This window comes from Ictidomys tridecemlineatus, chromosome 9, assembly GCF_052094955.1.
Source record: "Ictidomys tridecemlineatus isolate mIctTri1 chromosome 9, mIctTri1.hap1, whole genome shotgun sequence".
NCBI lineage: Eukaryota > Metazoa > Chordata > Mammalia > Rodentia > Sciuridae > Ictidomys > Ictidomys tridecemlineatus.
This window is the reverse complement of record NC_135485.1, coordinates 7,025,785-7,097,873: the sequence shown is the minus strand read 5'-3', so window position 1 is coordinate 7,097,873 and position 72,089 is coordinate 7,025,785. Positions and strand designations below refer to the sequence as shown.

Genomic DNA, 72,089 nt, shown 5'->3' with positions numbered 1-72,089 from the left:
CCCTGGCCCGACTGTACAAGCCAGTTGAGTGAGTTCTCCCTTCCATGACAAAAGCAAAATACGACTCACTATTTGACACTGTCAAACATGCACAATGAGGCTGGCATCTACAGTCAGGCTGGCAGGCTTCAAACCCACTTCCTTGCTGTGTGTCTTAAGTGTAGAGACCTGGTTCTTCCGTGCATCCACATCCTCTTGGGTGAAACTAGAATTTGTAATCACAGGATTGTACGGCTGGGTGTTAGGTTTAGATCAGAGGTGTCCACCAGAAGCTCATGTGTGAGACAAAGAAAGAATATTCAGAGGTGAAATGATTCGTTTATGAGAGGTGTGACCTAATTGGTGGATTAATCCACTCATACGGATTAACTGGGCAATAAATGCAGGCAGGTAGGCTATGGCTAAAGGAAGTAGGTCACTGGTGGTAGGCCTTTGGAGTTTAGATTTTTGTCCTTGGTGAACAGAGCTCTCTTTCTGCTTCCTGTTTCAATGTCTTGAGCTGATTTCCTCCTCCATGCTCTTCAGCCATGATGTTCTGTCTCACCCAGGCCTGACTCAGAGCCTGGACTAAACCTCTGAAACAATGAGCCAAAATAAAATTTCTCTCCTCTCTGTTGTTCTTTTCAGGTCTTTGGGACACAGCGATGAAAAAGCTAACACACTCAGACTTCTCTTCGTGGAATAACTTGACCTTCTACTGCACATGATGCTGTCTGCCCTCAACCTTCATCAGAAGGTCCTTGGGGTCCAACATGGAGCTGAAGTTCAGGCCATGCTCTTGCCTGAAGTCCCCGATCACAGCACAGCATGGCACTATACCCACCTGGCCATATTCATCCAAGGTGGGCTTCTGCCGGGAGGATCTCCCCCCTGGGTCGGCCAAGATTTCATCAGATCTTCCTATAGTTGGAGGCTAACTCTGTCCTACCGGCTTCCTCCAGGATTCCCGTTCAGAGGTGTCAGGTCTGCTTTGTGCTCTGAGGCTTTCCCCACCCATTTCTGTTTCCTTCCCCTTTATCTTTCCTGGAAAAAAAAAAATTCCCAACTCTGTCTCTCCTAACACTGTGAGAGCCTCTGTGTCCCAGAATGGAGACAACATGGAAATGTTGGGCTGCTCCAGCTTCTCAGTCCAGATAAGTCCAATTGGTTTCTGTGGTTTTAATATCATTCCTATGTAAGCATTCTCAAATATGTGGCGGAGCTCTTTTTAGTCTTCCAAACCACAGACACATGCATTGGACCCCTACCTTGCATCTCTACTAGATATTCAACAGGAAATTTGAAGGGTCCAAATTCAGACCTTTGTATTTTTGCACCCTAATCTATCTGTCCTCCAATCTTGTTCATCTCAATAAACAACACTGTACTCCTGAATGCTCAGAGCAAACACTTGGGTGTCATCTTTGACTTCTCTCATCCCCCTAATAACCCACATCCCATCCATCTGTACAGCTGTGGGTTCCATGTAGAGTCATACAGACCCTGTTCATTCCTTCTCATCTGCACCAGTGCTACCTGTGCTCATACAGGAGACAACAGTCTCCTGGTTAGACTCCCCTTTTCTGTCCTTTTCTCAATGCAATCTGTTCTCAACCAAGCAGCCATAATATCCTTTTAAATGTAAACAAGGTTATTTTCTACACAAAATCCTCCAACAGCATCTCCTTGCAATCAGAATAAAACCATAATCCTCAAAATAGCTGACAAGGCCTTGCATGATAAGGCTCCTCCTTCCCGGTTTCCACTTCTGCACTCACCATTTTTATTCTAATCACACTGATTCTATTGTCATTCCCCAAATATTGCAGCAGCACGCTGCCACCTCAGCATTTTACACATGTGATTTTCTTGCTCACGACGTTCTTTTCCCAGATAGCTGAATGGCTCCCTCCCTGTTCAACTTAGATCACATAGTTAACCTTAACCCACAAGATGGTGGCATTAGGAGATGGTGCCCTGCAGAAGGTCATGCACATGGATCCCTCATATGTAGATCAGTGCCCTGACAAGAGGTCCACACAGCTAGAAGGCACCATCTATGTACCATCAAATGGGATCTCACCAGACAATGAATCTACCAGCACCAAGATCTTGAACTTCTCTTCAACTCTGAAAAAGAAATATCTGTTATTTGTAAGCCACCCTATGTTATTTTGTGACAGTAACTCAATCTGGGACACCTTCCCTGCCCTCGCAAGGCAAAATTGCATTGCCTGACACTCTTTTTCTCTTCCCCATTGAACTTATTTATAATACTTTTAACATGTGAAAATGACTGATAATTTCAGTATTGGTCTCCCTTCTCCTCTACTAGAATACCATTTCTGGGAGAATTTATACCTTTTTATTCTGTTGTATTCCTGACACCGAGGGCAATGTCTGCATGAGGCAGGGGTCCAGAGAATGACGGGTGCACAGATTAACCAGTTAGGATAATAGTAATGCCGACCATGCACAGGGATTGTGACTCCAATAATCAGTGTAAATTACATAACACACTGGCTGGCCCATAGAAAGCACTCACCCGCCAGGAGATTGCGTTAACAATATCATCCAGTTTTAGTCATGACTCTTTTATGTAAGGTGGACTTATAAATCTCAGGATCTGTTCTGGGGACAAAGCTTGATGGCAATGATTAAGTAGAAACCACAGAGTCCAGACATCTCACTATAAGGCAATATATTTAGAGTCTTTAGCAGAAAATTTTAGGGTGTCACAACTCATGGAGGTAGAAATGATCATGATTAATCCACAAAAATGAGAACTCTAAACAGCTTAGCACACTGCTCATGAACACATTGTACTATAAACACTGCATGGTAGAATTCTAGTAGGAATGTCAATCTCTTCCTCAGTAGCGGGAGAACATTTAGCAGGTGTAACTGAGAGACAAGCCTATTTGGTTAGGCTGGATTCTCCTCTTTCATTGCTTAAGATGAGGAACTGTGTGTACTTTTCAACAAATAAATTAGGAATCTCTACAAGGTCAAAGTCATGTGTTAGACAAAGAGGAGGCAGAGCTAACAAGACAGGCCTGATGAATATCTTCAGAGAGCTGCACTTCATCACAGAAGAGGGAAATAAAGAAGGAGTTGCAGTAGGAAAATTGTCACACTCTGGATCTGAAAAGTTCTCCAAAATCTCATGAGTTGTAGACTTGGTCCCCAGTATAGCAACGTTCAGAGGTGGGGCTTTTAGAAAGTGATTGGTCCATGAGGGCTCTGACCACGTCTCTGGACTAGTCCACTGGTGGATGAATGGTTTACTGGGAGGTGGGAACCAGTTGGAGAAAGTAGGTAACTGAGGGAGATACCAGGAGGGTGTGTCTTCTCCCCAGTTCCCCCGCACCTCCACAACCACCCCTGCTGTCTCTGCCTTCGTGCTGCCATGAACTGAGATGCTTTGCTCCACAACATCCTTCTGCCACGCTGTTCTGCCACACCTCAGGCCCAGGGCAATGCATGCAGCAGCACAAAGTCCTAAAACTTTGGAGATGGTGAGTCAAAACAAATCTTTCCTCCTCTAATTTATTTATATCAGATATTTGGGTCCCAGTAAGAAAAATCTAACACAGAGATGTTAAGAGTTCTAGGAGTAGAGGGTACTCATGATAGAAACCACTAACTTTACTTGGAATGGGGATTATGGAGGAAGGTCTCTCTTGGCATCTAAGCATTTGGGAATATGTGTGAAGTTATCATGATAAAAAATTGTTGATTTTAAGAAAACTCCTTGCAATGGAGTCATCCCAGTAGAGACAGCAATGGTTCTTATTAGATGGGAAATGAGGAAAATGGCTTGGAGCATGGAGACAACACAAGACCTCAAGGTCTTGTAAGTTCTGAAAGTTATTCTTGGAGGCAAAAGGAGGCTTACCTGCCGTGTCACATAGGCTGCTTGACAATAATGAGCTGTTTCTCAAAGCCTTATTAGGCTGCAAAAAAAAAAAAAAAAAAAAATCCTTAGTCCGTCTAAAACATGCTCAAAGCTAACATTAAATATTAATGAAGAATTGTTTATTTTTCAACAATACACTCCGAAAATTTCTTCTAATCACTTTGAACCCCAGCCAGGACTTCCCTCCATCTTCATGGCCCTGAAGCTCTCTTTCTCATTCAATTCCACTCAGCTGCCCAGCTGGCCTGGGCTTCGTGTACTGACCTCATTTCTTGGCTGGGGTCTATGCTTACTCTCCCTCCTTTTCTGGAGACGAGTAATTTGCTATTGGAGATTGAGTTGAACCCTTAAAGGGAACTCCTCCAAATACCATTACCTTGGGGACTGAGGCTTCAGTATATGAAGACTGGTAGGACACAAGCATTCAGGCCATAGCAGCATATAAACATGAAAAGAGAATTTACAGTACAATACAAATTGCAAAGTTCCCACAATGATGAGCGAGGTACCCAAAGAGTGTTACAGGAAATCGAGAGATGAAGAGGCCATCAGAGTCTCCAGGGCATCTCAGAGCAAGAAGAACTTGAGCTAGGCTGAGAAAGGTTAGTAGAATTCTGGGCAAGAGCTGGATTCTAACCCAGGGAAGATCAAGGTGGCAGAGTGAGTGAGGAGTCCGTCCATAGGGAATAACACCAGCAATGACTGATTGAAGAACCCTGCAGTGTCCTGGGGATCGAAGAGGCTCTGGTCTGTCCCTCTCTGCATGCATACTTAGTCTCATTCATTCATTCCAATGGAGAGCTAGCTTCTCACAGGCTTTGGGGATAAGATTTTAAATCAAATCAAGGGAACAAAAAATATTTAAAGAAGAAAAGCTTGAATCATTATACTCAGCTATTTTTTTATGGTTTAAATTATTTAACTCTAAAGCTCAAGAAATTGCATATTTAAGTGCCTAAGTAGTTTTCTTCCAACTTTTAATTAACCTCTTCTGCCATTTCTCTTTGAGAGAAATTGAAAAATATTTTCATAGTCCAACCAAAGCTTATTTTATAAAAGAATTACACAAATTTGAAAGTCACTTACAGTAATCTTTCAAAACATGTGATGTTTATAGCTGAATCCAGTCAAATTGTATTTATTTCTTATCAGCCTTAGTTATCTAGGCAGAGTTGTCTTATTAATAAGATGCAGACAAAGCCTGGACTTCCCGTGCAATGGTGGAAGCCTACAGTGATTTAAAAATGATTTTCTCTAATCAGGCTGCATCTCGTTAGTTGTGATTCCTTTCTTTTGTATTCTGATGTTTGCAGATACTCTTTTGTGGAAGCATTATTTGAATACATCCTCCCAAGTGTGCACCCACCTCTTCTTGAAAATTATTCTTCCTTTGCTCTTCTGGTTTAGAGCAGAGAATTTGTTCATTAAGCCTAAGGTTAATCTCAATAAAGAAAAGGAAGTTTCTTTTTTCTTTCTGCCCTTCTCACCTGTCAGCAAAATAAGACTTTGCTTCTTTGCCTAAAAAAAATAGTTCTATGGCCATGTCATTCAATTTTCACTTTGATGGAGGTAGGGGAAGTCATCTACCCTCCTAGAATCCCAGAATAATTAGGCTCTTACACTCCCCAGGATATAAAGTCACCAGAAGTGATTTGTGACCTTATTAGTCAGGGTGGGCAAAGTCATGCAACAGTAACAAATATTAGAATCATGTTGGCTTAGCATGACAAAGGTGACTTCCTCCCACACACAAAGTCTAATGCTGCCTGCCCGGGATCAAGCGCTGCTCATCTTATAGGCACCTAAGCATGCTGATTCTGGAATCGCTTCAGCACAAGGAGGGAAAAAGAAAACAAGCAAATCAGCCTCACCAGAAGTGACATTTGTCATTTTGCTTATACTTCTTTGGCCATAATGAGACACTTGACCTCAACCTAAGGGCAAGGAAGATCGGGAAGTGAAGAGGACACTTGGAATATTTGGAAAGCAATTCTATTCCTGCCTCAGAGACATGGATGATTGCAATTGGTTCTATATTAAACCAAGTTGAGAAGCACATGGAAAATGGGAGATTTAATTCATTGAAAACATTTTCAAGAACTCCCCCGGAGCACAAAATAGACATCTTTTAGAGACAGAGAACACTTTCTGAGTGGCTTGCCACCTTCCAGCAATAAGACCTTTGGCACCTCCCATCGACACTCTGAATCTCAGTATCTTCATCTGTGAAATGGAGAGAACAGTGACAGAGCAAGGCAGTGGAGAGAGCAGAATTGATGGCTGCAAAGTAACTAGCAAAGCTAAAGGCAAACGGTCCTCAAGTATCCAAATTTAAAAGTAGTGCTTAGTATTGTTATATTTTAGTGATAGTAATAAAATAAAATATCATTATCATCATGGAAAATAATTAATTGGTTGTGTTATATTGAATTTACCAAAAATAATGAAAACAATTTTGAAATATAAGTATCTCTGAGACCTCCCAGTTGAGTTCAGAAGCAGCTTCGACCTGGCATTTAATTGACTTTTAATAGAAAATGGAATAGATTATTACCTTTAGAAGTTCTCATTTCAGATGAAAAAAAAAGAGAAGCTTTTAGAGTAATTGCAGAAAATTTTAAAGGGGCCTCAGCAAAAACGGAGAGGTGAGTTTCCATGGTGATGTCTCCACAACACAATGCGAAGGGAAGCACAGGAAGGGGGTATTTAATGAGCACTTACATGATGCTGAGCAGTGGCTTGGTACTTCATCTCCAATATGGTCTGAAACACAGGAAAAGGTTGTGAGATCAGTGAGATCCTTACAGTGTTCTGGACAAACAGATGCAAAGGACTTTCCTGGGCAACATTTAGAAAGTACCCCAAGTGGGACACAAGCCCCCCTTGCGGTTGCTTGTGCCGGGTTCTCCCACACCACTAGGTTTCCTGCAGTTGCATCTTCCCTCCGTGCCCCCTTGCTGAAGGCCCCTCGTTTCCCTGGCTTTAGTCCAGGCTTTGTGCCAGCCTTTCTCAGGCAGCTCTGGAGTTAACCCACAAACCAGTGTCTCCAGCACAACCCCTCGCTGGCTCACCGGGCTCTGTCCTTGGATGCTGGGCTCCACCTTCTAGAGGAAGCCCATGGTAAAAATGCGGGTGAGGGTTTGTGAAGGATGGGCTGGGCAAGAAGCATCAGGGATGCCAAGGCAGGGGAAATTTGATGGGGAGCAGAATTCTTTGAGGATCTGTAAGGGTCTCCCCATGATTCCTTGTTAGTTGATTAAAGAAGAAGAATAGCAGGGCAGAGGTGAGGACAGAGACACTTTGGTTGTATTGTCAAATTGAACATTAGCAGCAAAAAACAGGTGGATGTCTCATGTTTCTGGGCTGACACATGAGCAGGACCCACTCCTGCTAGAGCACTCCTGCCAGGGAGAAGACCTGAGACTTGTCATGAAGAAGCCTCACCCAAAACCACGTTGAAGAACATTCTACAGTGGTGCCGGATTCTTCAGCAACATCTGGAAATGGGGCAGACTGAGCAAGCTTTCAGATTCAAGGAGACTAAACAGACTTGGTCCCTACATGAGCAGATCCGACACCAGAGGGGTAGTGCTTGCACGTTATCATGACAATTGACAAACAGTGGGATGAGGATTAGATGAAAGTATTCTCTCAATTTCTTACCTGCAATAGCACTGTGGTTTTTGAAAGAATATTCCTATCCCTAGTGATTACATATGGAAAAACTAACAGGTAAAAGGGCAGGATTAAGCAATCCATTTTTCAAATGGTTCAGAAGAGCAATTACAAATTTTAGGGATGTAGTTGGTAATGTAGTTCATTCGTAGAACATATGCTTAGTATGTACTATACACAAAAGGCAATTTTGGAATCTAAAATTTACATGCACATTGCTATTATGTATGTTTTTTTCATGTGCCTATCTACATCTATCTATACATCTTTCTATCTTTATGTACACAGAAAGGATGATATACAGATCTAGCAAAAGGTTAAATATTCATAAATTTGGAGAAAAATATATAAAGAAGTTTGAGAGACAAGACAGACACCAACAAAGAGAGTTTTACCAGGAATACAATGATCAATAGAAGAAGCTTAGATAAACCAAAGTTCCTATCAAAAGCTGGCAATTACTGTGTGTCCACTCTCTGCTGTGGGTTGTCCTAAGCAAGTCTCCAGTGTTCTTTCTGTAATTTTCATAGCTCTGAATATGGAAATTGTGTTTTCCTTTTTCATGTTCAGATTTAAGGAATGCAGAGGCGGATGAACGGCCAGGCAGGAAGAAGTGAGGCTCCAAGCTTTAGGGGTTCACAGTCCATAGGGAGGCAGAGGAGAAGGTCAGACCCACAATTGTGTACCACGGTGCAGGGTGGCAATACGGGTGAGTTCTTCCAGCCAGTGTGACAGAACACCTGCTAGCTGGCTGTCGTGGGGCTAAGCTCTTCCCAGGCCCTGCCCCCTCAGAACTTTCAGTGCAGTGCACGTGACTGTCACGGCTGTGCCTATCTGATAGCACATAGTGGGACCAACAGATGCAGATGAGCGGGGTAAGGATGCTCCTAGGAAGAAATAGGAATATATATATATATATATAAGAAGGAATGACACGAAATCTATCATCCCTGAGTTAGAAAGGCCCAGCACCCAGAGAACCCACTAACTGGTGAATGTAGAATAAACATGATCCATGTGTGCTCTTTTTTGGGTGGATTCCATACTACTCCTGAATGAATCTCTGCCTGAGCCTGTGAGAGAACACGTTGTCTTCCCTTCTGCAGTTCCCAGCAGCCCAGTGAGATGAGCCAGTCTAGCAGGTTAATGGCTGTGATTCTTGCAGGCCCTCAGAGCAAGTGGGCAAGCTCCAGCAGGCCTTCCCTTGACCGATGTGGTGGTGAGAAGAATCTGGGGACGGCTGCCTGGTGACTCTCCACAGACATGGGGGTTGCTGTGTTGGGCTCACAGATTAGAGGAAATGCCTTGTTAAGGAAGCCACTCAGAGGTCCCTCCCCACTCCTACAGCCCACACTTTTTCAGTCTCCTTTCCCACAGGGGACCACAAAGCCCCCTTCCCAATGCTGCACCCTAGGCTTTGCTCTTGCAAACAGATGCCTTGCAAAGCTACAAGCAGCCCAGGTAGGCAGGAGCAGGAGTCCTCTGCCTCTTCCCAAGACTGAGAACCTCACAGTAACAAAACCCTGAGCCTCCCTTTTCCTGGGGGCTTCCCCTCCACCATCTCATCAGGTGGGGGAATGTGAGAGACCCTTGAAGGTAAAATATTTAGAGTTTTCCACGCTCCATTTGGGGAAGCCTATGGAATCTGGAAGAGGCTGGAGCTGCTCCCACAGAGAGGGGCTCCCACCAGCCTAGGCCTCTGTCCCTTCCCTCCTGCTGGGTGGGGGGTACCAATCCCTGCTGCTGGCTTGTGCTCACTCCACATATCATAGTCCCAGGTGGCAATTCACCTGAGAAGTAGATATCTCTGCCGGGGGGGAAAAGTTTGAAGATCAGTTTTGATATTTTCTTTTTGTTGATTAAAGGAGCACAGGCTCAGAGAGGGAAAATCATTGCCTGCATTCACAAAGGTAATTAGCGGCAGAGGAGGAACAAAGACCTAGCCTTGGGTAGGATTTCACTTTCCACTCTGGGGCATGCAGGCGATCTGTCTGCCTACTCTGAGCACAGTGAATGTAAAGGCCTAAAGATTTAACCCAAGAAGTGAGAAACGATGAAATAAAATCCTGAAAGCTGGGTTTCTAGCATGTTTCCACCCTCTCCTCTTGACCCCTCGGGCCTACTACTGTCTGAACCCCAACACGGAGGTGTGATAGGAAACCTGGCATCTCCTTAGGGCTCTGCCCCTGGCTCCAGTGAGCTCCCTGAGCTGCCACCTTTGCCTGCCTGGTCCTCGCCTTCCCCTCCAGAAACTACTTTGGGGGCAGAAGTTCACCCCCATCCCTTCTGGCTCTATGATCTCCTGTAAAGAAATGTTGAGTAACATTTACTCCTGTCTCGACAAAAAGACTGAACATGAGGCTAAACCAAAGTCGTGGATGGGAGCATTTGCTTATAATGAAAAATGATGAAGAATTATAACGTTCAAGTTGCTTCCAGCTGTTGTCCTGGGGAACACAAGGGACACAAAGTCAGACCCCAGCGAAAGGGGATGAGCCATAGCGGTCAGTGTGCACCAGGAAGCAGTACTAATGGGCCAATGGGAGATAAGTGTGAGCATGTGCATGTGTGTGTACATGTGTGGTACACACGAGTGGTATATAACTCATTTGACTCCTGAGTCCTAAACCCCAAGAACCAGAGAGCCACTGCTATAAGTCACAGAAGACAGAATGTCCTCAAAGGCATGAGGGTCCTTTGAAAAGGCAAACTTAGTATTCCCTAGTCCTGAGCACTCCAGTTCTGTGTAACAAAGCTGGCCTGAAGACATGCTCCTGGAGGCCACCAGATTGACAGCCTGCGTGCCACCTGGTGGGGGTGGGGCAGGAGGAGAACCCAGAAGATGGCAGCCTCTGCCCCAGCAGCTCCAGGAGGGCACAGGAACCAGGCTGCAGAATTGCTCAGCAAGTCCAACACAGTTTTAAACACTCTCTTCCTCCTGCAGAGAAAACGGATGTTGCCTTCAATAGCTCCTCCAATTTCCGTCACCTTGGAACACTGTCATACTGTCCTTCCCTTCCTACCTTTCCTCTCCCCTCCCTTTTAGTAATAGCGCCCTTTCTCTCTCTCTTCCTCCCTCCCTCCCTCCCTCCCACCCTTTCTCTTTCTCCCAAACAATGCCACTTTTCCTGTTCAGGCCCTGCAGAAATGCCATGTACATTTATTTTTAAAATGATGACAATGGTAAAATTACCGAAAACCATAAAAAGCAGTTTAAAAACTAAAAGCTTGAAGTCTTGATGCTCTAAAGAAATTATACTAATTTGATATATTCTGCAGTTGGGCATTGCCTTTCTCTGTCATGAGAATAAAATGTTGTCTTTTTTTCTTTCTTTTAAAAGAAAAGTGGTCTATCAGCATTCTTTTATGATGTCTATGGGTTGTTTCCTTTCTATAAAGATGGAATGTTTATTTTCATAGTCATAAAGGAAATTAAGAAATGCCTACACAATTTTTACAGCTCACAGCATATATTAATATCCCAGTTTCTTATCTTCCCTGCCTGGTTGAGGAAAAGGGACATACAATCTTCCTTCAGTATCTGGGCTGAAATGGTTCCAGGACCTCTCAGGGTTAGCAAGACCCACGGATGTTCAGTCCCTTCTATAAAATGGCATGGGTCTGCATATAACCCGTGCACCTCCCTTTCCATGCTCCCATCACCTCTAGATTTCTTATGATACCTAATGCACTGTAAATGTTATGTGATGCCAATAGCTGCTATGTTGTATTGTTTAGGGAATAATGACGATTTTTTTAAAGTTTATATGTGATCAATACAGAGACAAGTTCTTTTTCTGAATATTTTTGATCTTCCCTGAGAGGTCCTCAGATTAGATTCAACCAATGAATATTCAGTTTTATTATTTATCATCATTGCAAAGAGATAATATTGACTGGATCATCAAGTGGGAAGACCTGACATACTGTCCACAGGCGGAGTTGCCCGAATGCCTTCACAGGGTTTTTCCTCAATGCTGTGTTTGAAAATCAGTTGGCTCTACTCTGGTGCTTGCTGGGGACCCATTCATCTCTGAGGAAGGGTGGGAGGACAGCACGGCAGGAAGGAAGCCTGGAGCTTGAGTGTGGCAGTGAGGATCAGTGTCTCTAAGGATGGCTGTGATGCGGGCCTCTGTGGTGGCAAGTCATCATCCACCCTCCCATCTGCTGCAGAAGCATCGTCACTTCTGGGCTAGCAGAGATCTTCATCCTACAAGAGCAAAGCAGAAAGGACACAACTTGGGTGAAACTCAGCCTCTGTGAGATGAATAGTAGGGTCCTGCAGTCTGAGAAGGGTAGGGTGCAAGGTGAGGGCCCTGAGAGCATGCCACACCCTGCTCTGCACTGAGAGTGCTGCCCTCCTGCTCGGCTCCTGGCCCAGACTGCCTCTGGAACCTTGGAAGGGCTTCAGTTCTGAAGGAGACTGTGTGTGCATAGGAAATCAAATCTACTACTTGCTCTTTCTTTAACACTCAAAGGCATTATACTTGTAAGTATATTATGTGAAAATTCTCTATTTTGACAAAAATTACACAATTAACACATCAATATGTTGATTTTACAAATTCTCTAGCACATTTAAAGGTTAATTATAAACCTTAGTCAAAGTCTCCACACATCTCAATAAAAGCCCAAACTTAATATGCTGTGTTCCTTTAAGTGCCTCAATCACCTTAAAAACACACAAGAGGTGCACAAATTATCACAATCATTATAAAATCTATTGCTGGTAAACTATGAGATAATTATGGCTTTTTATAGGTTTGCCCAATGTCTTCATTATTTATGAGTTGTCATATATTTTATTGCATCTTTCCTAGTTATGATGACCTATCAGACACCAAAGGAAAATATTATTGCCATTCAGCTGATTGCTAGCATTTGACATTGATGATTGCTCAGTACAAGGAACCCCATTGGGTCTTCCCCGTGTTTCTTACTTGGTTTCCTCTGGGAATCAAGGTCAACTCATTGCGTTAATGGGAACATCCATAACCATGACTTTTCCTGAAAACAGATGCTGTGCTCTCTTCCTGCACTGTGTCTCTTCTGTGACATAGGTTATGGGCTGAATTGTGTCTTTCCTAAAATTTATGTTTGGAGTCTTAAGTTCTTGTGCCTCTGAATGTGATTACATTTGGAGATAAATGTTTTAAGCTAAGACATCAGGTATTAAGGCTTCAACATACGAATTACTTGTAAAGATAATCAACGTGAGGTCACTAGAGTGGCCCCTGATCCACTATGACTGGGGTCTTTATAACAAAGGGAACCTGGGTCACACAAAGGGATAATCATATATGGACATTGGGAGATACCCACCCATAAACCAGTGAGATGCCTGTTACAGACTGTCCCTCACAGCACTGGAATGATCCCATGCTGACAACACCTGCATCTTGGAGATCTCAGCTCCCAGGGCTTTGAGGTAATGAGTGGTGGGTGGTGATGGCCCCTGTCTGAGGGCAGTCATAACCATTGACTTGCAAGATGTTAAGCCTCAATTTCTACTCTAACACATTATACAATTTTGCATTTCAACACATTGGTTAAATTTTCCAGAGGTTCTGTTTTTTAACAGATAAGAGACAGAGTTGAGATGCCAACCTTTCCTTCTGAATTTTGATCAGTCTCTCATGTAGCAAATACCCCACTCACACTCTCCACCCAGTTCCCATCTGCTGCCCCTTGAACTGACTGACTGACATGCTCTCGGTGCAAACATGTACTTGGAAGAGCAGAACTTCATGTATTCCCATAGGCCCTCTCTAACATTAGTTAATTTAAAAATTGCATTTACCCTTCTTTTATATTGTAATTGCCATCTTATACATTTTAATGAGCTAATTTCCTCTTTCAATGCCTGGCTTTCCTATAGACTCAATTCATTTCAATTAGTTTTAGAGCATATTCTCTTTTGATGCTCAAAATTATTACAATTTGGCCAGTGGGTCTTCTAAAGCCATCTCCTGTTTCTTTCAGAATGGCTCTAGACATTTTCAGAGCTTTTCTGCTTGTTTTTTGGCAGCCACCACAGCTCTAACTTCGCCCCAAGTTTTCTCCATCCTGAGACATGTAATCAATTGATCTGCAAGGAATCTTGATTCTCTTTAGCTCAAGAACTAACTGATATTGAAGAATAAGCCATGACTGCTTGGTGTGCATAACACCAGGGCAGGAGGCGACTACTGCTAGGCTGCTCTGGGAATAAAAATGAAAGCATGTATTTCTTTTCAAGGTCATAATGTTCACAGATGCATTTTAATAAGTTATTTTAATTCTTTCCCTTCAACAGGGCTAACACAGATTTTTTCACCCACAACTGCAAATGTAATTGACTCCTTTTATTTTTATTTTATTTTCATGTCCCATTGAACAATGTGGCTTTGTAATCACTTCACTGACCCTAAAGAGTCCAAAGCACCTCATAAAGTGCCTCTGTTTATTCTCCCTCAACTGTCAAGTTTTTCCACAAAGCAGTTTGGCCACTTATATACATGAGATGCCAACAGCAACACAGTCAAATCCTATAAAGTTGTACTTTACAAGTTTAAGTCCTAATTTACTAAGGATGCAATTTGCAGGCTAAGTGACCTTAACCTGCTCTCTTCACCTTGCTGGATTTTGCTCAATTCATCTGTAATATATATTTTTTAAGCTGGAAAAAGGAAAGGTCAGGTCTGAAGTTCAATGATTTGAAAATGAATAAGAAGACCTGGGAGCGTAGCAATGGTAGAGTGCTTTTAGGGTGTATGAGGTCCTGGGTTTCTTTCTCAACACTTCCAAAGGGGGAGGAGGGAGGCTTTGTTAGCTAAAGATCTTCATGGAATAGTTGTGGAAGAAAGGTCAAGGAAGCTGGAAGCTCTTCTATTCCTACAGAAAAATAACATCCTCTCTCAGCCATTCTTTTCCCTTCTGAACCTGAAGCTAGAAAGGTTAAGCTGTGTGAAAGCAGTTTATTAACTTAAACCATGGAAATTGGTTTGGCGTTGTATTATAAATCACCTACTATGACAATGGCGAGCTAACTGGGGCAGTGATCTGTAATGCAGTCACCTAGGTGGAGGCAGAGGAGCCCTCACACTGTGTGTGCAGCTCAGATCTCCAATTCAGCGCTCCAGCCTCCAGGTCACGCCTCCATTCGGATATGCAGATGAACTCCCTGGACAAGGAGCAGCCTCCACTCATGGGCCCAGTTCTCATCTTTCTCTGCACACCTGTCCGTAAAGGATCCAAACAGAAAGGCCTCTCTTACCTGAGATAAGCCCAGCCCATGAAGGACGACGGTGATGCCAGGAGATGTGCCCTTCAAAAGGACCCCACATGGCTGCATTAAAGCGGTGAGTCACACAAGCCCTCCTGGACAGTGCTATTCATTCCAGTTCCCAGGAATAATACTCCAAACTCTGAATCAGAGGTGCACCTCTGCTCCCATTCTAACATAACCACAGAAAGAAGGCCCGTGATACAGCAGTTTCATTACAGTATGCAAATGTTCAGGCTCCGTTCCCTCCCAGGTTCCCCAGGCCATGCCTAGTCACAGTGGGGGAGCTCACAGTCCAGAAAGAGTACATGGTCAAAAGGGGAGAATAAAAACCAAGAGCTGGGCCACAACACTGAGGTTGGGAGGGGTAAGGGAGAAGGGAGGCACGCTTGCTGTCACAGCTGCCACCTCCTGATATTGTTCATTAGATTTAGCTTTGTTTAGGCTGACTCTTCGGTGTAGCCCAAGAGTATAAAACACATGATGCAAATAATAAATCATTTTTATATATTTCCTTTGAATTTGCATACATTCAAGCATGCTTTTGGTCTCCTGTTTTAGGAGATTTGGTGAATACCTAGAGTAGGGCGGACACAGCCACACTCAGGATGCAGAGCAACTCCTACAACACACAGCAGCCATAGTCATACTCCACCCACCCAGACCCTGAATCTCTGGCAACCACCGTGAGTCCTGCATGCCTGTACTTTTCCTTTTCCAGGATGCCCAATGAGTGGAAGTCTAACATAATGAATGATACATTTTGAATTGATTCACATTGTTGTGTGTGCATCTGTAACTGTTTGTTTTTTAGTGACCCTGTATCACTCTATATTAAATGGCTTTTCCCATGTTTGTTTATTCTTTCATCAGTTTAAGGACATTAGGTTGTTTCCAGGTTTGGGTGATTGGCCATGAAACTGCTATATACCTCTATATACGTTTTCACTTAGCTTAGGTCCAGGGATAAGACTGTTAGGATGATAACATATTATTAACTTTGTAAGAATTTGCCAAACTGTTTTCTAAACTAACTGTACCATTTTGCCTTCCTACCTGCAATGTTTGAGAGTACTAATGAGCCTGGAACCTTACTACTATCTGGTTTGACCTTTGTGTTTATTACCATTGTTATCCTAATTGAGGGGCAGTGTCAACTCTCTGTGGCTTTGACTTGCACTAGCCTCATGACTAAAGTTGTCTTCTCATGCGTTTACTTGCTATCGTAGACTATCTTCAGTGACATATTTTTAAACAACTTTTCTCTAATTTTAAATGAGCTAGTTTCTGTTTGCTGATTCCAGTAAATGATTTCTAAGCTTAACATTTTTTTTATTAACTAGGTCAAACCTAAATATCCAAGATAAGTATAAACAGAATTTGAATTAATGATAGCCAAAGAAAACTGTTTTTTAAAAAAACAGCAGCGTTACAGTTCTAGAACAGTGCTTCTCAAAAATTAATGCACAAATAAATCACCTGAGAATCTTGTTAAAGCTCTGCATTCTGAGTAGGCGGGCCAGTGGAAGAGCCTGGGAATCTGCATTTCTAATCTGATCTTGGGTGGTGCCCAGTTGTGATCTATGCATTCATTTTGAATAAGAGTCCTGAAGACCCTGGTTTAAAACCTTTAATAACACCAAAGCTGACCAACACTTATGTAATACGTTCTTCTTTCAGAAGAAAAAGAAACATAAATTACAAAAATACATTAACCCTTTATACCTCAACCTGAGAGCATGATGCTTGGTGCTAGAACTTGACTACATAACCAGAGAGTCCAGAAACAAATATCTGTCCATAATCATGCTGCCTTGTTTAATTTTCCTGGTAAAGAACATAAAGGATGCTTCCTTTTACCATACTCCAGTGAGGGAATAGTAATATTTCCTTGGCATTAAAACAAAAATTTTTGCCTCTAAAATATTTGATGAAGTCAGTGGTCACAGTCAAATGCACTCTGTTTTTTTTTCTTATAAACAGAGTGTGAGGACTGTCTGGATAGCCTAAGACCCTACTTGCAAAGCCTCACAAAGAGAGGAAACAGGAAATACTGTGGGTTCAGTAACTTCAGTAATTTTTATTTAGAATATGTTCCAAAGCACCTGTGGATATTCAAAACTAAGCACAGTACTAAACTCTACATATACTGTATATTTTTCCTATACAAGCCTGTCTAGGATGAAGTTTAACTTACAAATTAAGCCTTGGAAGATATTAATGAGAACAATAAATAAGAGGATAATTATAGCTGTATATTACAATAATGGTTATATGAATGGTTTTTCTCTCTCTTTCAAAATATCTGACTGAACTATACTCACCCTTCTTCTAACAGGAGACATACAATGCCTACATGATGAGATAAGCTAGGTAAATGAAGCACATTAGTACTTACGGGTTACTTGAACACAAGCACTGCAATACTGCAAGTCGCTCTGAAGACTGAGAAGGCTAATACATGATTAACAGGTGGGTAGTGTATACAGCTCGGATGCACTGGAAACACCCATGATTCATACCCATGGTGGGATGAAGCAGGACAGCGTCAGACTTCATTATGCTACTCAGAGTGGCCTGCAACTTAAAACTTATGAATTATTTACTTCTGGACTATGTAAAGGTCACTTAAAATTGTTTAGAATATTTTCAAAAGTTACATTAAAAACTCCTCTTATTTTTGAAGTCTTCTTCAGGCATAGAATTTTATTGTATTTCCAATTACAAAAGGATGAAAACATGGGGAACTCAGAGAAGGACATTGTCTGGGATTTAGGTCATGTAATCACTGTTTTTTAGGGAATTGTATATGTTTTAAGGGTGGACCCAGTTTACACAGAGGCCTGTGGTGATTTCAGCAAGAGATTGTCCATCTCAGTATGTCCCCAGGCAGACTGGACACACATAAAGTCCATGACTAAGCAAAGGCATTTGGTGGGAGATAGAGGGATGTTGTTAACAGATAGTTATTTTATGTTGGTATACAGAAATCTACTCATGCCTAATGTGGAATTTTTGGAAATTAAACAAATGCAAAAGTTTGAAAAGAAAAAATATTTTTAAATCTTTCACCAAGAAGTCTCTCATTTAAAAGCAATCCCTGTAATAGCATGTCTAACTCCTGTTCTTTCTCACTCCATAGGTTTCTGTTCTTTGTACTTACTCTGTATTTTATGCAACACCTAATGGACTAATTTTTTCACTTCACATTTTAACAAACATTTTCCAAATTTTAAATGCTTCAAAAACATTCATACTGTAAAGTGAGCCCACAAGGAGTTACTCATCTCATACAGATGACTTCCAATTAGAAGGCTGTTATATACAAAGCTGAAATGTATATTTTTCTGTATAAAATTTTTTTGTCAATTTTCACGGGTTATTTTCTTGCAGAGGAATATCTCTAGGAAAATTTCTGAATTAAAGGTTAAATGTTAGAAGTACCTTCAGACGCAAAAGCATTTGTTTGGTTTGTTTGTTTGTTTGTTTGTCATCTTGGGATCAGACCCAGGGCTTCAGGCAGGCTAGGCACAAGCTCTTCCACTGAGCTGCACCCCCCGGCTTGCTCTTAGGGCCTGTTTTAGTGAACACCTGGATGCTGTACGCTGGTGAGACCCCCACCAAATTGATGCTACAAACTCCTGGTAGCTTTAAATCATCCACTCTCATGAACATTCAGAACCCTACCTTCCAATGTCTTCTCTGAAGTTCGTCTAACCATTTTTCCAACACTGAACAAAATATCATGGTTAGTAAAAGTAGAGAAAGAAAAGATCAGGCACAGACAGAAGAGGAAAAGAAGAGGAAAGGAGAGGAGAGGAGAGAGGAAGAGAAAGGAAAAGGAAGAAAAGAGAGGAAGGGAGGGGGAGAAAGAGGGAATGGGGGAGAAAAGAGTCAGGAGGAGAGGTGAAGGGAAGGAAAGAGAGACGAGAGGAGAGAACAGAAGAAACACAAGAGGACATTTAATACGTTATATTCAAAAAAGCCCACAAATCTTGTGTAACTAATACTTTTCTCCAAATATTTGAGTCTGTAGAGGCTGGATCACTGGCTTCCCGATTGCAGGTCCTCTGACAACCAACCCTGGTTGGAGTTGTCCCTGTCTCCCTGTTGGGAAGCTCTTCTCAAGAGCCACTTCCTCTTACCCGAGAAGGAAAGCACCCGTAGTTCTTCCTGCCCTGTTCTTGGTCAAAAGAAACTGGTCCCTGGACGGGGCTCAGCAAGTTGACAATCAATTCTGGGTTTGCTCAGGGGAGAGTGACACAGTAATGTGGGAGCCGGGGTCACTGTCATCATCAACATGTCAGCCCACACCTCTGCCGTGATCTCTGCTGCGCTCTTTGAGGATCAGCTCTCCTGAGTGACAGCCATTTCTGTCTGGTCCTGTTGCCCCGTTGCTTCCATGGCCCTAGTGACACTTTCAACAGTCTCTCTTTTTTTTTTAATGTAGCTTGCAGTTTGCAGGAGTCCACTTTTTATTGCTCCTAAAGAAGTCTCTGCCTGAGTCAGGTAGGAAGGACTAGGTTACATTTAAAAGTTTAGCCTTGATCTTTAGAGCAATGAGAAACCACTCCATGGATAAAACTCTTCCGGCACAGGACGACTTATCTGGGGGAGAAAATAGAGACATGGAGCATGAATGAAATTAGGTAGTAAAAGAATGTCAGTAAGATCAGGTAGACACACATGAGATTGCGGGGAGAGTAAGAGCAGAGAGAAGGCTTCTAAGAGGGGCTGCCACACTAGGACCAAAGATGACCCCACTGAGCATCATACAGAGACCAGGGAAGGACCGGCAAGGGACAGAGACTGCACTGTGTGTGTGCAAGCCAGTGCAGGAGGAGATGGGCAGAGACAACTTATGCCACTCTTGAGTCGTACAGAGCTTTGTGTTGTCTACTTGTGGAGACAAAAATAAAAATAAAAAACAGTTTGGTCATAATTTGTTCTGATGGTTTCTGATCCTGAAATACTTATCTTTAATGTGTTAAGTAGAAAAAAAAAAAAGGCCACCTCCGCACAAAGCCACCTCTGTCACCATCAAGTTTCCCCACTGATAAGATTAACTTGAAACTGGTTAAAAACTCATCTTCTCAAGCACTGTTCCTGGAGATTCTGACATGCAGAGTCAAGGGTCAAACATGAAAAGAATATTGATGAGTACTTTCATGTGGGTCTTGTCATCATGAAAGGTGGAGAAACTCAATCACACCTTATCTCATGTGAGGGATTCCCGTAGTCTTCTGTGGTACCACCTCAGGAGAGTGGCTCAAAAGCCTGGAGGGACTGTTCTTAATATTGCCCTTGACAGCAGGACCTGGAGGACTTGGGAAGTACAGATTGGTGGTCCCACTACAGAGTTTGTGCTTCTGTGGGTCTTGGATGGGGTCTGATAATCTATATTCCTAAAAAGTTCTTGGGTGATGCTGTAGGAGCTAGTGCAGGACCACACTTCAAGAATTGCTGACAGAGGGCTGGGGATGTGGCTCAAGCGGTAGCGCGCTCCCCTGGCAGGTGTGCGGCCCCGGTTCGATCCTCAACACCACATACAAACAAAGATGTTGTGTCCACTGAAAACTAAAAAACAAACATTAAGAAATTCTCTCTCTCTCTCAAAAAAAAAAATGATTAAAAAAAAAAAAAGAAGAATTGCTGACAGAAAAGAATATAAAGTCAGTGGGTGCACAGCACATTGAAGACCAAGCCTTGGTAATTACCGTCCATGGATTCTTGCCAGAAAACCCCACTGGAGTCAGACACCTCAAAACAGCACAGAGGATCCTCTATTCAGATTTGCACAGCTTGAGATCAAGGTTGCTATCCCACCCCTCATGGTTCTGTCAGAAATAAAATGAAGAATGTTGAGTGTTATTCTAAATCCTAACTCTCGGGGATTACATAAAGAGAAAGTTTAGAGGTTAAAGGAGAGAGATGCTCCTGCAGCACTGTTGTTTCCATAGTTCAGCCTTAGAGGAACTGTGATAGAATTTAAATAAGGGAAACGCAGGCAAAGATGTTTTGGTGTGTGTTCCTGCATTAAGCAGAGGGCAAAGGAGATGTGGGGAAATTGTGCTGGAAGTGAACTTGGGGGCAGAGACTGGGAAGGGTTGCCTGACAGAACCGAGTCTGAGCTTCTGCCATTGCCAAATCATGGAGATCTGATGATAAATGGGACCTTTACCGGAGTCCTAAATGGATTCTTAGCAAAACTTAACAACAACATCCCTCCACAGTGAGCACCAAAAAGAGAATTCTCTGGAGGAATTTTAAAAAACAGCTTTGACCTCATTTTCAAATTCCACTTTGCTTTGCATCCCTCTCTGGTTCCCACTATCCCCATCCTGCTGGCCTCAGAGGGTAATAATCTTCAAATTCTCCAGCCCAGACAAAAAGACCTTTCCATTAACTCCCCACCGTATAGCTGAGGCGAGGCTGGAATTAAAAATAATGAAAATCAATAGGCCTTTTACTAAATGCTGAAGAGCAGAAACAAGGAAATAAACAAGTCCCATAATATCAAAATTTCATCTAAGAGGCTTGCCGTATCCCCATGGGACTGCAGGGAGAAGAGACCGTGCCTGACTCTGTGTCCTCCAGATCCTGGTATCCCTTAACTTGCAGATGCTATTTTTACCCCACACCTATTATCTGGACTCCTCCTGGGCTAGACAAGGAGATGGAGAATGATTCTCCTTGGATCCGGTGACTGCCCCCTTGGGTCTATCCTCCTGTGTAAGAACTCACCCCTTCTCCAAGTAATTGAAAGTGATTGACTTTCCCCTCTGGGCTTCAATTTCTTTACAGCCTTTCAAAGCACACCATTGCTCCCCTGTTTGAAGTCAAGTCTGAAAGCTGCCATTAATTAACCACATAAATTTGGTCCAAACGTTAAACCTTTCTGAGTTTTCCATTTCTCTGTCAGTAAAATTAAGGGTTTGTATTAACATTCTCTCAGTCCCATTTCTGATTTTTCCATAATTCTGGGACTGTCCACTGGTCTGAGTCAAATTGTTCATACCATATGTTTTGCCTCTACTGTAATAGATTAAGGAATTGCATGTCCCCAAAAGGTCAAAGCTAAGAGAAGTGCTCATATTCTGAGGCTCAAAGAACTCTTTGTTTCTGAAGAACAAGTCTTAGTGTATAGCACCTGGATTCTCTTCCTCTCCATGCATGACATTTAAAGTACATTAGGACAATTGGAATCTAGGAGACTTTTCTCTGGCAATCTCAGTACATGTAAAAATAGCAGAGAGGTATAAACAAAAGCCAAGTCATCAGCTCCTTGCTCAGATCCCAGTGTCCATCTTTGAACCATCACAAATGTCAAGAAGAATTTGAACTAGCCTCATGATGGGTAGTTCAAGCACATTCTCAGAATCCACAAATTATGGCCTGGGATCATTCACCAAAGAGCCATTAGCACATGCATGGAAGTGACTCTTGGCCAATGCTGGTGCTCATGAGTTTCATTTTATACGTAATATATGCATAGAATTTCAATATGATGATGATGCTGATGAAGAAGAAGAAGCTCAGATTCAAAGAGGAAAGGGACCCTAATGGAAGGAACAAAATAGCTTCAGGTGACTTTGCTGATATTGTCAGTATCTGTCATTGAGCTGAAGTTTTCAGCATTAGCTGGAGGCTTTCACAATTCCAGAAGCCATTAGATATTTCTCCTTTGGCAGAAGGTCTGGGAAGTTGGAACCAGAAGAAATATGTAAATGTTTCTCAGTGACTGTGGGAGGGATCAAATTCAGAAATTTATTGCAAAGGAGAATCAATGTTAGGATCTCAGGAGGACAGGCAGCAAGCATTTAGACCTGGGTACAAAACCAAGCAACCCAAAAGGCAGAGAAAGATGATACCCAGAATCATAGAGGAAAAGGGTGAGCAGAAAGCTGGCCTAGGGAAATAGCAGACAGCATCTCTAATAATGGTATTTACTGGTGCCCCTTTAACATCTTGGTAATGTGGGGCATGGGCATCATCGAGCTTCAGTAAGCCAATATGATCCACCAAAAGGAGAGAGTAGGTTTGGGTCTCTTGGCTTCATGATGTCATGGGTCTATCACTGAATTTTGTTTTCCGCCATCTGATTACACGATATACTAGAGACATCTTGAAGGATAATGTTTTACAACAAACTTAAAAGCTTAAAATACCACACACTTAGTGTATCAGTTGTTGTGTGTCACGAGCTAAGCCCTGGTTTTGTCAAATCCTTGCTTCCGAGTCTCATCTGAAAGCTGCCAAAAGGTGGCAGCCAGGGCCACACTCAAGTCAAGGCCTGGTGCAAAAGCATCCTTTCCAGGCCCATGTGGCGCTTGGCAGCACCCTGCTTCCTGAAAGCCACCAGACCCAAGATCTCAGCTTCATTGCTATGTGTCAGTGTCAGGTTCCTCAGTTCCCGCAAGTGGCCTCCTTACAGGGCAGCTCACAGCCTGGGGCCCTCGCATTCTAATAGCCCACAAGGTGAGTCTCCAAACAAGACCATGTCACAATCTCCCATCACCGAATCATGTACGTGGAAGCAGGTATATCCTAGTACCTTTGCTGTATTCGATGGGTTAGAAGCAAATTACAGGACATGGCCCTATTTAGAAGAGATGATTCAAGGGCATGATTGCAAAGAGTCAGGAGCTGCCTAGAGATAGAGTGGCTCTACCACGTTCCTGAATGATATCAATGCCACTTTTCTACCTTCCTTGAAAAATTAAGCAAAGACTCCACAGTACTGGCAATGAGCTACATCACAAAGTTAAGTACAGGTCGTTGGGTCAGACAATAGGCCTCTCATATCATGGCAGATTAGTGGGACAAGGTTGGTTTTTCTTTCTCTTTGGTCCTGGCTGTATTTCCCAGAAACCAAAGCCTTCCTTTTCCCAAATAGGCAAGATTCATGAACTAGAAGAAATCAGATGAGTAATCCAGAAGGGAAAAGTGTAAGGCTCAACAATTTGGGTCCCCTAAATATACTGCACAAGTTGAGGCAGGCTTGGTAATAAAGGCTTGTGAATAAGACTAAGAGATTTGGTTGACTCCGTGAGTCAGCAGCGTGATGTGGCTGCCCAGAATAGCAAAGGCAACAGTGGGCTGTGACACACTGTGGAATTTATCTGGAAGCGAGGAGGAGATGACCCTTCCTCACTTTGTGCTACTGTGGCGACCTGTGGAGGCTGGAGCTCCTGGCAGGTCCTTTCTTCCAAGGGGGGCGGCCATGGGTGCATTTGAGAACCTACAAAGGAGAAGCCTGAGGAAGATGAAGAGGGTCAAGCCACGGGGATCACAGAACAGAGAGGCCTGAGAATATTTAATCTGCAAAGACAAAATCATAAAGTGGATAGACATATCCTTTAACCCTGGAGGGCTCTCCTAGGGACAAGCAATTAGATGGTTTTATGTGAGCCCAAGGGGCAGAACTAAAACCCACAGAGGAAGGAATAAAGGATCCGATTTCTGCTCAGGCTGAAAAACAGCTTCAGAGGCACAGCTGCCACAGCAGAGAATCAGTGCTTCTCATCAGGGTCTTCATGGAGTCCTTTCCTTATTCTCATTGACCCCAAGCACCAAATATGCAGAAACCCAGCAAAGGAGATGCCGTCCCCTTGTGCAAGGAATGTGCCTTGAACAAGACAAGCCAGCAAATGACTTCTAAAGAACAGGGGAAGTGTCAAGGGCTGGAGGAACCAACAGCCCCCATCCTCACAAGTTTATTTCTTGTCAATGTCACATGTAGGAGACCATAGCTCAGCTCCTGTGACTCTGTGTGCTTTCTTGATTTGGGGACCACACTGAAGGAACTTGGGGCAGAAGAGCAAGAGAGATGGTGAGAATTTGCTGCAGGTTTGAAATTTTCCTCTGGGAAATTTTCCCTGGTTCAGCTGCTCACTGCACAGCGGACGTCACAAAGCAAGTCTGCTAACCCTTCACAGGAACAGGTCCTCTGAAATGACTATGGGAATGCAGAGGACAGAATATTCCTTTCCCCCGGGGGAAACCAGAGACGATTTCATGGCAGAGGTAACTCTTGGAAGGACCTTTGAAGATGGAGGGGATCGTCCTCAACAGCCTGAGACTAATCATTCTCTTGAAAAATCTCTATTACATCGATTATGTAGAATAATGCATTTTAATGTGAATATTTATAAATCAGTTAGCTCTGGTCTAAGAGGGATCGTTGTCTTGCCCAGAAGAGAGGGGAAAGGAATAAACAATCAGCCTTCTACTAGGGGGAGAAATCTACAGAAATTTAAATGATGTAAATGAAATTTAACAGTTGAGAAATTACAACTTTGAAGAGCTAGGTTAATCTGGGAAGGAATGGGAGTGAATCAAGAGAAAAATAGAAGAAGCTGAATTTAATTAAGGGACCTAGAAGGAAGATATTAGTAGCTGTTCTCCGTGAGGAATAATAAATGAAAGATTGTCTGTCATTTTGGGTTGCAAAGGCATAAATTATGGTTCTCTCATGTTTCCCTCCCCAAAACAGAATATATTTAATCTAGTTGTGAACATTCCACAGATGGAGGGAGAAAAATCATGCTGATTAAAGTTTGTTTGTTTGTTTAAAAGAAATTTTTATTTTCTGAACACCAGGAGCAAAGCAATTCCCAGTAGCGTAGAAGAGGAAAATTGTTCCTTTTCTCTTGAGCGGGGCCAGTGCATAGGGGAAGCTGGATGAGGCAAGGATGGGCACATAGCCCAGAGCACCTGAAGGCCCCTGTCGCACATGCTTTCATTTTTAATACATTTCATTTCTGTGTTTGGGGAGTGGTTTTGTTTTGTTTCCTTTTTATCCTGGTGAAAAATCACTCTTGTAAAGCTTTTGGAAGGAATAAACCAAATGCCAATTGCACCACGCCAAGCCGGTGAGAAGGAGGTTTCCCTGGGAATAAACAATGTGAAAACCACTGTCCTTGCTCGTGAGGAGCAGCATGATTTCCCTGCATTAAAAAGTGCTGTGATGTAATAAAATGACAACAGTAATCATCGCCTCAAATGCTGGTGTGGGGAGGAATACGATGCGTACCCATGGGCGAAGCTGCTGCTACACAAGGCTCAGTCTGGAGAATGGGATTTGAAAGGCCCCTATGGGGGCAGCTCTGTGTCTGCAAGGCCAACCATGTGATTCCCTCGAGTGGTCATAACATTGGGTCCTGAGTATGTGCCACACTTGCTTCTCAGACATTCCAGGCATTTTCTCATGTATTTCTCCTACAAATATCATATATGAACATACAAGTCAATAAAAATAAGTGAAAGTTAAAAATAGGCTCTTCTTAAAAGAAGATCTGCAGATAGCTATTAAGCATAGGAAAAGTAACCAACCTCCTATGCCATCAAAAAGAAAAGAAAAAAAAATCAAGTTAAAACCCACATGACACCCTTGCTGCAGTCAGCAGAGTGGCTAGAGTTGAACAGACTGGAACCTACAGGTTCTGGAGAAGAAATGCAGGGACATCACTGGTAGAGTCTGAGTTGGCTCAACCCATCTGGAAAATAGTCCCGCCTCAACAACTGGGATGGGGTGCTGGAGAGTCCAGTGATGCAGTGATCCCATGCATAGGGGTGTACCAGACAGACATAAATATTTGCACAAAAAATACACACTAGAGTATTCATAGAAGCATGATTTGTGAAAGTCCTAAACCTGAAACAAATATCATCCACAGAAGGATTGCTAAAGAATAGTCATAGTGTTCATACAGCACAGCACTGTTCACCAAGAGAAATGAACTTTATCCAAATACAGCATTATGGACAAATTTACAAACAAAGTTGAGCCAGAGGACATCAGAGGACACGGTGTTATGGCATCAAAATAAAGTTCCAAAGTTTGCAAAATTAAACTCTAGTTTTAAATCTCAAGATGCTGGTGGCTCAGGAAGGGGTGAGAGAACCTTGATGAGGGAGAGTATATCAGCCTCCTGGAGTGGCCTAGTGTCCCTCATCTTGTCCTGGGTGGTCAGGGAAACCTGTCAGTGTCTCCTGAGCCCACTTTAATCCTGATACAGAAGAGGGGAAAAGCCAGGTTTGATCTGCTGTTTGCCTTCCCTCTAATCTCCATGCATAAATGAATTTTCAATTTATTTTCTTCCTAAAGAGAACATTGAAGTCCTACACTAATTGATTAAAAAAAAAAAAAAAAAAACCTCTATCACTAACCTATTCCTAATAAATGGGAAATCTGGCCAGACACAGTGGCGCATGCCTGCCATTCTAGCTGCATGGGCAGCTGAAGCAAGAGAATCACAAGTTTAAGACTAGCCTCAGCAACTTGGCAAGGTCCTAAGCAACTTAGCAAATCCCTATCTCAAAAAAGAAAAAAAAAAGATTCTTAAAAAGGCAGGGGATGTGGCTCAGTGATACAGTGCTTGCCTAGCATGTGCAAGGTTTTGGATTCAATCTCAGAGAGAGAGAGAGAGAGAGAGAGAGAGAGAGACAGAGACAGAGAAAGAGACAGAGACAGAGAAAGTAAGGAGGAGGCGGGAGGGAAGGAAGGAAGAAAGGAGACAGAAAGTAAGGAGGAGGGAGGAAGGAGGGAGGGGAGAAAGGAAGGGAGGGAGGGAGGGAGAGAGAAATTAGGAGTCTAAATATATAATAAATGCTTCATTTAATAAAGATATGCATAAACAACTTTAAATGTTAAAGACTTACAAGTACATAGTACAACAAACTAATAAAAATTTCGTTTTCCTTTTTTCATTTTAACTTGTTATTTACTCAGTCTCAATCTTTGAATTGCCTTTAGGTAGTGAAATTATTAGTATTATTTTTCTTCTTTGTAATTTTCTGTAACTTTCCCAATTAGCTGCAATAAATAATTAGTTCTTCTCAATAGAATGAATGCAAAAGTAAACTTTAAAAATTCAGCTTAACTCTTCAATACATGTGAAGCCCTTCTTTGGGATCAGTGGAGAATTCTGCCATTTGAAATTGCTCCTCTGGAACTCAGGCTACGTTCCCTGGCTGCTATGGTCTGGCCTCCTCCGTGAGGCTCGCATTCCCTGTCCATCCAGCTGGAAGCTGAGCTCCTAAGCCTTTGCACTAAAGCCATCTTATTTCTTTCAGTATGACCAACATTTTAAAGGTTGTTTATCATTCCTAGAAAACAATAGTATCCATCTCTTGACTGATTAGATGATTTACTGATTGATAAATGCCCCAACATTTGATTTAGAGTTGCTGTTTCTTGCTTTTGCTATTATAATACCATTCCCTCTTATATAATACAAAATCTAATGTTAAAGTCCAAAGGAAAAAATGTCATAAAATATGATTTTGGAGTGTGGTTTCAAAGATTTTGAGAAATAACATATTGCATCTCATTGACCTTAAGATTTTTTTTTTCATTTTAATGTTTATAAAATTGGGAACATCTTGTGATTGACGGCATCACAGTGTTGGCCTCACTGCCTGCTCCTTCCTGGATATAGCCTAGTGATCTAGTGGCCAGGAGTCTCTGGACTAGCCACAAGTGACCTCGGCTCCTAATATTCACGCTCTTTGGTTGGACCTAGTGACGTGCTTCCAACAACTGTAAAATGGTAAATGTGACAAGACATCACTTCTGAGGCTAGTTTCCAAGAATGCTATTGTATTTGTCTTGGATGCCCTCTTTTGCTATCACCTGCTTACTCAATGAAGCAAATTGCCATGTTATGATTTGCTCTACAAAGAAGACACTTCAGGACGAGTTGAGGCAGTTTGCTGGGATAGACAGCCAGGAACTCTGGCTCCCAGTCCAACCACCTTCACCCAAGTTCGTCCTCTCAGCAGCCACATGAGTGAACTTGGAAGCAGATCCTTCCCTATCCAGGGTTTGCAGTCCTGGTTAACACCTTGAACACAGCTTAAGTTGGAAAACACAGTCAAACCAAATTTCTGACCCATAGCAACCATGATTAAAAAAAAAAAAAAATGTGTGTGTTGCTTTAAGCATGAACTTTTGGGTCCTTTGTTATACAGCAATAGGTAACTGATACACTCACACTGGCTTCACTTCAACTGAAATACTTACATGATTTGAGGACATGTATTAAGTGGAATTGCCATTTGTAAGATCTTTAAAATACATTAGATTTGACATTAGAATTCAGTTTTTTTTCTGTAGGCAAAAAGGGCAAAAATGCAGTTTATGAAGTCAATATGCTTAGTTGTAGGAACGATCAGAAATTCTATATTATTTTACTAAGCAACAACCAAGTTCTTTATGGGGTTGTTGAAGTTTGCCAGGATTGCTGAAACACAGTACCACAGATCAGGTGACTTAAAACAACAGAAATTTATCATTTCCATTCTGGAGGCCTAAAGTACAAGATCAAGGATTAGCCCAGTTGATTTCTTCCAAGGTCCATTAGGGACGATGTGTTCTATGCCCTTTTCCTTGGCTGAAAGATTGCCAACTTTTCCCTGTGTCTTCTCTGTCCTTGTCACCATGCCCAAAGTTCCCCGTTTTTCAGGGATCTGTGTGTCTAGGGCCAACTCTAATGTCCTTACCTACCTTGACTACTTCTGCCAAGCCTCCATCTCCCAATCACATTCTATGATCCTGGGTTTGTGACTTCAAATGAATTTGGGAGACATATAGTTCAAGCTATAATACCAGGCAAAGTGACATACTCATAGATTCTGGGCATTAGGATGTGCACATCTTCAGAGGACACCATTATGCCCCAAATCACAGATTTTGTTGTGCTCCAGTGTGAGTTGTGTGTTGCCACTGAGAGAGGAGAGATGGCAAACTTAGAAGAAAATGATGTTCTCTGCACTAGAACGGCTCTCTGTAATATTTTTCCAGTGGAAATGGGCTGGTTGTCTGTTTTTTCCATCGAGGGTCCCTTCTCCCTGCTCTGCCTTTTCAGAGTCACTTGCTTTGGAGGTGAACACAGGAAAACTCACAAGTTAATTCTGGTAAAAGGCACTATTCAACCTCAGTGGCAGAAGGAATTCTACCTATATCCAGCCATTCAAAGTATATACACCAACTGTGTGCTATGCACTGTTCTGATGAACCATCTAAACTAAATCTAAAAATATGGTATTATACGTAAATACCACTGTATCCATTTTATTTTTTTATTATTTTTTAAAATTTTTTTTATTGGTTGTTCACAACATTACAAAGCTCTTGACATATCATATTTCATACATTAGAATCAAGTGGGTTATGAACTCCCATTTTTACCCCAAATATAAATTGCAGAATCACATCGGTTACACATTGTATACATTTTATAAAAGAAGAAGTGAGGTTCAAAGAGAATCTGTGAATGGATTTGGAGGACAGAAATTCAAACTTAGGACTCTGAAGTCTTGCTCTTTGAGAATTTTCTTTGCACCCTGTGATCTCCAACCATTAACGATGTCCAGAGCAGTTACTGTCTGTTCACAGTAGTAGTCCCCCAGAGGATCTATATGTACCACAAAGCTCCTTAGGATGCTGAGGAGAGTATCAGAGTCATATTTGGACTTTATCTACCTAAGGAAGAGGGATCATCTCATTTAATTACTTGTTATAACAACAATGCACATTTATTTCCTGTATACCGTGTGCCAGGCACTTACTGGGTAATAACATAAGAAATCTATCCTTAATGTTCTTCTCATTTTATAGAGTAAAGAACTGAGATTATGTGATGTGAGTGAAATCAGAAGGCTAACAGTGCAGAGCTGAGATCTGACCCCCAGCCACCTCATGGTGGAGCCTGCATCTTGGGGTTTGTGGTATCTTTTGACTGTGTATCCTGGAGGAGCTCAACTCCCGTCCTCTTTCTAAGTATAATTAGAGCCTGAATGGCATAGGCCGTGAGCACAGGGAACTCTTGCAAATGCCAGGAAAGAGCAAAAGCCATGGTCAGAATTCAAGACGAGGCGAGCGCCTGTGAGTGCTGACTGTGGGGATGGGGGTAGCCAAGAGGAGCCAGGAAGACAGGAATGAAGGAGCTTGTCAGTCTGTGGGTTTGAAGCAACCTCAGTAAATGGCACCCTCTTCCTGGCTGATGCAGCAAACACTAAGGCAATCAAGAGGGAAGCATTCCTTGTTATCAGTGCCAGCTTTTGTACTGGATTACAAGAGGGCATCCTGCCCTCCAGAGAATCCACCAAAATCTCTCTGACACTTAGCTCCACAGGGAGAGGGGTGTTCTCACTATCTTACTTATCTCCAGGGTCTACCCCAGTCCTGGGCAGAGCTGGAGAGCTGAGAGAAAGGAGTGTCCAAGGGCACAGCTGAGTACTGAAGCACCCGCAAAGTCAAGGACCCCCGCGTGAGAATAATTGTGTCAGGAACAGCCGTCCTGACAGCTTTCAGAGTTAAAGGCTGATCATAATGTGAAGAGCCAATTACACTGAGAACTGAGCTTTTACGCCTAGCATTTTCTTTTGGCAATTATTTTATGCAATACAATTATAACAATATCATGAATATCATATTTAAATACCTTAAGGATAGTTACATTCCTAGAATGTAAGCACAGGGCTCAAATCCCTTCTCCTTCACTTATTAGTTAAAGAACTAATAATATATTGTGTATTCCTCTATTTTTTATGGTGCGAACAGGTGAAGGTAAGAAAGGGTATAAGCATTAGACTTCAACCTACTTCTAAGTCCAGATCTGCTAGGTGCATGCTGGAACATACAACCTTCAACTTGAACTTCTCATGTTTGTATATAAGATGGAGTAAGTTGAGAATATATCCAGGTCTTAACTCTCAGTGGTTCAGTTAATGCCATGATTTGTAATATGTCTATATATCTCTGTCTTATTTCACATGGACTCTCCTGATTTGTACAAGACAGTCATATTTATTAGTTTACAAAAAAACTCTATTATACATGTATTGTGAGATAGCTAACTTGATAACTTTATGAAATTTCTTCCAATTATGAACTAATTGCTTAAACTTCAAAGCTTTCTATGAAATAGTTATTACTACTACAAAGGGGAAAATATAAGTACTAGATCTTCTAAGTGTCAATGCAATTATTTCAAAAGGGTTCCGACAGTCTGTGCAAAGAGAATTCTAGTTTGCATGGCTTTGGTTCTATTTAGAATCTGGAATTCAAACGAAGCCATGCAGGGAGGAAGTAACATTATCACTGTATCAGGACAATAGGGCCACATCTAGAGGACATCTCTGGGGACTCCAGGCTGGAGAGAGAAGCTAGAAGTGTTCAGGGTAAGATGCAAGCTCAATGCAGAAAAGTCCCCTAAAAAGTACATCTATGCTGTAGTTTCAGTATTATTTAACTTTATATAATATATATATATATATCTCCAATATTGGCACCTTAACATTAAGAAATATTTTTTACATTGCTAAGAATAAAGGTTTAACTTACAGTGAAAAAAAAAAAAAGATGCAAGATCAGAGACCCACATACCAAAGACTCCTTCAGCCTTCCTAGCATACAGAGACAGAGATGATTTGTTATTTTTCAGTCCATGCTCATCTGTGAGCTCCTTAAGGGGGGACTGTTTTCCCTTCTTCCCCACAAATCACCCAGGTACCCAGCACAGGTGCTGCTATCAAGCTGGTACCAGGTAAATGTTAGTTCAATGAATTGATGGGGCTGCAAGGAGAGGAAAAGATTTTTGTTTTTTGTTTCCCTGTAGAGAGTGAGTATCTTCGAATAAGGTCTAAAAGAAAATCAAGACTTGCTCATCAGAAGATCAGCCAGCTTTGGTCCCAGGAAACCAAAATCTAAAAGAGTGCCACAATTGTCCACTGCCCTGAAGGCATTGCAGCACTCAACAGGATCTAATAATCTTACAAAGGGAACAACTTCAGGCCTGCAATATTGCCGTTTTTATTGCACTAATGTGTGTAATTCCAGGCGAAGTTTGACAGAAGATCAGAAATAAAAGCAATATGTTGTCTGTAGTTGTTTATCCAACACAACAAATGGACTATAAGCTATTTATATGAAATTGTATTTAACAGACTTCCTCTACCTGAATCAACTAAGCATTCCTGCTCTGCAATGTCATTATCTATACAGAGCCAAGCTTGCCATTAAAAGTCACAAGCTCAGTGCCTCGGGCCCACAGTGCTTTTGGCCCTCTAAAAATATTATAATTTCATTTAAAATCAGAAGAAAAAAGTAATATTTGAAGTTAAATAAAACATTTAAACAAAAATTCATCTCTATGCCAATATGATTATTAAATGTAATGTTTATTTGTGTATGTATGTGTGTTACTCAGTTTTTTGTTAGTATAACAAAATACTAGAGGCAGGCCAACGTATAGGTAAAGAGGCTTTCTGAATGGCAGGTTCTGGCAAGGTCTCTGCCTAAGCAGCATCTCCCCATGGTGGATGGCAGTGTCAGGATGGCAATCAGGAGCAAGCCATCACATCTAGAGCCAGGAAGCAAAGTGGGAGGTAGGCCAGGCTTGCACCTTTCATAGCCACCCTTTCTGGAGATTTACCAAGGGTTCACAGAGAACCACATAAACCCCTCTGTTGGGCATGCTTCCTGTGATCCAAGGACATCCCACTAAGCCTACTTCCTAAAGGTTCCACCACCTCCCACTACTGCCACCCTGAGAATAGAGTGGTTGACAAATGGGCCCTTGGGGGACATTCAACCCATATCTAAATCATAGCATTATGTAAGGATGCTACCCACAGAGGTGTAAGTGCTACAAGTCATAACTCAACCCTGTAACCACACACAACAACAGGAAACCTGCTGTTGTACAAAGAACAGAAACCATGTTTCAAAAAAGAAAAACACCAAATAATCCATTGATGATAGATATGGGGACTGTTTGTAGGTAAACTGGAATCTGGGATGATTGCTTTGGGGGGCAGGTGAAGGGTGAGCTGAATTGGAAGGACAGACAATCCTCCATGTTTTGTGGCTCTGACCCTCATTTCCTCTCTCACAGGCAGATTGCTCTGGCTAATTAGCAAATCAAAAGAAATAGAAACAATTCTAGACCTCAGCACAATCAAATTAGTGGAGTTATTTGAGGATACCATTTTCACACAGCATAATCATGCTCTCTTTGTTTTGGTCAAAACGTGTGGAAATTATCTTGCAAACCCAACGCCTTCCCTTCTACCCAACCAGTTCTATGGATAGCTGCATTTCCTATCAGCTCTCTTCAGTTTTACAGATGATCTTTTTCTATGAAGACAGGAATGCACAATGTGCAATTAAGCAATATCCATCAAGCTTCCCATACAAGAAGGACCTTTTAAAAATACATTTGACTTTTAAGGTGATTCAGCAGTAAGAGCCATTAGCACAACCAGCTAAATCAAGACTTGGAAAGTTTATTAAAATTGGATTTTTAACCTGATCCCAATTTCCTCTGCTTATAAAGAATCCCATTGGACTCCTCAATATTCATGCTATTAACCTGAAAGATTCCAATGGCCATTATGAAAGGAGAAGTATATAGGGCAACCCAGTAGACAGGGCTTGCAGGTAAAATCCCGCTGAGTCTGGGCAGGTAGAGTGAAGTGGGTCCTATATAGACAGCTTCAGGAGAAGTAAGCTCACTCTTTTCCTCTCCCCCTGCCTCTCCTTCTCTTGACCTCACCAGTCATTGCACAGGAGAGGAAAAACACCAAATAACAAAACCAACAACAGCAAACCACTCAATTATAAGGAGCACTGGGTTGGGAGTCTATTTTTTAGTGGAAGGAAGATATGGATGCTCTTAGTTACAAAATTGGGGAAGTCTGGACTAATGTTCTTTAAGATTGGTTAAAGGATACCCTTTCTTGCTGTGTCATGCTGAATCAATTGCTTCACTTCTGTCAACCTGAGTTTCCATTTGTCAAATGGATACATCCTAGTTCTCTCTAACAAGGCTGCTTTAAGAACATGAGGTGCAGCTTACATAACACATTTTCCCCAGGTCCCTGCACATGAGCCTTGGTTGTATCTTAGTTGCTGGTACTGTCCGTGATTAACCAAACTCATAGGTCACTTCCTTTGGTTTCTACTTCACTCTTGAAACTTCCCTTCTGCTAATGCAGCTTTCAACTTAACCAATGTCAAGGGGTTTTTGCAAAGATGGCCTGTGAGTCTACATTGTCTCTGTTTCAAACAAGATTTTATTAGTCTCCCTTAGGGCATTGGTAGCATCTCAGCTTTCCATTTCTCCCCCAGTACCTGCAGCAGTGTTGGATACATATGTGTGCTCAGTCAGTATTTTTTTTAATTTTTTTTTAGTTATAGATGGATATAATACCTTTATTTTGTTTGTTTATTTGTATGTGGTTCTAAGGATTGAACCCAGTGCCTCACACATGCCAGGCAGGTACTCTACCACTGAGTCACAACCCCAGTCCCTCAATCAACATTTTAATAGCTTAAACGAAAGCAATGCAGAGATCAATAATCACACTCCCCCATTTTTCAGTTGATGACACTTTCTTGGGTCATACAACTAAGAAGGACCGTTGATCTTCCATGGATATCCATTCTCACATCATGGCTGTGGAGTGGGAACGTATCTACCCTAAGTCATCACACCATAAAGGAAATTAAATCTATAGACTGTTTTTTTTTTTCTTTACAGTAAGGTATGTTTCAGATACCATACAAGGGTCTGGGGGGAGAGAATGATGTCATGGTGCCCATGCTGAAGCACTTCTCATCTTCTGGGGAGCACCAGCCCCTAGACAGATATTTTCCACAGAATGTTGGTGTTGTTACAGCAGAGCTAGGCCCTTGTGCCTAGGTTCCTGGCCCAGACCCTTCAGAGAGGACTGATTAGAAGAGGTGGTAAATGTCTGCACAGAGACATGATGCTGAATAAGAACAAAATAAGGCATTTGTATTTTCACTTATCTAAACATAAGAACAGTATTGATTAATGAATGCTTGCTATTTTTTTTTAACAAGAATATCTAAAGTGCCTGTTCTCAAATTCTTGTCACTTGTCAGATGGGCCTGGAGTCACTTTTGCAAATGGAAACAACTAACAGACAAAGAACTGGAGCCTGGGATTCTAGTTTCTTTCAAGTTTTTGGGGTAGATAATGAAGTAGATCAGTTAATCTACCTTTGACTTCTATGGTGCAAATAGAAGCATTGGTATCCTTCTTTGTGTCTCACAAATGAGTTGTGAAATTCACATTATGGGTGGCATAACATTTTGGAACCTTTAGAAAAAGGCATCCTAACAATTTTGACTATCAAAACCTCTGCCTCTTTTGGAGAACTCATGATTTGCACTGTGCTTGGCTGCAGGTAGAAACACAAGGATACCATGATTGACAGGGCTTTATCTTAGACTGGCATTTGACCAGAAAACCTCATACATGACTTTACACAGCTTCCTAGAGTGGAAGAGAAAAGCAGTCCCCTACATCTAAATTAAATTTAAATGCTAAGGCTTTTCAAAGTGCAGCTTTAAAGTGACTTTTTAAAAGTTCATAAAGCCAGGGTCATTAAAACTTCTAAAAATTTATTTTTCGAAAGGAAGTATTCACCAACCAGAAAATACTGCGCTGGGTGTAACTTTGCCTTCTAAAATGGCAGAAACTAATCTTTGTAGAAATTAAGGGGTTTATTCCCTGTAGACATCCCCTATAAAAACTTTCCCTTAGTTGGAAGACTATCAATTAAGAAAGAAAAAAAAAAGTAAATGGCAAGTTTGAATCCTTTCAAATATTTATCTTCGAGGAGTATTTAAGATATGGAAGAGGTATTGAAATCTCATGCAAAGAAGATTGTTTTGATGTGCATTTGATTAAAAAAATTACCACTTTTGCTGAGCCGCCTTTGAGAACGACTTGCTTAGGCTTAGGTAGCCAAGCAGCCCAGTTTCTCCAAGATTCCAAACCCATGCTCTTCAAATCTTAAATTGAACTACTGTGTGCGGGTCGATTCTCACAGAAAACCCCTCAGCTTCCTAACTAGGGGGTGGCGGAGGGGACCTTGCTTAATTTCAGCGCTGACATTTGCCATCCTAGCACACTAGCAAAAGCAGAACGGAATTCTCCATTCCCTCTTCACAATTCCTCATCTACGTTCTGACGCGAAACCAAAGGGAGGGTGTGTTCAGTGGCTACCCTGTGCACTTTGAGCGGTTCCTGGCCCAGGCGGTCGCTGCTGTCCCAGGTCCGCTGCAGTGCGAATTGGAGTGAATGGCTCCCCCTGCTTCCTGGGCGGCGCAGCAATCACTCGTGCTTAAGGTGGGTCACCTGCCTGTAAGGAAACACGTGGTGCGAACACAGTGGGAGGAGCGCATGTTTGGGGAACCGTGCAGAGCTGGAAAGTGGGGGAACAGATGGGTTCCAAGCTCGGGGTCAGAGAGTAGACAGGACATTACAAGTTTGCAGCGACAGCGAAGTCTGCCAATCCACTCGCCCCACTCTCTTGTAAGCGCTGGTCCCTCACCTTGGATAGAAACCCGAGGAGCTGCAACACAGGGTAGGCGGGACCAACTACTCCAGGACCCGCGGCTGACGCTTCTGCCAGGTAGGGTCCTGCTGAGCCGCCCAGCGCTGAGTGGCTCCCGGCTTCCAGCGAGCTTGACTCGGGGCCGCACCGGAACCGGCCGGGCAGCAGTGGGCGCTCGCGATCCTCCTCTGCCCAACGCGCTCTCCCTCAGGGCTCGGCCTCCTTCGTCCCTCCTCCTGCTCCTGCTCCTCCTCCTGCTCCTCCCCTCTTCAGGATAGAGCACCAAAACGCCCGCCTGCAAGGTCCTCCGCGGGCTGGCAGCCTTGAGCCGCCGCCACCGCCGGTTCTCTGTGGGTGTCGGAGCCCTTTCCCCGCCCTGGTCTGGGCGTCCCGGAATTCACTCCACTCGCCGCGGGTGCCCGGCGGTGCTGCACATGGCCCAGCCTTGGAGCCGATTTAGGGAGCCCGACGGGCTGGACCACACCGCGGCTCAGGTGAGTGCAGCGCTCGTGGGGCGGGGGCCTCCAGTCTGGGAAGCGGCACCCAGGTGCCCTCGCCTGGCGCCCGGACTCGGGGCAAGTGCAGAACCCAAGGTGAGTCGAGGCTGAAGCAGGTGGAGTGGAAAGGGAGGAGACAAGGAGACACAGGGTCTTCTCATCGTCCTCACCTCCTCTAGCACCTCAGCTCTGGAAGTCTCGAGGACTGGTCTACAAGGGCAGAAATTGGAGTTTCTGACTCTTAATGAATTGGATGTTTTTCCCCGTAGCAGATTCGGAGGTTCTCTCCAGTCCGCCGCTACGCGCCGGCGGCTTCCCATTAGGACCCTGTGCGGCGGCTGGAGCACAGCGCTCAGCCAAGCCTGGGTACCACCTGGGGCGGAGAACTAGCGGGCTGACCGTCGGCAAGTCACTCAGCCGACCCGGCATCCTGGGTGGGGACGATTTGGTCCAGCTGACCTTTCCGGTGGGTTGGAGTAAGGAGGCGATGGGGCATCTCCCGAGGGATGGGGTGCTCGCGAGAAAAGAGATTGAAGCGACAGCCCGGACTGTAAGTAGCCTATCATATGGAGACCAGTTACAACTGGATCTTGATATTTCAGCTTACTTTTTACTTTTTTTTTTTCCGCCTCAGTTTCTATTTCGGGTACCATGGATAGTGGAGGAGGTTGGGGGCAGGGGGATAAGGGGAGCGAACCCGCTGTGGGAGCGCTTAGCCCACTCCTCGGGAACCAGGGACTTACTCGCCCAGCCTGACTTCTTCAGGTGTGCTTTCCCAGCTGGGCGGCTGACCTGGCGCTGCTCCCTCTTCTGGCACCCGCTGTCCAGGAACCCGAGGGCCGGCTTCAAGGGCCGAACCTGGAGCGCAGGCGGATGGTGAGATGGAGAAGCTGGAGCCAAAGCCAGGAAACCGGCACCACAGTCAAAGGGCTGTGCTGGGCTCAGCAGTTATTTTCCAGCGCTATAGGTCTTACTCTTACTACTTCCACCAAGATGGCACGAGAGCCTCCTTGCACGCGCAGGGCCTTCTCTTGGGCCAAGAGTTGCACCTCTCCCTCCCTAACCCGCTCTTTGCAGAACCAGTCGTATCCTTGACTTGCCTTGCCTTGTGCGAGACTCGCTCCTCCCCTTCCCTCAGCGTTATCCCAGGCTATTTTTATAGGCAACTTGAGCCAAGATGCTTTTGGGGGATCCTGGGGACGCAACTCCAAATGCGCTGTCTTCAGACTGCGCTCCCAGAAGCAATTTCTTGCTACCTAGTGTAGCCCAAGGAGTATCAGGGAGAGCGGCCAGTGGGAGAAGGAGGGAGTGCAGGGCTCCGCTCCTTCTTTAGCAAACCAAGCTCTCCTCCTGCGCAGCTCCAGGGCTAGATTGTTCCTCCAGACACTGGTCCAGCAGGGAGGGCAGGGAGTTGGTCCTTAGCTGAGTTCCAAGGAGCTGGGGCACTCAGTGTTTGGCCAGCTGCTGCAGCGGCTACAGCCAGAATACAGACAAATTCCTTCAGTTTTAGCTGTTCGTTCTCGCTTTGCAATCAAATATCACCTCTTTTGTTAAGATACAATTACCATATTCCACTCGAAGATTAATTGCAGGAATTTTATATTTCTTTTTTTAAGGAGGAGAATTAACCCAACTTTTGCCTCCCTGCATTTCAAAGCGCTCCCTTTGGTTTTCAGAATTATTTTTGCTTTCTGCTTTCCCAGCAAAAGTGGGTGCAGTTAGAATAAGCCTGACCTACTGAAATTCCAGGAGATGAATGTTTCAGCTGCAAATCCCTGCACTAGCCTTCCCTTTGTATTTCCAGTGCTTAGATAGCCCCACCACTGGATTGCAGAAAATACAATATTGAAATGGACCACTATGTTATGTAAGATTTTTTTCCTGCCCTAGTCAGGAAAAGATCCATTCTAAGCAGAGACTTTCCAGGCTCCAGCTACCTATCTAACTCTTCCAGCAGACTTTGACAGGGATGGACAACTTCATGACTAAGCACTCCTAAATCAGCGGTTAATTAGGACAGCAGCATAGAGCGAAGCTTGTTGAGCTGTTTCTGGGCTGCAGGTCCATGGTGAAGCTGCTGCTATAATAAGATGCACTGTAGCTTGAAGATGGAAAGTATTTATTGGGGAAGCTGATGACAAAGTGATGCCTTGAACTAGCAAATAGGAGTTTCCACAGGCCAGGCGCCTTGACTCTGCTGATGATGGAATTAGCATGGAGCCTATGGTCCTTTGCAAAGTGAATCCAGTTTGTAACCTTGTTAAAGGAGAGCGATTTGCATTACTGGGATTCCACAATGTAGTTGGGGCTTTTGCTTTTATTGTCAAAAGAAGAAACTTTCTTATTGGAAAAAGAAAATCCCAGGCATTCTCTAAAAGGAAAAGCCATGTGGAAGCTTTTCTTGTTTGAATTGAAATTTGGTGGTGACTAGAAAGAGGCCAGAAGGTGGACTGGCTGGTAGAAATTGCTTGATAGTGCACGCTGCCTTTCTGGGACTGTGCATCTTTACTTGGTGACACATAACCACCGTGTGGATGGAGTCCTGTTCTCTCTGTGGAGGCTAGGGTTTGGAAGGAGGGACAGATAAGTGGACGTTCTGAATGGAGCCTATGCCAAGGTTGTGCTCAAGTGTTGGATATTGGGCCAGCACCTAAACCAAGGTCCCCATGTGAGACACTTGTGGCAGGAGAATAGTAGCTTTCCAGCTGCTCAGCAGGAAATCCAGTAACTTTCCAGTCATTACAGAAGGCAGGAACTTCCCAGCTGAGTTGGAAAAACCGGGGTAGTTCCTTATCTACTGGGGGTTATTGTCTTCCTTCAACCTGGTTACATGATCTAGTGCTTTCTATTGAGACTGCCTTTTTCTGGTAGGTGAAAGAGAGAGACCTCTAGGCACTGTAGAGCAGACTTCTTGCCCCATGACCTTGGCTAAATGTTTTTCCCCCCAGGAGCTTCAGGGTGTTTTTTTTTTTTTCTTTTTTTCTTTCTTTTTTTTTTTTCTTTTCTGCAAAACAGAGACTAATGGAATATTTGGGAGAAATAAGGAAAAAATATATGAACAGCATTTTGACAATCATAAAACCCTTATGAAACTCTTAACTAAATTGCCCTCCCCCCATTTTTATTTTATGTCTATTTTAATTTTCAGGTTAATTGTAGTTTGGGTATCTCTGAATTAGTTACGTATGTTAAATATTAAATGAGAGTGAGGATTTCATATAATGTGACATTTTCTTCTTCTGATCACTCTATGTGAATTCTACCAGCACAAGGCTTTGATGCTTCTCAGAATTATAATTGTCTTGTTTTAGTATTATAGTTAATTTTTAGAGTTTTTGTTTGTTTGTTTGTTTATTCTGCTTTTTTACCTTTTAGATAACATATATCTTAAGAAAATCTATTTATAGGCAGGGACTTGACATTGAATAATCTAAAAATGTAAGTTGCAGTTAGGGGATCAGTTAAACATGACTACTTTCATGGGATTGCCTGAGTCTCTCTTGTCTAAATCTGTTCTCAGAATAGAGCTCTGGCTCTCTATTGCATTTTAGGTGTTTTTCATATTTTTATCCCCCAAATTATCCTAGTACTTACTAGATGTTTGATAAATGTGTTTGCAAAAGTGAATGAATGATTGAATTGAATTTTCACAACAACCCTAGAGAGCAGATGGCATTATTTCTATTTAAAGATTGGGAATGGGCAAATTAGGAAACTTCATTAATTTTCTAAAAGTACAAAAGATTCCAGATTGGAACGCAGATCTATCTGTTCTTATTTCACTCCAAGATACTGCTTGTCTTGCCCTTTCCCTCCATCTCTACTTGAACTCCTACAAAGTGTTTAGAAGATACCCAGCCACTGAAGGTCTTCTTATTTAGGGGGTACTACACTCTTGTTCTAGGGAGATGGTTTTGGTGGACAAGGTGAGGCTCTTTCTCCTTGTCCATATCTCCTAGCTCTGAACTCAGTTAAATGACCCACCTGGGGCTTGGAATCTTGCGGGAGTAGTTAAAGGACACAAGTACAAAGGAGTGTTTATTTAGCACTGTGGGTCATGGATCAAGCGGCTGGCGTCAGCAGCAGCATCAATGTACCAAGTTGTGGTCCCAGTGGAACCATTCCTTTGGCACCATCTTGACATGATCCTTAGAGCTTGGTTCCCTTCATTTCTTTTCAGTTTCCAATCCTGGCTTTTTGGCTTCTCACCAGTTCCTAGAGGCCATCCTCAATCTCCAAGCAGACTCCTTTCCCGAGTCGGGAGACATTGTAATCCATGGATGCACACAGCCTCTGCAATTCCTCTCCAGGCCTGCCTCCAACAGGAGGCATCCATAGGGAATTAAGCCCATAGCTGTTTCAGGCCATTAGAATAATATTTACTGGGCCATAGTTTATCAATAGTTATGTGCTACCACATGAGGTCCAGAAAAATGAATACATCATTCTTCTCAGGAATAGCTTGAACCTAATGGAAATGGATCCCAGTGGGCATCTTTTCTTTATTTTTTTTTTTCCTCCACATTGCACGCTTTTTGTTAGTTTTCCAGCAGGGGTCGCAAGCTAGGATGCTTTCAGCAACCAAGCAAGAATCAGCCCTGACAGATTAGACCATGCCTAGGCATGAGGCCTTAAGCTCAGACCCAAAACAGGGCTGCCAGTGGGCCTCAGGCCTAGCTGTGGTGCATTTTATTTATTGAGTTTTCAAGAAAAACTTCCCTAAGTTCGTACTTTTATGGGGAATCTACTGATTTCTGGGTAGTGGCAGATTCAGTATTTCTAAATAGCACTATGTGGATCCAATAGGATATTTCTGTAATTAGACCTCATGTCTGCCTCAAGGCCTCCATTTTATGGCCTCCAGTTCCTGGGATAGGAAGGAAATTTGTCTGTAAAGGGAGATTCAGGAGAATTGGTTATCTAGAATATTCTGGATGGAGTGTCAGGGTTATGGGGTACACAATGTTGGAATCACCTATGATTCACGTTTACACAGTTTTTGTTTTAACTCACTTGGGATGCATCTTGTCACTGTCCCAGTAAGCATTTAGAGAGATCACACTTATTCCTTGACCACGTGTTTATTGAATTACCGCCTTGTGCCAAGTATTGTTCCCTTACTAGTGACACAGTAAGGAATAAAGCAGATGGAAATCCTCACCCTTGTGCGAGGTGGAGGAGACAGACAAAAAAGCAAGAGAGAGAAATAAAATCTCTCCAAGTGAGATAGTGATATGCTAAGGATTCAAAATAAATCAGGGAAGGCGATGTGAAATGCCAGGGTGCTGGATGGGAGACCTGTGGCAGGTGGCCAGTGAGACTGCAGTCTGGTCTGTGGCTCCATGGAACCAAATTCCAGGTCACAGCCCAACATGAACAGGGAGTCTGGAGCCTTTATAGTTTTCTGGGAGTTGCAGTTGTGAGTTAATCCCACATAGTGGCCTCTGCTCCCCATTTTCACAAAAGTGACTCTGGAGCACATCTATTGTCAGGCTGTGTAATGTTAGAGTACGTTACTGGGAAAAAAAACCACCGAGGGCCAGCCCTCAAGAAAATCTCAGATCATCGTGAAAGGCGCTCATGCATGATCCCAGGTGTTAGCTAACTGTAATGACTGAGGAGCTCACTGAGGACATCTGAACCATGGAGTGTCTCAATTCAAAACTCCACACTCGGCCTTGTTTTCACGGATCCTTATTATGTGACAGGGTTAGTTCCCCTCAGTGTCTCTCACTTGCTTTATATCTGTGCTCCATTATCAGTGATTTTTTTGAAGCCTTTATTGGCATTTTTTTAAAAAATTTGGTTGTTGTTTTTCTTAATTGCAGCATTTCATTTTATCCTATAAAAACAAACCAAGTGTTTAGAAAATGCCTTCCAAGTGTGAAACCTACATGTGCCCTGGAAACTCATACACCTTCTTCCAAATCCAGTCCAGCTTTGGGTGTTGCCTGTTGCTGGCAGGAGAGCTGTCCAAGAGATTAAGAAATAGTTGGTGTTCTTAAAATTGCAGTTTAGTGCAAAGTTAGATAAACTGGCAAACTTTCCCGTAAGAGATGAAAAATGCATCATGTACATTCCTAGGCCATCCCAATATGCCCCTCCTGTGGTCCTGTTTCCTTCTTTCATAGCCATACTTTCTTAACATAACTGTGCAGCTAGTGTGTTTATCTCTAGTCATCTTGTTACTTGATCAACTCACTTGCTTACTATGTCTCACTCTTCCCCAGAATACATGCTCCATGAGAGCAGAGAGCTGGAGGTGGATGTTTGCTTCAGTTTCTAGAACAGTACGTCCACTTCCCAGTAGTTGCTCAAAAAAGGCATTTTCTGTCTGGAGGAATTAGGGAGGACTTCATGGGGGAAGAAATATTTAAGAAAAATGAGAGGCGTGGGAAGAAGAACCCCCCCCCCAAAAAAAAGATCCAACATAGCTGAAGTCCGTATTCTCCCAAATTCTTGTTGAGAACTCACTAAACTGTTTTTTGGATCTCCAAAAGGGTGACTCCTTCTGAGTAACGGCACTTTCACAGGAACCCTTTGCACAACAGATCTCAACCTTGCAAAGTGCTCTGGCATGAAGAGAATGTAGCCATGATAATGCCTCACTTTCATATAGTGTGATAACCCCATCCCCACTCTCTCATACCCAGTCCTGCCAGGGACTAGAGGAGTTCTTAGCATTTCTATTTTATATTTAAGGAAATTGAGTCTCAAAATGAAACAACTTTTATTGCATGCCCAGAGGGAAGGTGGCAGGCTCTGAATCTGCACCCAGGATCCTCTACCTGCGTTGAGCAGATGGTTCAAGGTAGAGATTTTTGAATCCCTGGAGGACTAAGAAGCTCACATTTCCTATAAGTGAAGAAATGAATTTAGATTTAAAACATCCCTATCTCCTTTTATAGCCATCAAGAACTTCCATTTCAGCATTTTAAGTCTTGTCGAACTTCCCTGAGAGTTCCTGCAGATTAGGTGCCTGTACATCCAGCAGTAGGTTGTTTTATGTAAATATCTTCATTTTTTTAGAAGGGTAAATCAAAGTCCTAGATCAGCAGTTAAAATACAGTGAGAGAAAGGTGTTTGCAGATGCAAGTGAAATGAAAAGACATCCTTGCCTGGCTCTACTCAGAAAAATAAATACTTCAGTGGCACGGAGTGAGGGTAGGCTGGGAGTTTCCTCTGAAATACTGGCTTGTGCTTAACTCCAATTACTTCTCAACCCAGATCTTCCCCAGCATCCTGGATAGAAAGGAGAGCAAGGTGTCGATTACAGATTTCTGAGATTGGATTTTGGAATTACTCTTATCATAGGAAGAGTATTCCTCTGCATTCCACTTCTGTTTGAATTTTTGGCCTATTCCTCCTGGTTGTGTCACCTTAATAGATGCATGGTTTTTCTGGGCTTTAGTTTTCTTAGCATTCTAATGAGTGAAAAGAGATTGCCAATATGAAAGAGCAGAGCTCACTGCTTTATAAAAGGGATCTTCTTGTATAAAGTTACTAAACTTAGCAAATAAAAATATAAGACATCCAATTCAATTCAAATTTCAGATAAACAACAGATAATCTGGTTAGATCCCAGATACTAAATACTATGAAGTTATTTCCTGTTGGCTGGGCTGTAGCTCAGGGGTAGAAGGCTTGCTTAGCATGGAAGAGCACCCTGTGTTCAATCCTCAGCACCCTCCGTTCCCAATTATTTATCTGTAACTTAAGTTTAACTGGGCATCCTGCTTTTTACTATCCTTATTCTTCTCGTAACTGTTCTGAGAGATTACTTTTCTGAAAATTCTAGAACCCTAGCAAGTTACAGCAAAGGTAGCACTGTAATCTCAAAGGTAAAGTGAGTGAGCCTGGGGAGAATGGTCCAAGATGAAAGAGAAGGGTTGTTTTCCCTGGTGAGCAAAGCAACAGAATAATCAAACCAAGGAGAGCTTATTTATTTGCTAAAAGAGCAAAACAGGACTCACTGTGCATTTAACATGTGAGTCACACTCTCTCCCAGGCTAGGAAATCACCAGCCAGATTATTCTCAACACTTATTGGGAGGAAGGTATTTCAAGGCCTGAGGCCACAGGAGTAGTGTTGGGTCTACGAAGGCAGGGCCTTATTAAATACCAGTATTGCTCCAAGCTCGTTACCGGAGACCTGGAATTGGAAAAGCTGGGCTCATACAAGAGCTCCGCTGAGGACACTGAGGGGATATTTTGTGCTTTGAAAACTCACACCTAAAATTGCTCCTGCATCAGAGGAATCCAGAGCTAATAAAACTGTTAGAGGGCCTTTCAGAGCCGCTCCCCCCAGTGGATGACCTCAGGTTATAAATGATCCGTGGTCTTCCTACGACTGCTGGAGCATGTTCTGAGGATGACTGTGAAAATATTATGTTTCCATTTCAGGTAATAACCTGGCAGGGAATTAACAAGAATTTTGTGGCATGTGTAGTTTCCAAAGCAAGAGTTTTATGGTTTCTTCAATCGTGAGTTATCCCTTGCGCCAAAACAACCAGTTTCTGTTGCATATAATATTAATAACTCCTCATTTACCCTGAGCTGCTTCCTAGCAGTGCGTTTATATGGAATATAGACCAGAAAAATAAAAAAAGGCACAACAGCATTTGGGTAGCAGGAGGTATATCCAACCAGAGGGATCAGGTTAGAATACACTTCACCTCTTCTTAGCCACACCCCAGGAGGTGAGTTAAGCCTCAGTCACCACATCTGGGAAATGGGCATAATTAAAATCATAAGAGAGGATTGTTTAATGTTCAATTATCCAAATAAATGATATCAAGCATATACACAGTGACTGACCTATATATAGGCAGCATTAAAGAGGGGCGGGGAAGATTGCTGCTAGGACTAGGTAATAAGAGAAAGCAAGCCAGCCTCTGGATAGCAAACTCTACATTATGTCCAGGGACCGCCAGCCGCATCTCGTGCATCACAGTTACAGGAGTGTGTCTCAGTCCTTCACCTTAGTCCCACTTCATATAATTCAATATACACTTATTTTAGGGGCCAACAGACTAGAAGCAGCAATGCAGAGAGAACACAGAAGGAATATGAGAAGACACATGTATAGGGAGAAGGAGGGAAGGAGGGAGCAAGAAGGGAGAGAAAGAGTAAGAGAAGAGAGGAGAGGAGAGAGAGGACAGAAACCCATTAAAAGCAGACAAAAGGACGTGAAGGGCATCCAGGGACATTGGTGACAAAGCAGTTCTCAGCCATCCTGGTTGAATCCCGCCTGCACACACTTAGTTAAGTCCCAGAGCTTCTCAGGACCCCACATAATGCCTGTGATCTTGATGGAAAGGCACAAAAGTCACAATTGTCAAACTGGAAAGATGACGAATGATATAAACAGGGACACGTGCTGTGCTCTTTCCTCCCATTCTGTGACAGCATAAAATCACAGATAAAAGCAAAAGACAAGGGAACTGAGTGCCATCTTGTGGAAGGACTGACCACCATATCATAGTGGTCCTAGGACTGTGTGGGGGCTGTATTCAGCTTGGTTTTAATTTTCCATTAGATAAGCTTCAGTTCTTTCAGGGTGGCATCTCCGCTCTCTGGACTCCTCCCTGTGAGATGCTTTGCAGGGAGCACCCTGGCTTATGCCTCTCTAAGCTCTCTCTGAACACCCCATGAGGACTATCACTTCTGGAGTGAGAATTCATACCTGTCAATCATTCTGTAAGGCAGGACCATCTTTGCAGACAGAACCCTGTTCCCTGAGCAGTTTGTAGTTCACCATGACTCTGGGCACAAGATAATGTGAAGCATTTGACATTGGGGAAGTGATTTTGCTTCTGTGAATCTTGGTTGCCAAATGTGCAAAATGGAATTATACTTTATTGTGGAGTTTTGCTGTGAGAATCATATTTTGTAATGCATTTAAAGCACCCGTTAGGGAGTGATACTTAGTAAATGTCTATACTGCAGCCCTTCAACACGATGATTAATGGTTCTTGCTGGAAAGCTTGATTTTGATTGGAAACCAGATTGAGAATGTCATCCTGAGTCTGACTGCTCATTGCCATCCTACCCACCTGCTCTTTTTGGCGGATCCTTCCCACCAGGTGGTGAAAGGCCACAGTGTCTCCAAGCAGCTGATCTCATCACTTGGCTCTAAAAAAGGAAAAGAATAAGGTTCAGGCCTCTCTTCTGTTAACCCGGGAAGGCAATCTTTCTCAAAACTCTCCAGAAGATTTCTCCCTTATATTGTATTAGCTAAAAACTAGGACACATGTCCACAGATTTATATATATATAATATATAATATATATATATAATAAAGAATATATAATATATATATAATAAAGAATAGGAAACTGAAGCACCAAGACATTTGAAACAGTTAGAGGTTAATTAATCAAACCTGGTAACCCTGAATTGATCGCTCTTGCCTTTGAGAAATGGTTGCACTTAAGTTTGTACATTTCAGTTGGTGATTGATCCTGCTTAGCTTCATAACTTCTTTTTTATTGCTATCTTCAGCTCAAATACAAATCTTCTGTTTTTCTGCCCTCCCCAGCTCTGTAACTTCTGCAAGGGTTTGCAAACTGCCATACTTCTCCACTATGACCTGAGCAATCTTTGCAAACCCCAAAGATAATCAGGTCCCTGCTCTGACCTCGGATACAGAATGTTCCCTGGATTCCCATTATCTGGAATGGGAATGTGCAATGGAATTATACTTTAATGGTGAAGTGCAGGGCACTTAGACACAAGAAGAGATCTCATCCCTGCTACGTGGCTGAATTGTAGTGTCACCTTGGATGAATTAATAACTCTCTAAACCTCAGGTATTCTTTTGTAGTTTTTAATTAAATATTCATCATATACTCATTTATTTATTGTTTAATCTGTTCTAGGAGCTTAAATTGTAGGAGGGTGGGGAATTTTTCTAGAGTCCCTAAACTTGGATCCAACTTGAACCAATGCCTGGTAGACAATTGGCACCCAGTGAAAAACCAGAAACCCTAATGCCTTCCATTTTCACTGAGTCATCATGGTTAAATGCACGAGTGCCTTTAATGAGGAGTTTAATAATGATTCATTTCATTCACTCAGAGTGTTCCATGCATATAGTGGGTGCATACCAGCCAGCTCCTTTGGCTGTGTTGTTTGTAGATTCAGAGTCTCTCTGGACTGCAGGTTTTGACTGTGGCACTCACATTCTAATCCTCAGGCCTCACCCCACACCATTCTGTCTTTCACACGTACACCTCAGAATCTGACCATGATGTCTCCGTTGATCCCCTAGAGAAGTCAGAAATGTGGACATCTCCACACCCTGAACCTACTGTTTTCTCTACTTGGACACCATCCCCAGGCATCTTTTCCCTTTTCTCATCAGACTCAGACTGCATCATTCTGTAAGGTCTGTTGGATGGTCTCCCTACTCACTGCCACACCATTCAATGGAAGTCATAGTAGGTGTGATTGTCACCACGGATCTCTCTTCCAGGCACATGATAGGACTGTATTATTTTTCTTAGTTGAAGTTCAGCATGGCCGTGTAGACAGACAGACAGGTATGTCATCTGGCCTGACCTTTAGGATCCAGAAGTTGCCTGGAGCACAGGTGTATGCCCTTCCAGCTCTAGGCTTGGGACTGGTCCTGCACAAGGCACCAATTGCTATGTCTGTTGGGTCCCTGAGAGATTTGAGTGAGCAGAAGCCAGCACCCATCTGCATGGGACAAACAGCTCAACGTGTGGTGTGTGTGCGTGTGTGTGTAGGGGTGTGTGTATATATATGTGTGTGTGTGTGTGTGTGTGTGTGTGTGTGTGCACGAGTGCACATGCTGAGGTGGGGATGCTTCTTTTAGGGTAAACCAGTCTTTCCTGAGTGAGGCCCACCTGTGCAGTGCCACTGGTGTGCCACTAGTTATGCAGGTAATATGGTTATATTTGCTGTTGACTTGGTTACTTCCCTCAGGAAATGGCTTCTGGAGAGCCGGGAACACCCTGCGCCTGCTGCCGGCCTGGTGCCTGTCTGGGTGTTGGAACACAGTCACCGGTGAACTGGGGACTGAGGAGCTGAGGGGTGAAAGGAAGGGCCTGCAGCCTCAGAGTTGGGAAGTGAGAGTACCACAGTTAGAAACTGAAAGTTCCACCATTATAAATAGAAAGATCTCTTTTTGAGGGGAGGCTGATGTTTCAGTTCAGATGGGCAGCTGCGTGCTGTTGGCTCATGAGAAATTTAAGGTGACCCAGGAAAACGTCTTCTGGCTGAGGGCGGTGCCACTTGCACTGTCCTTTCCTGACCTTGCTCTTATCTGCATCATCCTATGCACTGTCCTCTCCCTGGCCTGAAGCCACCTGCTTCAGGGGCATCTCTACTCTTCCCAGTCTTGGAGGAGCAGCCTGCCCTGTCCGGTCCTGGTCACCAGCCGTGCTTCTTTAGCTGCACAAATTCCAACAGAAGCTGCAGCGAGACTCTGGGTGGCCATCGGCCATTCAGTAGATTCTGCTGACCTGGGCTACCAGGCCCCACTCCTGTCCATCATCCTGTGTTGAAAATTGTCCTCCGGCAGCCTTTTCTTTCTTGAATAGTTCTGTAAGATTCCCTGATAAGCACTAATTGTGTCATAATGACATTCTTTAAAGATAGTAGATTAAGAGCCGCTTTGTGCTTGGGATTCTGCTCTTTCTCTGTGCTTGCCTCTGTGTAGCTATCAGCTCGGCAACAGTTCTGCACTTTCCCTGAATAATTTTTCAAAGGCGTCAGTTCTTGGAATGTTGGAGTTCCTTTTATTTTTTTTTCCAACAATTATTTAAGCAGAGAAAAACTAGTTGTTATCAAGTCTGAATTATTCCCATTGTTGTCCTTTCATTTTTCTCCTCAATGTAGTATCACCCAGCTGCGATGGATGGAGCATATAATCACTGAACTCTTCCCTATGGGGAGTCTACCTCGTGTGGGTGCACTAGCTAGCATGCTGTATGTTATAGCCCTTTTAGTTCTCAGGGCTGCCCATGACGGTCAGCAGTGTTGCCCTTCTTGAGGAAAACTGAGGCTCAGACAGAAAAGTAGCATTTCCAATGGCACTTGGATTTAACCCTAAGAAGATTAAACCCACACCACTTTATTTATTGGCTTCTTTAGTTATGCACTTCAGCTTGGACTTCAGTTGAAAGTGTTGAACCTTGTTCTTGCCCTTGCCTGACCTCTGCATGTCTCTCAGGTGTCTTCTTATTCTTCTAATCTCCACAATTATTCTTCCTGGCCGCCTTTGAGTTGCCAATATCACATCTATTCCATAGTCTGTTTTATATTTGCACTGGACATGATTTTTCCATACCAAGTTTTCTTCTTACACCTGGGCTTCTTGGGGTGGGGCCCCATTTTCATCCTATATTCTTGGACTGGGCCCAGTAGAAACTGATCAGGGGAATCTGCTTCTTGAGCAAACGTCAGCTATCCCCAGGCTGTGATGAATCTGCTACTTCCACAGTATAGTAAGGGAGGTAGGAGGATAGTAATCATCATAAGATATCTTAGAATCCAACTTGGTGATGCACGATATTAGTAGTCTCTTTGTACAAAAAGAGATTCTCGAAAGAAAAATGTGGAAAGCCAATCCAGGAAGCTCAGCACAATGGTCACAGCCTCATGTCGCTTGAATCGTTGTATTTTGGACAAACCTAGTACATTTAGTTAGCTTTTCATCACTGCAACAATATATCAGGGACAGTCAGTTTAAAAAGATGAAAGGTTATCTGGGTTCACATTTTGGAGGTTTCAGTCTATGTTCAGTCGCTCTGTTATTTTTCTGCCTGTGGCAGGACATTACATCATGGTGGCAGCACATGACAGAGCAAGCTATGGCAATGGAAAGCACAAACAGAGCGGAAGAGACTGGCCTCCCACCATCCCTGTGAAGGCCTATCCCCAGTGACTGTAATCTCCCATGAGGCCCCACGGGCTGGCGATCAAGCCTTTCACAGACAGGCCTTGGGGGACCCTTAACCAAAGATAGAAGCGTTTCGTTTTCTGTGGCGTGTGGAACAGTAATGAATCCACTGGCGTAGTACCAGTGTAGAATACAAAGCCAAACCTGAGGATCATACCAGCTTCTGGGACACAAGTGTAGTTGTTACAGCTGAACTGCAATGTGACTCGGGGACCAAGGTGATGGAGGTCAGTTGTATTCTGCAGACACCTATGAAAACTTGTTCTCATAGAATCAGTGTTAAGGTTGAAGAGTCGCAGGGCTTTGAGGCACATGTCAGCTTCGTAATTGTGTGGATGGCCTTAGAGGGTGGCAGGGGTCTTGAAGCCCTAGCTCGTTGGTGGTTAGTGCTCACACCCGCACCATGGATTATTATGGCAGGTTCCTCTGGGAACCTCTGGAATTGGGTGCTTCCTGAGTGAACCCTTACAATAGCCTGTCAGACCCGTCACAAAAGTAGTGTCTCGGAGCCTGTGGTAGGCAGGCCCCTTTTCTGCCCCCCTTATTCCCAGCCCCTTTGCTTTCCCTTCTTGTTCATGAAGAGGAGGTGAGAGAATACAGCTGTTTAGAGGTGATAATTCATTTCTGCACCATCATTTTGTGACTTATAACACAGAACAAACCATTTCTAAAAGTAATGTTAAATATTGTTTTCTTATTTCGTAACACATTTATAAGGCAAAACTGGTTTCTATGGGTGAGAGAGTCTGCTATAAACTTCTGAGCATTGCTAACTGCAGTCTGTCCCTGTTCCTCTCCCAACCCAACCCTAATGTCATCTCCATTATTTTTTTTCCTATACCCTCTGTGGGCCTGAGCTAACTGGGGGAAGAGATGGCATGGATGTTGACTTTGTCTCCAATTCACTTCTCTCTGATACACAGCATGCCTGTTCAAGTCTTGACTAAATTATAGCTACCATGGCCTGTTGATTTGGGCACATATCCTGTTTTCCTTCTCATTTTGCTTTCCTGTTTACATAGGAAGATGTTGAGTGCTGTATGTGGCAAGAACTAGGATGCTGGACATCTGGGACAGTTCTCTGGCCCCCTACTGTACCAGACAATTCTGTGTACTCCTGAATGTTGTGTGTATGGAGTGAGAAGCTGGGACTTAATCCCTGACCTCATGCATGCTAAGCGCAGGCTCTGCCTCTGAGCTAAATGCCAACAGTCACTCCCAAGCTGACATAATTCTTGTAAGCAGGCAAATTCTCTGGAGTAAACCTGTCTTCTCCAGCCCAGAAGGTCATTAAGTGACCCCCTTGGAGCCAGGAGAATGGAAATATTTTTCCACTACAAGCAAAGTTCCTTTGCCCCTGCCTCAGGCAGAAGATCTTTTTCCAATGGTATATTCTATTGTCCTTGAGAAACTTTTTATACAATACTTGTCTCATTTTATTCAGACCACTGTATCCTACGATGACAACATAAATTGGAATTTTATTTTTTCCTTTTGTGGTGCTAGGGATTGAACCCATGGGTTGCTTATAGACAGGAAATTTATTTTTCACAGTTCTGGAGGCTGGAAAGTCAGAAATCAGAGTGCTATCATAGAAGAGAGTTCTGGTGAGATGCTCTTATAAGTTGCAAACTGTCACATTCCCATCATATTCCACATGGTGGAAAGAGCTTGAACTAGCTCGGGGACCTTTTTATTTTACAACAATCACATTAACAAGGGCTAATCACTTCCTAGAGGCCCTCGCCTCCAAAACCATTACAATGGGAAGTATATTTCAACATATGAATTTTGGAGCTGCACAAACATTCAACCCCATCATTGTCCATCTTCTGCTGCTATAACAGAATACCTGAGGCTAGGTAATTTGCATAAAGAGAAATATATTTGATTTATGGTTTCTGTATCTGAAAGCATCAGGTGTGGGCTGTCATGCTGCATCATTCCATGACAGAGGGAGGAAGGACAAGAGAGGTTCTCAAGCAAGAAATTGTAGCCTCGAGTCCCTTTATAATCCAACCATGTGTGTGGAGCCGTCATGGTCTAAGCACCTCCCATTAGGCCCTGCCTACCAAGACTACTGCGTCTGGAATTAAGTTTCCAGTTCATGCATTTTGGAGAACATATTCAAACAAAAGCAGGTTCATAGCAGACAGTGTCTTTCTCTTCATCTGATTCTGTCCCCATAATGACTGAACTTTTTTATAGCTTGCCCCATCTCACTATCCACCTCTCCATCAGGTCCTAGCTTCAGTTCTTATCCACTGAATGTGTGCTAAGCGGGATCTGATCACAATGAGCCTCGATTTGAGAGATCTTCCCCCAGGAGGGTCTTCTTTCCTACCAAAGGTGGTTTAACTGCCTTTATCAATGAGACCTTAGCAGCTTAGAAATGGAATGCATGTGGCTACCCTTTCCTGTGTAGTGTTGGGTAAGTGACAAGCCTGGTGGAAGTGACAAGACTTTGGGGTTAACTTTTAGCAGTGACCATTTCATTTGGAATTTAGGATAATTGTTAAGAAAAGTAGATGTTTTTTTTTTTTTTTAATTCCATTTTAAGGTGGATATGGAAAGATTTTTGAATTGGTGCCCCATTGTTTCCCTTTGTCAGTGAGGCCTGGAGTATTTCATGTCGTGTTCAAGGTCACAGGAAACATGGACAGAACTCAGGCGTAAACCCCAGCTCCTCACCTCCAGCCCAGCACCCCAACCACTCTCGAGCATTGACCCCTCCAAGTCAAGAGCTGTGTGGAGATGAATTTCACAATATTATCTGAGTTAGTGACATTGATTGCCTGGATAGAACCCTGTTAGCCACCCCAATTGGAGACAGAGTCTGAGAGTGACAGTGACTGACACTTCTTTTGGTGTTTTCATTTGCTGGGCCCTTTCTTTAACCCTTCCTGCAGCAATATCTTGTTCGATGCTCTTGATGTCCCGTGAAGCTGGTACTGTGGCCAGGCCCATATGTCAGAAATGAGGTGCATGCTGGGCTCCTTGGCTCACAAAGGTAATCCTAGCAGCTAGAGAGGCTCAGACAGGAGGATTATAAGTTCAAATCAGCCTCAGCAACTTAGTGAGACCCTGTCTAAATAAAATATAAAAAGGACTGGGGATGTGGCTCAGTGGTTAACTGCCCCTTGGTTCAATCCCCTGTACAATTAGAAAAAGAAGAAGAGAAGAAAAAAAAAAATTGAGGCACATGAGTCACATGGCACAGGGCAGCCTCTTGGTCCCATAGAGGGAGCCCAAGCAGGATCAGGATTCAAACCCACATTTTAACCATCTGCATCCCATTCTGAGCTCCAATAATTTTTCCAGATGATTCCAGAATCTCTTCTCCCCCTTCCTTGTCGCAAATGCTTTATTAAGTAATAACAAATAATATTTTAAAGGCATAAATTATAAATCAATCATTTTGTGTCAATATTCAGAAGCAATGAATGACAAGGCCCATGACGACTTACTTGGCATGCGCCATTGCATGTGAGCTGGAGACATTGGAATTACAATAAGAGATTGCTGAGAGGGTTGTGTCGAGGGCAAGATCTGGGTGGTATTGTAACTCAGGGTAGATTACATGACATTTTAATATTTTAAGATGAACAAGATAATAAAACAGGTATGCCCTGTTTAAAGTAAATCATTGTGGATAAATTCAGCTTGAATGAGAGGCACATGAGGCAATAATTCATTTTGTGGAACCCAAAGCATCAGAATAAAGGGAATAGAACTTGAATAGCGTTTTACATGTTTTTCAAGTAAGGGACAAATGGAAGTCACCAGCAGTGGAGGGCAGAGGAGGAACTAGGCACAGTGCTTTACTCAATGCTATCACATTGACAGCAGCAGATTTATTTAAAAAAAGGAAAAATATGGCCAACATAAATTCAAAACATGCTTCCCAGCCCCTCATTCTTTGTTCCCATTCCAGGTTCCTGGAGCTTCGTGCAGGCTGGCTGATACCACAGTCATCCGTCTCTCCATGGCTCATTTTGTGGTGCCTGGCAATACAAATGGTCCCTGACTTATAATGGTTCAACTTTCAGTATTTCAACTTTAGGATGGTATGAAAGAGAAAGGCATATTTTGAGTTTTGAGCTGTTCCTAGGCTAGTGATACCTGGTACAATCCTGTCCTTCCATGCTCCACAGCAGCAGTGAGAGGTGGCTCCCAGTTACCCAAGGGGTGACCAGGGGAACAACGGATACTCCACTGTGCCATGCAGCTAGGCTGGGCTGTTCAGTGGGTCACATGTGCTCAATGCATTTTCGACTTAATGATATTTTCAGCTTATGAGGGACATAACCCCATGGTGTGTGATCAGGACATAACCCATTATGGGTCAAGGAGCACGTGCACTCAGTACCTACTTCAATATTTGTTTTTAAATGATTGTGATAAACCAAGCATGCATGTGCCAAAATATCCTGAGTAAAAGTTTTCAAAAATTTCCATTAACTGTCACCAAGTCAGAACCTGTCTGTGCTGAAGTGGCATTGCTGGAATTTGTGCTCAGGACCCATTTCTCGTTCCTCTACTGAGTTTCTAAGTTCCTCAGGAGACATTTCAGCCTCTGAAGGTTCCTACTGCCTTGTGTCCACCATCCCCTGCCTTAACCTGAGTGCCTAGCCTGGGTGCATCACTGTTCCACTCTACATGTGGGACTTTCCTTTATTTTACTTTTATGTGGTGCTGAGGATTGAACCCAGTGCCTCGAGCATGCTAGGCAAGCGCTCTACCACTGGGCCACAGCCCCAGTCCCCCTACTTGTGGGACTTTCTACAGAGCAAACTCCAGGTCTCCTTCAAGACTATGTCCACACACCACCTTTCCTGTGGCCTCCTACCAGGCGCTGCCTGCTCCTCTAGCTCCGTCTCTCCCCTTGGGCTCTGGTTGGCCTAGCTCCATCCGTGTCTACTCTGAAACCTAGGGCTTAGCTCCTTCCAGGTCTGTCTTCCAATTACAGGGCTCTCATTGAGGACAGTGAATGGACAACCTCTGTGTCTCCAGGAACTCAGGATAGTCTTCGAAACCATGTATATGCCTCGTAACAATGAGTGATCCCCCTATGTGTGATGAGGAGTAGCTTAGTCTTATGTCTTTGTTTTTCCACTTATTATATTAATAAAAACCAGGTCATATTGCAAAGATATCCCTAGTTGAATCTTGAAAAATCCAGAGATCAGACCACCCTGGCCTCTGGCCTCTGGTCTCCAGCAAGTTCTGCCAGAGTTGGCAGCAGCTCCTTGCCATAGTCCCCACCTGCCAGCAGGCTCCACACATGGATGTCACCTGCCTGAATCCAGGAGGCAGTTCTGTAGTTCTGTGTTTACACAGCTAAAGGGGACCCACACAAACTCTTTCCTCCCCTGCTGTGTATCTGCTGGTGATGTGTCAGTCAGCTGGGACCACTGTCAGCGAACAAGCCAGATTGGCTCAACAGCTGCCATTTATTCCTCTCACTCTGGGTGCTGGAAGCCCAAGATCAAGGTGTGGGCATACTCAGTTCCTGGAGGTCCCCTTCTTGGTTTGCAAGTGGCCACCTTCTCTCTGTCTTCACATGGTAGAGAAAGAGAACTATGGTCCTGTCCTTTCCTTTCCAGGGCCCCACCTTCATGACCTTGTGTCAACCTAACCATCTCCCAAAGTTCTCCCCTTCAAATACCCTCACACGGGGGGTCAAGGTTTTAATGCATGATGATTGGCAGGACCCAAGCGTTCAGTCTGTCACAGACTGAAGAAATGAAACAAATCCTCACTGTGCCTTTGACCATCCCAGAGAAAGAATTCCCTTTGGTTCTGACATATCTGATTCTCATCTTCCCCGGGGCCAGCTCGCAGGAAGAGCAGATCCCATGTGTCCGGAGTTCAATGGCTAGGGCAGAAGGAGACCTTGGTTTCCTTCAGCTCAGCCCCCACAGGCCCGACTTTGAGGTTCCTATTCTTTGCCAAACTCAGTTTCCTTTTCTGCAAAATCATAAGACAGAACAAGATGAAGGCACATGACCCTTTGGCCTCCCATGCCGATAGGATCTTTTATGTCACTTTCTGGAGAAACACACGGGATTTGTGGGTGCTCACCACCTGTGGAGTGATGAGTGACCCAGGGGGACTTCCGCAGCCGAGATGGCACCTGGCAGAGGGTGCAGGGTGAACCCTACCTGGGGTAGCGCTGAAGCCACCCATTCCAGAGTGAGCAGAGGCAGCCCAGCCTCCCCTCTGCTCACAGAGCCCTGTTTCCACTCAGCTGCACTGAGTAATAGGAGAGGCCCTGTCCGCCCTCCTGTCACGGAGCTCTGCCACGCACTGCCTGTGCCAGTGTGTTTCTGCGTCTGATGAAGGATTTATTTAGGTCACTGCTGCCTTCTCTCCCCAGCAATGCAGATGAAGCACTCAGAGAGCGAGCCTCCTCCTCCTCCTCCGCCGGGGCCTGCCACTGCACACACCTGGCCGGCGGCATTCATTCGGGAGGCATTTATAAAGGACCTGCTTCGTGCCCTTCCACAAGCAGGGAGCCTGGATAATTTCTATTGTCGCTGTCCTTTCTTCCTTGAGCCTCTGTCTGGTTGAGTCACTGCAGTACTTTGGATCGTGAACAAATGCGTTTGACTAATTATCATCCCTGAATCCCATTTAGACCATGCAGCATTTTTCTTTTTAGAGACAAAAATAGCTACCATCATGTGAAGGCTTGCCACGGGCCAGGCAATATGGCAATATCTGAAGTACCCTGTATATACTGTTTATTTTAATCCTCCCCATAAATATATAAGACCAATGTGTTTGATCTCAGGCTTCTAGTTCCAGGGCTTTCTTGGGGATTTTAAATTATGGGACTGAGATTCAAGCCTGGGGTTTGGGGCTCTAAATCCTCTGCTAATTCCAGCAAACCCCCCTGTAACCCAGTCCTCCCATAATATTACCTCTGTAATCAGCCAGGTCCTTGTGTGTGTTGCCTACCACAGTGGTTTTTAATCCTGGAATCAAAAAACAAACCATCTCAATCACAGTAAGAAATCAAGAGAAGGCAGAGAACACCCTTCCACCAGCACCCACTTTCCAAGCCTATTCTAGGGATTCCAGCTACCCTGTGAAGGTCTTAGGAATGCAGAGTCTTAAACCTCTCCCAGCCCTTCTGGAATAAAGTCTGCTGTTTTAAATGGACCTCCAAGTTGCTCTGTGTCTCCCGCTGTTTGGAAGGATCTATGCCAGGTTATTGTATCCTGCATGCAGAGCTGTGGTCACCCCCCTCTGCACCGTTCATCCCAACCCTGGGGCTCTAGTCTTCTTTAAAGTGAACTATAATGTTTGTGAGGTGACATCAGGTCACACTGTGGAGCATATTGTACTTACCATTTACCATGGAGCATTCAGAGGCTCCCGGACAACATTGAGATTAAATCTTTGCCTCCAAATCCCTGATTCTGGAAGGATACCATGCTGCCTCCCTTGGGTCTCCAAGGCATCTCCATCCTTGCATGCTAGAAAGTTACCTTCATTATCCAGTTAACCTTTTGCAAATGTGGTACCCCCAGCATTACCCAGGACTCATGGGGGCATAGAATGCCTGGAAGTGTTGCATCCTAAGAGGCTCAATCTTTCTCAAGGGGAAAGTGGGGCCAATTACACTTCATTTTCCCCCAGACATTAAATGTGGTCCAAGGAAAGGTATTAACAGGTGTGGTGGGTCTTTGCTTTCCTACCCTGAACTCTTTGCACTCCACCCCACCACACAGCGATTACCATAAGTCCAAACCACAGTGAATGTCAACATCTGTTGACAAGTGTCATGTATAGGCAATTTCAAGAAAATAAATATTTATGCAGGTCTCGAAATATCAGTGTCCTTTCACAGACTGACAGGCACACGCTCAACTCTTCCCTGTCTCTAAGTTTCCGAGATGACCTGCCAAGGATGAAAATTTGACACCATGGCAACAGGCTATTAAGTAATTGTACAAAAGATGAAAGTGAAGACATTTTTGACTCTTCAAGATGAACAAACAACCTTACACTTTTGATTGCCTGGAAGTTTAGTTGCATAAAAAATGACAGCTCTGTTGTTGAAGCTGTCTTTACTCAGGTTTCAGTACATTCCAGAAATTAAATCACTCGACACTATGGGATGCTTGGAGGAAGCAGCTTTTCACGGCAGTACTTTAGGTCCCCTAATTTCTGCTATCTTATGCTTATGTGTAAGCTCCATGTGGAATGCACTCCCCCACTGCCCACAGGGATGCAGCCCCACTGAGCGGGGTGGGCAAGCATGGCAAGGCCTGTGGAGATGGCTCATGGAATCTTGTTTTTGATCCTCCCTGATTCTGTGACCTTGAGGAGGTCATTCAATCTTAGTAGCATGCTTCCCTGTCTACCAGGGTCCCAGGCAGGCTATTGACGTTTGTTGAATGCCTACTATGTGCCAGGCCTAAGCTACCTACTGGGCATGAGTAGCCTTATTTAATCATGATGACACCCTGATGAAGTAGGCGTAAGTCCCTTCTATAGTGGGGCACACTGAGGTCCCCAGAGGAAGGACACTTACCTGATCTTTCTTGTTTTTCCCTACTCCTCACCATCTTTTCACCACTTAACCACATAAAATAAAGTGAAAACAGCCACCTCTCCATAGTGTGGCAAGTCTTAGAAGAAAGAATTTATATGCAAATGATCACCTTACCTCCAGGCACACAATGATGCTCAGCAAGTGATCATTCCCTTTCCACCTCTTGTTAAATCCCATAAACTACTTGGGCTGAGTGTTTTGATCCCTGTGTTCCATAGACGGTTGGTTCTTCGCCCATGCCAGCCAAGTCACCTTCCTGTCGGGGTCTGAGAAGCTGGCCTGCAGACAGGGGGATGGCAGGTGTCTCTGTTCCTAATGCATTCAATTTACCTCTCATGAAATATTCTACATACTTCATTTGATCCACGAATCTTTTCCAGTGGTGGGACTAAGAGAATATATTATAGTTAATTACATTTGAAATCTAGGTCATGATGTGAATTATGTAATAAGGAGACTTAAGGAGAAAATTAAAATATTTTCGAAGGGTTATTTCATAGCTTTCCCTCCTTTTTAATTAAAATGTTTTCTAGACTCTCAGGTGATTGAGTCCAATCACCAGTAGGAGTGGGGAGTCCTCCTTTCAACATCTGGTTTCCACTTGACTCTCTAGGGAGGGAAGACTTGCTAATACTTGATGAAGTAGTTTGCATAAACTGTCAAGTTTCTCTTTCTGCTAAATTAAAACCCTTCCCTAGTAACTTCTAGTCATTGGCCTAAGTGTCCACGGTATTGGAAGACTTCAGGCAGCAAGTAGGGCCTCTGGCATGTACCAAGTACTAGAAATCACACCAGACCCTGGGCTATGCAGCAGAGGCAGACGAAACACCAACAGAGTGACAGTGTGCTGTGCTAAGTGCAGGCAGTCCCCAAGCAATGTGTATATGAGGACTAGAATGTGGGATGATGTGACAGGAAGTGATTAAAAGAGAGAGGTGGGCTCATGCTTGCAGGGAAAGCTGGTGTTTGAAATAAAATCCAAATGACAAGAAAGAGCCAGCCTCAGAAAGCCAAGGGAGCAGAAGATTCCATGGCCACAGTTGGTGGGCTCATAGGGACAGAGAGGTGCCCTGGGCTGGAGCTTGGCTGTAGGACCACATTGAGGCCTGCGGGGCAGTCTGGTCCCATTTTAGCCGTCTCCAACCTAGGAAAGAAGTTGGAACGAATTCCAAGGGCAAGGGAAGCCTCCCTCTGGAAACTGCTGTGGTCCTCTGCCTGGTGTGTGGTCAGTATCTTCACAGTCAAGATCTTCTTGTGCTGCTCATGGAGAGGACTTGGGGCTTTTGAAGTCTTGAAACTCAGGGACTGGCTTGTCACTGCAACACCCAGAAAGCAACCTCCCTGATAAGGGAAGTAAACAGAAAAGGTGGCCAGACCTCCCTTTGGGACCTATTGTCCCTCTGCAAAAGGAAGGAGGGTTCCCTTTGCCCATGCTAGCCAGGCTGGCTCTTCAAAGAAACCCTGCCCTTCAGCCAAGAATTGGTGCCAGGTGCAGATGTTCAAGAGGACTGAAGGAAAACCAAGAGGCCCAGTGACCAGAAAGCAGATGCCCTGGTTCTTGGTGGAGAATCAAACCCAGGGGTGACTAACCCCAGGCCTCGCCAAGGAGCAAGGCTCCACTGTGCCTTCTCATGCTGAGTTTGATCCCTAGTTCTGCCTCTTGCTTCCTCCACAGACCACTTCATTCCTCTGAGCCTTGGTTTTGACCCTAAGATTTTGTCCTTGAGGGATCATGGTGAGGTGAGCAGAAAGATAGTGGTGTGCTGAGCTGCCAGCCCAGGGCCTGCCTAATGCAAATGCTCAGATGGGAGATGTGGTCCTTGCAGTTGCCAAGGGACTGGGCTCCTACTCCAGGTGCCGTGGAGCACTCTGTCTCCAAGCCCTTAGCAGCTATGGTCTCCCAAATTTCAGAAGTGGCTGGTGTTCAGTATTACCTGGCTCATTCCTTGTGGGGGAATAGTACATGGATCTCTGCTCTTTGCAAGTGCACATTCACTTTCTTGGTCCTTGTTCTGCTCAAGAGCTCCTCCTCTGTGAGAGGGGAGAGCATCTCACTATGATGAGAGAGCTTTCAGATGAAGAGCACGGCTGTGCCCACTGCCCTCTGTGCCCTGCACCTCAGTTGCTGCATGTCATGTGGACCTGGGGTGAGCAGTGAGGGGAGAGATACACACACTTGGTGTTCAAGGCTTAGTACCAAAGGATGCATAACAGCTTCTTCATTGTTTATAGAGCTTGTATGTCAGAGCAATGGCATTTGGATATATTGGGTTACCAAAAATACATTAGTTGGCTTTTGATGTGGCTCTTTGAAAATTTACAAGTGCAGATGTAGCTCACACTATATTTTTGTTGGACAGCCCTAGTACATTTTATCTTATTTCACCCTTAGATAGAGTAATAATTGGAGGGTGGTGGAAATGTTATCATTTAAAAGATGAAGAAACTGAGAGAGGCTAAGTTGCTTTCACTAAAATCAAAACTAGAGCCAGGACTCTGACTGCACAGCCTGTGTGCTTCCCTCAGACCCCTCTACTGAAAAGAACAAATGGATGTGTTCAACACCTGATGCATGTACCCAGGGTGTTGGTGGCTGAGGCATTGTCACTGCTGGGTACGTGGAAATGGGCTTTTCTTCTTTAGGACCCCCAAAACGCTGTCATCATTTTACCTTAAGACCATTTTCTTGGGAGACAGTGGCCTCCAAACTACAGGGTTAGAGTTCAGGACCCAAAAGTTCTAGGCCCAGAGAGTCTCCGTGACTGTGGGCAAGTCACCTCGGGGCCTCCTCAACAATGAAATGAAAAGCAAGGACTAAGGACTGTTTTCTGCTTTGAGGTTTGAAATCCCATGTCAAGGTCCAAATGGCCTAGATATGGGCTTATCAGCTCACCTGAACCCGAAGATCTTTCCTGGCCTGAGAATGTCATGAAAAGGCCCGGAAATTCTGTGTGTGTCACTAGGAAGTGACAAACCATGACAAGAAATTAACTCCCAGTGGCTACTGTTTATGCATATTTACTACATTACATATGTTAATATGTTATATGTATTAATGAATATATGTTATATTTAGACGTGCATACACATACAGTTTTATACACACATCAAAGACCTATTAAACATGTATCTATAGCTGTGTCGAGAGCCCTGTATATGTGTGTGTACATGTTTACATCTATTTCATGTACATATATAGGACATTAGCTGAATTTTTTCCCACACACCTCAAATATTTTTGGAATGAAAAACAACTAGACATAAGTAAATTCATTTTTGGAAAGCGTTAAAGCAGAAACCAGGAAATTTTAAACTACTAACTGCCCAGTTTTTTCTTTTTTTTTTTTTTTAATAAAGGACAAACTATATTTAGTTTCTTCTCTGCTGTCTGCTGGCAATTCCCCTTTAGGGAGAAATCCCAGATGCACACTCTGCTGACCAGAATGCCTGGTGTTAGCGTGGAAAGAGCACCGATATAGAGTCAGATAATATAAATTTCAGCTCTGGCTGCTGCCTCTGTCCCATAGGTGTTGAATAATTCGCATCCCATTGCTTCCTGAGTCTGGATGCAGAACTAAGAGAGGGGCCAGCAGGACCTACTACACAGAGGCTGCTCTCTAGCGCATAGGAGCTACTGCCTCCCTCACTTCGCCCTCTCCCACCAATTGCCAGTGCACACAAGCACACACACACACACACACACACACACACACACCCCAGCACACATGCCCACAGACACAGGTATACATACACACCCCCAAACATGTAAAGAGCAAACACAACTGGTCCGTTTGGTTGACCCACATGAGCATTGAGAAGGAAGTGAAATTCGAAACAGTCTGAGACTTTCAGCTGAGTAAAGCAAAGGACCCGTTGCATGTTGCATGCAGCTCATCCCAGTAGCTGAACCAAACTAGAAACACCTGCTGTTTTGTTAGGCCTCCCTAGAGACTATTTCCCCTAAAGAATTTTGTGGCTGATGATCCCTACTCCCATGTTCTCTGTGTCCAACTAGTCATTGCTCACTTTCAATATGTTTTCCAAAGCCTATAACCCTGTACCTGAGACAGATACATCAACTGGCTTGATCATCCAAATGGAAGCCCTGGATTTGTCCTTTGTTTATACAGTCTAATAATGTTTTAAACCAATGAAGTGAGTTTTAAACCTGAGGAATCCTCTTGGTGCAGAAGAGTTTTCCTGGCTTTCTAAACCCTACAATCCCCTTGCTGGGCCTGCCTCCAACTCTTCCCTTAATGTGTTTAAACAGGAATAACTTATATGAAAGCTTCCAATCTCCCTTTGGGGAGAGTTCACACACAGGTTGTTGTATAGAAAGCATCAACCCTTGACGCTTGTCCACGTTTGGGGCCCTTAGCTTCTAGCCCCACAGTCTCTGTGACCTTAAGGGACTTTATTGTCTGAATGTGATAAATCCCAACATAGGAGACATTTGGCAGAGGGGAGGCAGTTGGTGGAAAGAGAACCCTGCATTAGGGTTTTGAATTTAGGCTCTGAATTTTGAAAAAGGTGAAATATGTGTGTCCTTAGACAGGCCTTGTATCTACGCAGTGGTGGTGACAGTTTTCCTGGTTTCCTCTCTTACACTGGAGTGTTGTGATGACAATCATCTGAGACAACCGTGAGCCACTTTATGTATTGTAAAGCCTGGTACACAAGAAGGCCGTTTGCTCTTTCTGGTAGCCTCACCTTTTTAATCCCTCTGGGCCTACTTCAAACATTTCCTTTTCTCTGCAGACTTTCCCAGTTGTTTCAGGCAAATGAAAGAACAGGTGTCCTCACAGAACCCCACAGAACTCCCATCATAACATACAGCACCCTGCTGCCTGGAGTCAGGTTGCACCTGTTATCATTTGACAGATTCATCCGCAAAGCAAACCAGCCCAGACTCCGTGATTCAAAACCACAATCACATATTCTCTCTCGGGAACCAGGACAGTTGTGCTGTACATAGTGGACTTGCGGGGCCACTCTGGTGCATGAATCTCTCACCTTCCCCCTGAGATCAGCAGCTGGCCAGATCACATTCTTCTCATGGTGATGGCACAAATGCTGGATGCAAAGCTCTTGAGAAAGGGTTTGGTCTGGGTGTTGTCATTGTCTGTTCACATGGTACCACGTGAATCAAGCCAGAATCAAGTTGCTGAGAAGCACCCTGCTCCACAAAGAGGCCATGGCAATGACTGGGTGCTGGGGGAAGAGCTGGGACTCAGTCTTGGACATGGGTTCATCTGCCCTATTAAATTAGGAGCCCCTTACTGGGGAGGTGGGATGCAGAAACAAAGACTGCTTCTGCACCATCTGCCCCTGTGCCAGGAGGGGCTGCCAGGTGCTAGATATTTCACTGACGTTTGCTGAAGTCCAAAGAATTTTTCCAACTCTTTTCTTTATATCAGAAGTTGGCAAATTATGGCTGGTGGGGGCAAGTCTGGTCCTGTTTGGGTGGGGCTAGCAAGCCAAACATGTAAGTGGTTGCAAAAAGAAAACAAATAAAAGAGAATAATAGTAATATGAATAATATTTAATATTGGAATTTCAGCATCCATAGAGAAAGTTTGGTTGGAGTCCATCCACACCCATTCCTTTGTCTATTCTTTTGTTGCTTTAGATGGGTAACAGCACAGTTGGAACTGGAGTTGCCTTAGAGACCATATGTCCTCCAGAGCCGAAAATATTTACTCTCTAGGCTTTTACTGAGAATGTCTGCCACCCCCTGCTTTACAGGATACAGAAAGAGAGTCAGTCCTGGGGAGGTGGATATAGCACCCAGGTCTACAGTTGTCACCTGGATTATTCCTGTGTTTATTGGGGGTTAATATTTTCCCTTTCCTCCTTAGTAATTGGCAGCCTGGGACGCTCATGCACCACTGACTAGGAGGCATTCCCTGCTGAGAGCTTCATGACCCAGCGGTGCGGGGCCCAGTGAAGCCACCGTGGTGTCCAGCATGGCCGCGCTACTACTGGGCGCGGTGCTGCTGGTGACACAGCCCCAGCTGGTGCCTTCCCGCCCTGCCGCCTCCGGGATGGAGCCCAGTCAGCAGGAGCTCCTGCGGAAAGCAGGCACCCTCGGGGATGACATGCAAGACAGCGGGGCCACCAACGGCTCTGCCCAGCAGCTACCGCAGACCATCATCATCGGAGTGCGTAAGGGCGGCACCCGCGCACTGCTGGAGATGCTCAGCCTGCACCCCGACGTGGCAGCCGCAGAGAACGAGGTGCACTTCTTCGACTGGGAGGAGCATTACAGCCACGGCCTGGGCTGGTACCTCAGCCAGATGCCCTTCTCCTTCCCGCACCAGCTCACGGTGGAAAAGACCCCCGCCTACTTCACGTCGCCCAAAGTGCCTGAGAGAGTCCACAGCATGAACCCCTCCATCCGGCTGCTGCTCATCCTGCGAGACCCGTCGGAGCGCGTGCTGTCAGACTACACCCAAGTGTTCTACAACCACATGCAGAAGCGCAAGCCCTACCCGTCCATCGAGGAGTTCCTGCTGCGCGACGGCCGGCTCAACGTGGACTACAAGGCGCTCAACCGCAGCCTCTACCACGTGCACATGCAGAACTGGCTGCGCTTCTTCCCGCTGCGCCACATCCACATCGTGGACGGCGACCGCCTCATCAGGAACCCCTTCCCCGAGATCCAGAAGGTCGAGAGGTTCCTGAAGCTGTCGCCCCAGATCAACGCCTCGAACTTCTACTTTAACAAAACCAAGGGCTTTTACTGTCTGAGGGACAGTGGCCGGGACCGCTGCTTACATGAGTCCAAAGGCCGGGCTCACCCCCAGGTCGACCCCAAACTACTCAACAAACTGCATGAATATTTCCACGAGCCAAATAAGAAATTCTTCGAGCTGGTGGGCAGGACATTTGACTGGCACTGATTTGCATTAAGCTAGGCTCAGAGCCTTTCCAATTGTAACTTCTGGTTGTACATCTAGAGGGAAAAAGAGTTTTAAAAGGGCATTTAAGCTATAATTTATTTGTAAAAATCCATAAATTACTTCTGTACAGTATTAGATTCACAATTGCCATATATACTAGTTATATTTTTCTACTTGTTAAATGGAGGGCATTTTGTATTGTTTTTCATGGTTGTTAACATTGTGTAATATGTCTCTATATGAAGGAACTAAACTATTTCACTGAAAAAAAAATAGATTTTTCTGGAAATGATGTCTTTTCTTGAATATAATTAACTTGCCCCCAACTCAGAACAGTTTTATCTGTGTTGCATTCATTGCAGAATCTATATTCTTCTGTTACTTGGAAAAAAAAATGTCTTCATGGCTATTATGGTCCTTTTTCCCTCTTCTCCTTTCTGTTTGGTTCTTTTAATTTTTAATGTTTCACTGTGGTCATCAGCTTTATTTTTTTTTCCTACTTGCATTGTAAGATGTATCTTCACTGAGATTCCCTATTATTTTTGGAGTTGGCACTTTTACCCACTCCCAACATCAGCCTGAATGTGAATTTTAACCCTATGTACAAAGTGGATAAGGTGATATTAAGGATGGAGAAGCAGGGAAATAACTGGCAAGAAGATCCCTATCATCCAGCTTTGCCTCAAAGGGTGTTTGCACATATTTCTGATCTCATCATTGGGCAAAACCTACAATAAACAGGATTAAATCCTTGGCTTTCAAAATGGTCTTGGGGCTGTGTACTTGGCCCCGGGTGGCAACTGACCTCCAGAAAGCTACTTGGAATAGAAAACAAAATTGTCAAATCTGTGTCTGTCTCCATTCTGTAGATTCTGTGAAAATCTGACTAAAGGTATAGCCTTTGCCTTAGTCTGGGCATTTATCTATTTCCTAAAATATCAATTTGCAGTTATGAACATGTATCCCGCACACTGAGACCTAAATATGGGCATGTTCTAAAATCACCTCCAGATATGGAGTTCTGAATGTGAAAGAAAGTTTAAACCACCACGGGTTGAAGTTGAGAAGTGAAAGAGTACATTTTGGGGGACAGACATGAGGAAGCCCCCACACCTGCTTCCAGAGTGAGTTTCACTTCTGTCCCCTGAATAGGCATGCTGCTGGGGTGGGGAGCCTGCTCAGACCCTTAGATTTCTCATGCCCTCCTCAATCAGCCAGATTTTTACAGTCAAATAGGTTGAATATTTTTTCTTATGAATTTGGAAACATATTCATTAGATGAAGAGAGAAAAGACAAGCAAAATAAATTCCTTTCTGGGACATGGTTTATTCTTAAGGAAAAGAAGAAAAATAGGCATTTATTAATCAATCACTGTACCCAAAACTCAGAGAATCTTCCCAAAGTACCTTCAAGATGAGGGAATTATTATGGCAAGTTCAAAAGGAGGGAATAGTCTCAAGAACATGAGGAATGTGGCCAGGGTCACATTGATTATAAGCCAGGGCTTGGAGTTCAGTTACAGCTAAAGTATAGGTTGTTTATTTATGTATGTATTTATTAATACCTACTGTTTATAAGCTCAAGAGGAAAAGCTCAGATTCAGAGATGGTTAGCTCTTCCTGACTTGACCTGACATTTTTTTTTTTTTCTGGTGCCAAAAGCCTTCCGCCCTGAGAGGTGTGCCCCTGCTAGAGGAAGGGCAAGAAGGAGCCTGCATTTTTCTCAGCAGCCTTATCGGGGAAGTGAGTCATCCTGGTTGTGTTTCAGCAGCTCCTGCCTGACCTGACCTTAGCATGGCCCATGCTCCACCCCAGGCCGTGCACAGGCTGCAGAAAGAGAGCCTTCCTCTTCAGAACCCATTAAGGCTGCCATTAAAATACCATCTCCCCAGAGGGAGTAATAGGAATATTTGTAGCAGAACTTCCCATGGACTTGTATGAAGCAATACCCAGAGTACTTTCCTCTGTAACGCATTGATGGATTTTGCTTTGATCACATTCATTTAAGAACTAAAGAAATGAGTGGGCCAAAAAAGGTGAAATCAAGCTCCCAAGGCTATCCAGGACAGTAGTGACTGGGAGAAAACTCTCCCCTGAGAATCTCTGATTCTGAAGAGGATGGTCTTTGCACACCACCCACAGATACCCATTTCCTAGGGAGGATGGTGTGATTGAAGCCTGGACTGTCACAGCCAGGAATAGAAGAAGACAGAACCACAACTAGGGACATGAACAAGCTGCTAGACCTGGCGTAGTGGAAAGCAGGAGTGACCCAGTGTAAAGTGGTGAAACTTCTGGCCTGGAGGTAGAGTCTTAACTAAGAGACTGTTCGTGCATGTCTATCATGAGCAAGGGGTCGAGGTTCCCAGTAGCAGCTCTATCCACTTTTGATTCAACCTGCTAATCGTGGGGAAGGAACAGGAATAAGAAACCCAAACTTCAGACCCCAGGTGTTTCCATCTCATATGAGCACTGTCACATTCAGAGGATACCACAGTAGACCCAGGCCTATTCTGGTAGGTCCAAAATGCAAAGTCTCAGAAGCCAAATGACAGTTGGTTCCTCCTGAGCCTGCCTAATATCAATTCTGTTAACAGAGCCAGTTGCCAACTGGAGGGAGTGAGGTTCCTGCCTCTACCAAAGCCCATGGGCAGTCTGGAGGCTTTCATGAAGGCTCCTTCCAGAGACCAGCTGAACAAAGGCTCAGCTCGAGATTGGAAAGATTCATGGTACTTGTGTTCCTGGCTCAGGACAGTGCTTGCCTCATCCTTCCTCCAGGAATCAGAGAGTGCTGCAATTCTGTTAGCACCGCTCTCAGGCTGCAAATTGGCTAGTTTGGGGGAAAAGAGATGTGGCATTGAGCACAGCTGCCTCCCCTATCCTGTAGACTGTTGTCTGCTGAAAGGGGGTGAGGGCAGCACAGGCCTGTTGCCTCTGGGGTGGGGTCAGAGGTCACCACCACTCATTAAAATTGTATTTTTCTTTTGAGCCCCTATTATGAACCAAGCGTGGATATAAAAAAAAAAAAGAAGCATAACAGAATTAATTGTCACTAACTATTTTGGGTTTTATTAAGAGGAAAAGGAAGCCAGGAGGGCAAGAAAAATGTCACTGAGCTGTGTACAGACAGGGCAGTGCAATGCACGCATGATAATTCAGCCACATCCCTGGAAGGAATCCACGAGCCCCATTAAAACAGGGGAGTAAGAAGAGCTATAAGAAAGGGTCCTGCCTGCAAATCATGTTTCTGGAAGGAAAGGAATATTGCCTGCTCCAAGGAAAGACGGGTCCAGTGATGGGATATGTGGGCGTGGAGGATCACAGAGGTGAGACAAGGCAGGTACTGCTCCACCAGTGCTTCTCAGAAATAGTAAGAAATGAAGAATGTCCCCAAAGGGCACATGGTAGAGCTATGACCTAGAGTTACTCGTGGGCCTCGAAGCCCCTGCCCTTTTATAGGAAGGCTTTGGGGAGGAATGTCTGTGGGGTCAGAAAGATGGGAAGCAATCTTGTCATCTGAACTGGATTTGGGGATAAGGACAGCTTGAGGAATCAACAGTGGGGAGAGGAAAAGGTGGGAGGGTGCAGGGAGAGGCTTATCCAGCCGGCATGCCAAGTGGGAATCCGTTATATCCCCTGAGCAGCCACTACCTATCAGGCACTTGTGGCCTCAACAGCTGCTTTCCAAAGGCTGAGGTGTTGGAAGATTATTTATCATGCACCCGTGTATCTTTGGCTCCTGTGCAGGTGTGTTGCATAAAAATAACTATCATTTATTACACACCTGCTATGTACTTGGTATTTTAAATGTGTTGCTCCTAACTCACATAACACCTCTGATGAGTAGGATATGGTGCACTCATTTTACAGAGGAGAAAAGTCAAATTCAGACATGGAAGTGTTATGGCGAGATTGCAATAAATCACCAAGTCCATCTTAGAGCAGGAGACGGAAACTTTATTCACCAGCCGGGGGTCTGGATCCACCAACTGACAGCCAAGTCTTCACCCTTTGACCCCCTCCTGGGGTCAGAGTATATCTTTTATAGTCCCAAACCATATTAATCATAAGTGGCTGTCGCTATGATTCAAAACCATAATCAAATGTCATGAGATCTAAAATCATAAGCAGAAGAGCGAGTGGGTCAAAATGTCCCTAGTTGAGCCCAAGTTAAAGAATGGTTACCAACATCTAGACAAACCAATCTCTGACAGGGTACATTGTCCAAGAAAAATGGGAACCAAAGAGAGAACTATTTTACATTGCATAAGAATTGCCATTTTGTGTTGCCAAACATGCTAAGCTAAGCGACTGTTGATGGGTAGAGAGGCAGGGCTTTCCCAGGGAAGAAGCAGTTTTACGTGATGTGGGGTCTCAGGGTAAGATGGAGTCTGTTTGGTAATGACCAAATCTAGGCTCATGTAGCCTGGCCCATAACAGAGGGGTTTGCATGTGATGACAAGGTCCTTTCTTGTTACCTCTGGAATCTTCTCCAGGGTCCTGGGTCTGTCCGCAGGGCAGGGTTGTCAAGGGAACTGTGGGAATCTGGGATGTGAGACGGATAGATGGGGGTGCCAAGGTTCCCTTTGAGCAAATAGTGGCTGTGATTCAGTGCCACAGGGAGCTGATAGAACATGTTCCTGCTAGCAGAAGTTCACGTAGGAGACCTGAGTTTGAGAGAAAGGCCAGTGCAGGCTCCCCAGTGAGCCACAGGAGACAGGAGTCAGACTTAAGATGTCATTCAGTTGAGTTGCTTGACAGTGTAGTTTGATAAACAAAGTAGCCTGGGCTCCTCAGATATCAAGGTCTCGGCTCCATTTCCCCCAATTCCTAGTTTGACAAAGGAAGAGAAAAATAATCAGAGCCAAAAAGCCAGGTCTTGGTCCTGTGGCCTTAAGCTAATTCTCAAAGCCTTAATTTCCATTTTTGTAAAAATGGGTTGATGTTTCATTCTGTTTGGGGAAAAATTCAATGAGAAAAAGAT

General features: G+C 43.9%; 1 protein-coding gene and 1 long non-coding RNA gene across 5 annotated transcripts; one reads left to right on the top strand and one right to left on the bottom strand.

Moving 5' to 3' along the window:
* Window positions 1-11,406: 11,406 nt before the first annotated feature.
* LOC144366612 (uncharacterized) lies at window positions 11,407-37,359 on the bottom strand. The gene is made up of 2 exons (XR_013425691.1): window positions 37,212-37,359; window positions 11,407-11,783 (listed from the first exon to the last, which is right to left on the bottom strand). It is a non-coding gene; the product is annotated as an uncharacterized LOC144366612 (long non-coding RNA).
* On the top strand, window positions 36,987-67,950 carry Hs3st1 (heparan sulfate-glucosamine 3-sulfotransferase 1). Of its 4 annotated transcripts, none has more exons than XM_078021043.1 (2): window positions 36,987-37,006; window positions 66,062-67,950. In XM_078021043.1, exon 2 carries the CDS (start codon window positions 66,170-66,172, stop codon window positions 67,103-67,105), a length of 936 nt encoding a protein of 311 aa, XP_077877169.1. In that variant the 5' UTR covers window positions 36,987-37,006; window positions 66,062-66,169; the 3' UTR covers window positions 67,106-67,950. The 4 variants fall into 4 exon arrangements, with proteins under 4 accessions (XP_077877169.1, XP_040148596.1, XP_005319020.1 ...); XM_040292662.2 differs by lacking the exon at window positions 36,987-37,006 and adding an exon at window positions 37,062-37,292; XM_005318963.4 differs by lacking the exon at window positions 36,987-37,006 and adding an exon at window positions 37,568-37,708.
* The last annotated feature ends 4,139 nt before the right edge of the window (window positions 67,951-72,089 follow it).

Bases quoted from the DNA above. Each gene is read 5' to 3' on its own strand.
- Hs3st1 (XM_078021043.1), top strand. From the start codon at position 66,170: ATGGCCGCGCTACTACTGGGCGCGGTGCTGCTGGTGACACAGCCCCAG.